The 72,089-nt window shown below is 38.5% G+C and overlaps 3 protein-coding genes across 4 annotated transcripts in view; all 3 read left to right on the top strand.

Annotated features, from left to right (window-relative positions):
* The first annotated feature begins 3,776 nt into the window (after positions 1-3,776).
* creg1 (cellular repressor of E1A-stimulated genes 1) lies at positions 3,777-21,483 on the top strand. Its single transcript, XM_080720890.1, is given in 7 exon segments — positions 3,777-3,996; positions 4,941-5,138; positions 9,318-9,374; positions 9,376-9,438; positions 11,572-11,685; positions 18,344-18,449; positions 20,058-21,483. Coding segments are annotated over 6 exon segments (615 nt in total). The 5' UTR covers positions 3,777-3,918; the 3' UTR covers position 18,449; positions 20,058-21,483.
* Positions 21,484-23,020: 1,537 nt separating this feature from the next.
* Positions 23,021-58,814, top strand: cd247 (CD247 molecule). The gene is made up of 8 exons (XM_080720630.1): positions 23,021-23,251; positions 40,670-40,779; positions 41,098-41,142; positions 42,956-43,024; positions 43,684-43,713; positions 50,352-50,402; positions 56,643-56,672; positions 57,892-58,814. The coding sequence occupies exons 1-8, from the start codon at positions 23,191-23,193 to the stop codon at positions 57,961-57,963; spliced, it is 468 nt and encodes a 155-aa protein (XP_080576756.1). The 5' UTR covers positions 23,021-23,190; the 3' UTR covers positions 57,964-58,814.
* A 5,821-nt stretch (positions 58,815-64,635) lies between these two features.
* The window catches only part of dnajc27 (DnaJ (Hsp40) homolog, subfamily C, member 27), a 39,362-nt gene continuing 31,908 nt past the window's right edge, over positions 64,636-72,089 (top strand). For both annotated transcript variants that reach the window (XR_013961720.1, XM_080720629.1), the window contains exon 1: positions 64,636-64,773. Coding sequence is in view for 1 of the 2 variants with exons in the window: in XM_080720629.1 (XP_080576755.1) it covers positions 64,675-64,773 (99 nt within the window). In the remaining variant the exon portion in view is untranslated. The remainder of the gene's footprint in view (positions 64,774-72,089) is intronic.

The following is a 72,089-nucleotide window of genomic DNA, read 5'->3' on the forward strand; positions in this document are numbered from 1 at the left end:
CATTTAAAAGATAGATAAAGAAGGACATCAAACAGACGTATTCATATCATAAATAAACATAAATAAATATCATAAATAAACATAAATAAAGAAACATGGAACAAACCTGGGTTTGTTTTGGTGGAAAAAACAGAGTGCATTGTGGGACGGCATCTCGGCTGACACAGGAAAATTTTTACCCCTAAATTTAACATCAGGCATCTTTACTTTGACTTTAATGTATAATAATTATGATAAAATATTGGAAATAGCAGATTTACAAGCTCAATCATGTGGCTTATACATCTGCTCATTCCACTATTTTCACAAACGTTTAGAAATATAAAGTCTAATACAGTCTTCAAACGTCTATTTTGATTGATTGAAGACTTTATTAGAAGTTTGCTTAGGAAAAGGTATGGTTCACTGGTACAGGGTCAACTAAAAGGAGACTTATTTACACAGGAAACCTTTGTGTATCTCATAAATAACATTGAATAACATGTCAACATGGTTTAGCCTATTATACAAACATATTACAATAATTGTGATACTAAATGTATTAACTATTGTAATGCTAACTCATAGACATTGTTTTATTGGCATTCATTCACATTTCTTATGGAACCCATTGATATTAAATGTAATGATTTAAGGATTCCTACAGGAGGAAATGTTGGGGGAAAAAACAACTACCCCATGTCCTCCCCATCTACTGCGCCACAGTGTTGGTTTTCAGTCAGTCTGCCCTCTGCTGTTGAGGAGTGAAACTGCACCTGATACATTTTGTCTAAATAGCAGATGTCTGCTATTTTCACAATTTCTGCCTCTAATATTTGACAATTTGGCCAAAGTTTAATTTGTCATTTAGAGGTATTAAAAAGTCCTTAAATTGTCACTTTAGAAATGTGCAGATACCCTCTATACACTTAAACTTTATGTTGGTTTGTTTACTGTTGAATGAGAAAACAACACATTAAGTTAATAATGGGGACCCCTCAGAATCATTTGGGGACGCACCTGGGGGTCCCGACCCACAGATTGAGAAGCACATATCTCTAAATTTTGCAGGCAGAAGAAATGGACAATAAAGGATGTTCAGTTTGATACAAAAATCGAATTGCCACGTATCAGCCTGCAGACCCCCATTTGAAAAGATAAGCCAGGGACCCCCATAAGAGAAGATTTCTTAAGCCTCTAGCAGTTATTCCCAACCATTTTAATCTCGTGGACCCCCAATTAGACATGCATTAGGCTACGGACCCCAATTTAATGGCATTTCTATCTCTGAGACCCCAACACCCCAATCGATATAAATCAATGATAATGTGTACACTCATTAAGTGTAAACATAGGTAGCTATAGGCCTACACTCTGAGTTACATACCTGCCATGACCATAAGGGTCCATTCGGTAACTGCTTCATAACTATCATTTAGCTGGGGACCCCCTGGAACTCCCTCAAGGACCTCTGGGGGTCCCCGGACCCCTCTTTTTTTGGCATTTGTACACACTCCGAGTTACATACCCATAAGGGTCCATTTGGTTCCTAAATATCATTTTGCTGGGGACACAGAAAAATATAAATACCTGAAAAAAGTGAATAAAATAAAAAGCTCTTCATTCTAACTACTAGTTAATAGTTTATATCTGTAGAGTTAGTATTAGTATAATATATAGAATAGTAGGCCTATAGAATTAGAATATATAGTAGCCTAGTATAGTATAATATATAATATACATAGTTTACTTCACAAGCGTTCATTTAAAGTCACTTTCTACAGGTTCATTTATGCGGTCATAAAATAGCAGATCTACAAGCTCACAGGGCCTTTCGGATACAACGTTTTGTATGCTTGTAGATCTTCTATTTTCTTCGTTGGTGTCTTCCATCCCTCAGACAGAACAACGGCTCAGTGTCGCCCTCTTGTGGTTCAACATCACCTCCACACTCTGTGCTTTGAGCTGCATTTTGATGCAAAATGTATAAAAAATGTGATAATAGCGCCATCTGGTGGTCGATTTCTGTGACTGGTACTGGTGGTAGTTGCCGAAAATAGCCGACCTGCGGCTCGGCTATTATCGTGCCACCGTCATACGATGAGCATGCGCAGTTTGCGTTAGCTTTAGCTATTATTAGCTTTATTTTATCTTCATGGCTTTTATTAGTTGTTATTGGTTGTGTTGTGTTGTTCTGTAAAGGATAGAAGGTTATTTAATACAACTGTCGATTGAAATAAATTAACATTTAAAACAAAACACACTTGTTTTTTACATCTTTGAGAAGCTGGCTAGCTAACAAGCTAACTAGCCTAGCATGCTAACATGCTTCCGGATGTAAACACGGTCATTTTCGATGTGTTACATCGAAATCAGTGACCCTAACGAGTGCTGTGACTGAGTACTGCGGCTGCGCAGTCCCCGAAGATAGCCGATCGAGATCGGCTATTTTCGGTGTGTTACATTGAAATCAGTGACCCTAACGAGTGCTGTGACTGAGTACTGCGGCTGCGCAGTCCCCGAAAGTAGCCGATCAAGATCGGCTACTTTCGGCTCTGCCGTCATACGATGAGCATGCGCAGTTTGCGTTAGCTTTAGCTATTATTAGCTTTATTTTATCTTCATGGCTTTTATTAGTTGTTATTGGTTGTGTTGTTCTGTAAAGGATAGAAGGTTATTTAATACAACTGTCGATTGAAATAAATACACTTTTAAAACAAAAACAGACTTGTTTTAATGTTGTTTACATCTTTGAGAAACTGGCTAGCTAACAAGCTAGCTAGCTAGCTAACAGATGTAAACAGATGATACTGCGGCTGCGCTGTCGTCGAAAATAGCCGATCTACAAGCTCGGCTATTTTCGGCGAGCGTTTGTGTCGTGCGGAAGTCTTCTCGTGGTTTTTACAGTTCAACTTGACAGAAAATGTTCTTATTTTGAAGAGCAGCCGGAAGTGACATCTTTGTTTCATCAGTGCTGACTTAACGGACTTTTCTCTATTTTCCACCACCAGATGGCAGCAGAGCGCAGGTTTTACCAGCTTTGTGCTTTGAGCCGTGAATAGAGATGGGATTTATGGTTCTTTGAAGGGAGCCGGATCTTTGCGATCCGATCCGTTCCTTTCAAAGAGCCGTTCAAAAGACTGGTTCATTCGAGTTACTGTAGTTACTTCGTAGATTCAACCCTATATACATTTCACATAGGTAGGCCTACATACCTGCCATTTGAAAATAGCCGATCTACAAGCTCACAATGCATTGTGAACTTGTAGATCTGCTATTTTCAAATGATTTTTCTACATAATATTCTTTGGAAAACCTGTAAAACAGGACATTCTGCATATTAAATGAATACTTCTTACTATGGTAGGCTACTTTGTAGGCTAATTTAATTACATTTTGATACCAATACGTTTGTAATTTTACTCAAGTATATTAACATTACAAACTAGTATTTAGAAAGGAACGGCTCCCTACTGCGTGCGAACAGGATCTAATCGTTCATTTTAAAGAGCCGTTCAAAAGACTCGATTCGTTCGCGAACGTCCCGTCTCTATTATTTTCTGTCCATAAAGTGCATGTGTTTTAGACGTGAGGAGGGGGCGGGGCTCAGAGTGAGGCTTTCAACATCTTAGAACAGTCTTTTATTTTGGTGAGCAGAGAAACTTTATCTTTTATTTTCACTACAGAACCATAGAGTTACGTGAGCAGCGGATCATTGTGACGTAACTCCTTCTAACGCACACCATGTGACTTGCTCACATGACCCACATCACGTGACCTGGCGCATACATAACAAACTGTCAGGGAAGTTGAGTTGAGTTTCAGTCTGACTTTCACTCTGGCTTGTTTTGTCCTTTAAATTTACATAATTATATGTCTTAATTTAACACATCCGTTATATTTACATAATTATATGTATTAATTAACATAGAGTTAAAGATGCAGAATCTCAGTTCCCTTCTGTTGCTTCTGATGTCTTTGTTTCTGAAGGAGTCTCTACTCATCCCCCCTCATCAGGTAATTATAGAATAATTAAAGTATTGGTTTATTGATTGATTGATTGATTGAGGTATTTATTATAAGTTTTAGATAGGAATAGGTACAGTTTCATGACAGTACAGTAAACAGATAGGGGGACCATAACTATGTTCCCCAGGTTCTATGATCCCCACTTTCCACCTAAACAGTAAAACTTACGCTGGTGAATGCTAACCTGGCCGATGCTGGTGAATGCTAACCTGTGGGGAACATAGAACCTGGGGGACATAGGGAGGACCCCACTGATACAAGGTCAACTAAAAGGAACCTCGGGTAAGGAAAGGCTTATTTGTTATTGTTAATATCCTTGTATTCTTCTGTAAACTGTCTATACGATACGGTTAAACCTAACCTTATTCCTAACCTTAACCTCAGTAAAGATATGTGTTAAACCTAACCTTATTCCTAACCTTAACCTCAGTAAAGATATGTGTTAAACCTAACCGTATTCCTAACCTTAACCTCAGTAAAGATATGTGTAATCCTATAGAATTATGTCTAACCTTATGCTCAGTAAAATGGTAGGCCTATGTCGGTATCTCCCCCAAAAGGTTGGTTTGAAGGAAAAATAAAAAATAAATAATTAGTAAAAGAAATACAAAATAATAATAATGTAGATCTGCTATTGTATTTGATCATGTAATGGTGAGCTTGTAGATCTGCTATTTTGATCATGTAATGGTGAGCTTGTAGATCTGTAGCTATTGTATTTGATCATGTAATGGTGAGCTTGTAGATCTGCCATTGTATTTGATCATGTAATGGTGAGCTTGTAGATCTGCTATTTTGATCATGTAATGGTGAGCTTGTAGATCTGCTATTGTATTTGATCATGTAATGGTGAGCTTGTAGATCTGCCATTGTATTTGATCATGTAATGGTGAGCTTGTAGATCTTCTAACTGTACTTCCATCCTTGTCCAGGAGGTGGCGAGAGTGGCTCGCTTCGTAGCCAATCAGGTGAGCTGGGCCAGCATGGCGACCATCGCGTCCCGTCCACCGGTCCAGGGCCAACCGTTTAGCAACACCTTCTCTGTGAGCGACGGACCAATGGGAGCGCTGGGTTCTGGAGTCCCTTATATGTACCTGACCAAGATGGAGATCTCTGTGCAAGACCTGATGGTACCCTATTATATACCCTATTATATACCCTGTTATATACCCTGTTATATACCCTGTTATATACCCTATTATATACCCTGTTATATACCCTATTATATACCCTGTTATATACCCTATTATATACCCTGTACCCTGTACCCTGTACCCTACCCTGTAACCTGTACCCTGTACCCTAATATAATATACTAACATAGTCTAAACTCTTACATGTACCTGACCAGGATGGAGATCTCTGTGCAAGACCTGATGGTATACCCTATATACCCTCTGTACCCTATATACTCTATATAGTATATAGAGTGTATAGGGTATACAGGGTATAGTATATAGTGTATACTATACCCTGTACCCTGTACTACTATACTATACAAATAATACATAACCAGTGTGAATCCATACATTCATAGCTATTTAGATATTTGGCATAAATATTGTTTTCTGACTGCTTGTATTGACTGATGTGCCATGTTTTGCAACAATATAACAAAATGTGATGCATCGTATAATCGAATGGAATCGTTACCTGCTGAATCGTAATCGAATGGAATCGTGAGGCCACACACACACACACACACACACACACACACACACACACACACACACGCACACATTAGCGGCGACGTGTGTGTGTTCAATGAATCTAACTTTCATCAAGGGTTCTCAACCTGTGGGTCGGGACCCACCTGATGAACTTAACGTGCAACATTGTTTTCTCTCTCAACAGTAAACAAACCAACATAAAGTGTAAGTGTATAGAGATCTGCACATTTCTAAAGTGACAATTTAAGGGCTTTTTAATACCTCTAAAATGACAAATTAAACATTGGCCAAATTGTCAAATATTAGAGGCCGAAATTGTGAAAATAGCAGATCTACATGCTCAGCATGCCTAGCAAAGCGAGGTGTTGTGAGCTTCTAGATCTGCTATAGGTCTGATAATAAAACCGCTGAGTCATTGACAGAGTAAAAGTGCTGAGTCATCTTCTAACCACAAACTGCTGAGTCACTGCTTCCTGTCTGTTGCATAACTTTATCGTCACCACCATCGTTAACAGCACTTATTTAAGAGTTGTTCTCTGTATGCCCATATAAGGTAACTCGGTCACACCACACGTTAACAGCAATTATTTAAGAGTTATTTTACTGTTCTGTATGACCATATAAGGTGCCTCCACGACCATATAAGGTAACTCCATAAGAACACACGTTAACAACAGTTATTAAATAACTGTTGTTAGCGTGTGTTCTTATGCAGTAAAATGTTTACTGTTCCATGGAATTTAAAACTAGTTTAAAATTCACAGAAAACCAAAGTCCATCTTTATGTACATTACAGTATTTACAGTATGTACATACTGTACATACTGTATGTACATTACAGTATGTACAGACAAACACATGACCAGTAGTACTAATGTCTCTCTACCATGTCTCCAGGTAAACAGCCATGCGTCTCTCTCTCTCTCTCTCTCTCTCTCTCTCTCTCTCTCTCTCTCTCTAACAGAGTTCTAATGTCTCTCTCTCTCTCTCTCTCTCTCTCTCTCTCTCTCTCTAACAGAGTTCTAATGTCTCTCTCTCTCTCTCTCTCTCTCTCTCTCTAACATAGTACTAATGTCTCTCTACCATGTCTCCAGGTAAACAGCCATGCGTCTCTCTCTCTCTCTCTCTCTCTCTCTAACAGAGTTCTAATGTCTCTCTCTCTCTCTCTCTCTAACAGAGTTCTAATGTCTCTCTCTCTCTCTCTCTCTCTCTCTCTCTCTCTCTCTCTCTCTCTCTCTCTAACATAGTACTAATGTCTCTCTACCATGTCTCCAGGTAAACAGCCATGCGTCTCTCTCTCTCTCTCTCTCTCTCTCTCTCTCTCTCTAACAGAGTTCTAATGTCTCTCTCTCTCTCTCTCTCTCTCTCTCTCTCTCTCTCTCTCTCTCTCTCTAACAGAGTTCTAATGTCTCTCTCTCTCTCTCTCTCTCTCTCTCTCTCTCTAACAGAGTTCTAATGTCTCTCTCTCTCTCTCTCTCTCTCTCTCTCTCTCTAACATAGTACTAATGTCTCTCTACCATGTCTCTAGGTAAACAGCCATGCGTTTCTCTCTCTAACAGAGTTCTAATGTCTCTCTCTCTCTCTCTCTCTCTCTCTCTAACATAGTACTAATGTCTCTCTACCATGTCTCTAGGTAAACAGCCATGCGTCTCTCTCTCTCTCTAACAGAGTTCTAATGTCTCTCTACCAGGTAAACAGCCATGCGTCTCTCTCTCTCTCTCTCTCTAACATAGTACTAATGTCTCTCTCTCTCTCTCTCTAAAGGCATGTTTTCACTACAGTTCCGGAATTTTTCCTGCAAAATAATTAGCATAATGATTTTCAACTTGCCGGGAGTTTAGTTTTTTGGGTGTTTTCACATAAGCAAAAATGCTGGCATAGCCATAAAATACCTTGTTTTCACTAAACCGTTGTCGCGGTGTTGTCCGTTGTCCGTGTCCGTGTTGCCAGACTTTGCGAGAGAACTAAGCAACCAGGTGTACGAAAATAATCCCCAAAAAGTGATATTATCTAGGCCACACGAGCACTTTAAAACTACCCGCATCGCCACATCAGCTAATTGAAAATTACCGATCTACAAGCTCACAACAAATAAAACGAAACCAGCAACTATCATATACAAACAACTTTACGGAAATGAAGCCCAGAGTCGCTTATAATTAGCAGACATGGCAACACTTGCACTGAAAGACCTGAAAAAAAAAAATGAAAAAAAGAAACACTCTCCCCAGTTCGTTGCGTTCACTGCGGTGGCATCGGTGCCTGTCCTGTCTCTTCTCTCTCTCACTCTGAACGCTACAAATGGATTTACTAAAACAAAATATTCTTCATGCTCAGCAACAACAACACATAAGGTCCGTTCAGAAAGGATCTCATCTAATGCAACGTGTTGCACCTGTGGGCTTTAGATTAGCTGTGGTCTGTGGACTCGCTCGGTGCTCAAAAGACTTTTAGGCTAATCATCACATGACAACGGCGATAAACTAATGATGCACCTTTTGTTGAGAACAGCTTCTTTCTCTCAGAACCTCTCCAGTCCCTCCGCAGATAGCGGAGGAAGAGGTTCCAAAAGGAGCTGCCGTTAAGAAATCGTTGCACTTTTGCAGGCAGCCAGCCATGGTCACAATGCGACTCTCACTCTACTCTTTATAGCCTAAATAATTATCCCTAATGCAAGGTGAAGCTGTATTATATTTCGACTGTAGGCCTATATCCCATTCACATTCTGATCGTTTTCAATCCCAAATACAATGCTTTAACTGTTATCATTGGCTCCTTACGCACCTGCTTGTCAAAAAAACGTCAAAAATAACGGTATGCGTTTTCACAGAAGGGAAATTTGTATTCTAACGGTACTTTAGCCAAAAATTACTAGGTATTTTCCCGTCAAATTTCGGCCTCCAAAACTCCCGGAATACAAAATAAGTGGCCGTTTTCACATGGCGTGAATTTCAAAATTGCCGTCATTTTTTACAAGACTTCCAGAAGTTTTGCTCAGTGAAAACGGGGCTTAACAGAGTTCTAATGTCTCTCTACCAGGTAAACAGCCATGCGTCTCTCTCTCTCTCTAACAGAGTTCTAATGTCTCTCTACCAGGTAAACAGCCACGCCTCCTTGTCCATGTCTCTCTCTCTAACAGAGTTCTAATGCCTCTCTCTCTCTCTCTCTCTCTCTCTCTCTCTCTAACAGAGTTCTAATGTCTCTCTCTCTCTCTAACAGAGTTCTAATGTCTCTCTACCAGGTAAACAGCCATGCGTCTCTCTCTCTAACATAGTACTAATGTCTCTCTCTCTCTCTCTCTCTCTAACAGAGTTCTAATGTCTCTCTACCAGGTAAACAGCCACGCCTCCTTGTCCATGTCTCTCTCTCTAACAGAGTTCTAATGCCTCTCTCTCTCTCTCTCTCTCTCTCTCTCTCTAACAGAGTTCTAATGTCTCTCTCTCTCTCTAACAGAGTTCTAATGTCTCTCTACCAGGTAAACAGCCATGCGTCTCTCTCTCTAACATAGTACTAATGTCTCTCTCTCTCTCTCTCTCTCTAACAGAGTTCTAATGTCTCTCTACCAGGTAAACAGCCACGCCTCCTTGTCCATGTCTCTCTCTCTAACATAGTTCTTATGTCTCTCTACCATCTCTCTAGGTAAACAGCCACGCCTCCTTGTCCATGTCATTGGCTCAGACAGATTACTGCAGGAAGGGAAGGCTACGATCCTCAGAGTCCACTCTGTGCTCATCTGATCCTGTCTGGATCTGTTCTGGAGGTGAGATTAATCACTCTGTGCTCATCTGATCCTGTCTGGATCTGTTCTGGAGGTGAGATTAATCACTCTGTGCTCAACTGATCCTGTCTGGATCTGTTCTGGAGGTGAGATGAGCGATATCTGTACTGCGACTGCGGTTTTCCCAGGGACCCCTGAGCGCAGCGGTGGGGGCCGATGGGCCGATCTTGCAATTGGCGACGAGTCTCATTTTATATCAGGTTTTCATCAAGGCATTTTTGCAAAATGGAAAGCCGTGTAGAATAGGCTCCAAAGCTATTCCTAAAATACATGCTATATATGCATTTCTGGTCCACGTTACATTGATAAGAACCTAGATGCGCGCGGGGGGGGGGGGGGGGGGGGGGGGGGGGGGGGGGGGGGGGGGGGTACAGTTAAGGGTGGCGAACAGAAGCATGGCCTCCTTGGTCCCCACACTCCCGTGCCCCCACCGTTGTGCTCAGGGTCCCTGGGAAAACCGCGGTCCGCATCTGTACTAGTGTACAGTATACGCACGTATACTGTACTAGTACAGATAATGTTCATATAGTGTACTAGTACAGATAATGTTCATAGTGTACTAGTACAGATAATGTTCATATAGTGTACTAGTACAGATACTGTTCATATAGTGTACTAGTACAGATAATGTTCATAGTGTACTAGTACAGATAATGTTCATATAGTGTACTAGTACAGATAATGTTCATAGTGTACTAGTACAGATAATGTTCATATACTGTACTAGTACAGATAATGTTCATAGTGTACTAGTACAGATAATGTTCATATACTGTACTAGTACAGATAATGTTCATAGTGTACTAGTACAGATAATGTTCATATACTGTACTAGTACAGATAATGCTCATAACTACTACTACTACTGTCAGGCAATAATGGGTTTTCTCCGCAATTCTTTTGTAAATTAATTACTACTTCATTCTATGTCGCACACAAGTAACACACATAGCAGATCTACACACAGTGCAGCGTTGCGACACATTTTGAGCTTGTAGATCTGCTATTTTTTGCCATTTTTAATTTGAATCCTGAATAATAATCTTTTAATTGGAAAAGTAACTTCAAATGTATGTAGTTGTGCTTACAGTATGTTAACTACATTGGACATAAAATAAGCCACTAATATACAGTAGACTGAAGTCATTAAAGCTATTAATAGAGACTGAATTATTTAAAGCAGGTCATAGATAGAAAGAAAGATAGATAGATAGATAGATACCTTTATTATCCCAAGGGGGGAAATTCAGTTGTCTAGTTGTAGCACAGCAGTATACTGTACAGTTATTTACAAAGTTACAGAGAAGTAAGAAAAAAAAATCACACCCGTGTGAACTGAGCGGTGGTTCCCCCCCCCCCTTCCCCCCTGTGTGTGTGCGTGTGTGTGTGTGTGTGTGTGTGTGTGTGTGTGTGTGTGTGTGTGTGTGTGTGTGTGTGTGTGTGTGTGTGTGTGTGTGTGTGTGTGTGTGTGTGTGTGTGTGTCTGGTCTGGCCTGAACAACAGCGCCCCTCCCTTAACATGTGTGGTCAAAAAAGGTACTGACAGGCTACAGACAGACAGACAGACAGACACGGAGACATACCCACACACACGGCCATGTATAGGAGCGTTGTGACCACCGCTCAAAAATAGATAAGAGGAAAAAACAAGAGCAGTACAGTACCAATAAAGAGAAGGTGCATCAATAGAGGGGGCGAATAATATATAAGTATACATAAAGTGTCTTACAAAAAGAGACCATAACAGTCAATGCAAGTTAGTGCAACAAGTATCTCACTGTCATTGTTAAACAAAGGAAAATACTCAGAAACTACCAACACAACCTAATAGTGCAATGTCAAAAATCTGTGCGAAAAAAACAAAAAACAGAGAAGAAGAAACTAGGAAGCGTGTCACCGCAAGACGCACATGAGCATATTTGTATGTTTAGAATTGTAACAGCTGAAATCAATAATATATCAGTACTCCAATATTAACCTGTGGGCCGCATTGAGTGAAGGTGGGGGCCACATGTGGCCCCCGGGCCGCTAGTTGCCCATGTATGCTATATAATGTAACGACCTGTATGACAATATTAGGAAACTGTGTGATACTGTGTATGCCCATATATGGCAGGTGAACGGCACAGAGGCGGAGTTTGCCAAGAAGGCGTTGTTCAGCCGTCATCCTGAGATGATCGACTGGCCGTCCGACCACGACTGGTTCTTCTGCAAGTTCAACATCACCATGGTAACGACCTCTGACCTGTGTGTGTGTGTGTGTGTGTGTGTGTGTGTGTGTGTGTGTGTGTGTGTGTGTGTGTGTGTGTGTGTGTGTGTGTGTGTGTGTGTGTGTGTTAGGAGTGTAACAACATTAGCCTGGCTCCAGCCCCTGAATCGCTAGCCACGCCCATTAAAACTGGTGATTCTTAATGGAGAGGCTTTCCCCCAGAAAGCCCGGTAGGCGAGGTTAGTTGATTCTTAATGGAGAGGCTTTCCCCCAGAAAGCCTGGTAGGCGAGGTTAGGTGATTCTTAATGGAGCTTGCTGGGTTGAAAATCTGTTCGGAAAAATCAGCGCCGTTTCGACTTGATGACACCGGGGCTTCTGAGCAGCGTGGGGGGGGGGGGGAGTTTCTAAGAACTCATGTCCGCATTAGGCAGCGCCAGACCGTACCGCACATTCCCAAACATAAACAAACGTGGCGTCGCCCGCCGTGGTAACATGCGATCGTATCGATCTCGCTATGAAACATCAGTAGCAGACATTGTTGTGTTTGATTACTAGTTAGTAGCGCTACTATTCTGTCAGTTTCTTTAGACATTGTTGTGTTTGATTACTAGTTAGTAGCGCTACTATTCTGTCAGTTTCTTTAGACATTGTTGTGTTTGATTACTAGTTAGTAGCGCTCTTATTCTGTCAGTTTCTTTAGACATTGTTGTGTTTGATTACTAGTTAGTAGCGCTACTATTCTGTCAGTTTCTTTAGACATTGTTGTGTTTGATTACTAGTTAGTAGCGCTCTTATTCTGTCAGTTTCTTTAGACATTGTTGTGTTTGATTACTAGTTAGTAGCGCTACTATTCTGTCAGTTTCTTTGATTAGCAAGTAGCATCAGGTTAGCCAGCCACATAAAGCCCAAATCATATTAGTGTGAAGGCTGCTGTGCTGCTGTGCAAAGTTCTGTGTCGCTCAAGGCAAGCAGTTCACTCGCACCTCCTTCAGTTATTTTTCAGCATCATTAGATAGACATTTAGTTAACCATAAAAACACCCACTACAGTTCTTTTTCTGCATCATTATACCCTAACCCTAACCCATAGACATTTAGTTAACCATAAAAACACCCACTTCAGTTCATCATTAGATAGACATTTAGTTAACCATAAAAACACCATCATTAGATAGACATTTAGTTAACCTTAAAAACACCATCATTAGATAGACATTTAGTTAACCATAAAAACACCATCATTAGATAGACATTTAGTTAACCATAAAAACACCCACTTCAGTTCATCATTAGATAGACATTTAGTTAACCTTAAAAACACCCACTACAGTTCTTTTTCTGCATCATTATACCCTAACCCTAACCCATAGACATTTAGTTAACCATAAAAACAGGAACAGGTTGCATCTGTGATGAAGTGGAGAGAAGTACAGCACTAACCCTAACCCTGTAACAAGGTGTAATTATCAGTTGGGTGCACAATGCACATACAGTAGCCTTAAACTGACTGCTAACAAGCATATAACATTAATTATAATATGGCAGATAAATTGATTAGGTTGCCGGTAAAATATAATCCTGCCGGCCACCATATTGCCCTGCTCCCATCCCTAGTGTGTGTGTGTGTGTGTGTGTGTGTGTGTGTGTGTGTGTGTGTGTGTGTGTGTGTGTGTGTGTGTGTGTGTGTGTGTGTGTGTGTGTGTGTGTGTGTGTGTGTGTGTGTGTCTGCGTGCGTGCGTGCGTGCGTGTGTGCGCACAAAAGTGTACAGCTGTACTCTCTCTGACAGAGGATATTAAATGTAGAATATTTGTATTAACATAAAATAGACTATCAATGTAAATGTAAATCTGTTTTTCCGGTTTCATCTGGGATGGGTTAAGGTTTGGGTTAGGGTTAGGGTTAGGGTTTCATCTGGGATGGCATTAAATGAGTTCATTGGAATTTGGAATGTGCTCATAGTGTTTTCACAGTTATTTGAATCAATGCCATAATTAAAACAACACTTATGTTGTAGTTTGGCAGTGGAGTAATGTTCCATAGGAATAGGCTAGCCTATTCTGTCAATAGATCAACAGCCACCTGTACGACCCCATGTGAACACTAACCTGTATGACCCTATGTGAACACTAACCTGTATGACCCCATGTGAACACTAACCTGTATGACCCCTATGTGAACACTAACCTGTATGACCCTATGTGAACACTAACCTGTATGACCCTATGTGAACACTAACCTGTATGACCCCATGTGAACACTAACCTGTATGACCCCATGTGAACACTAACCTGTATGACCCTATGTGAACACTAACCTGTATGACCCCATGTGAACACTAACCTGTATGACCCTATGTGAACACTAACCTGTATGACCCCATGTGAACACTAACCTGTATGACCCCATGTGAACACTAACCTGTATGACCCTATGTGAACACTAACCTGTATGACCCTATGTGAACACTAACCTGTATGACCCCATGTGAACACTAACCTGTATGACCCTATGTGAACACTAACCTGTATGACCCTATGTGAACACTAACCTGTATGACCCTATGTGAACACTAACCTGTATGACCCTATGTGAACACTAACCTGTATGACCCCATGTGAACACTAACCTGTATGACCCTATGTGAACACTAACCTGTATGACCCCATGTGAACACTAACCTGTATGACCCTATGTGAACACTAACCTGTATGACCCTATGTGAACACTAACCTGTATGACCCTATGTGAACACTAACCTGTATGACCCCCATGTGAACACTAACCTGTATGACCCCATGTGAACACTAACCTGTATGACCCTATGTGAACACTAACCTGTATGACCCTATGTGAACACTAACCTGTATGACCCTATGTGAACACTAACCTGTATGACCCTATGTGAACACTAACCTGTATGACCCTATGTGAACACTAACCTGTATGACCCTATGTGAACACTAACCTGTATGACCCTATGTGAACACTAACCTGTATGACCCTATGTGAACACTAACCTGTATGACCCCATGTGAACACTAACCTGTATGACCCTATGTGAACACTAACCTGTATGACCCTATGTGAACACTAACCTGTATGACCCCATGTGAACACTAACCTGTATGACCCCATGTGAACACTAACCTGTATGACCCTATGTGAACACTAACCTGTATGACCCTATGTGAACACTAACCTGTATGACCCTATGTGAACACTAACCTGTATGACCCTATGTGAACACTAACCTGTATGACCCTATGTGAACACTAACCTGTATGACCCCATGTGAACACTAACCTGTATGACCCCATGTGAACACTAACCTGTATGACCCCATGTGAACACTAACCTGTATGACCCTATGTGAACACTAACCTGTATGACCCCAATGTGAACACTAACCTGTATGACCCTATGTGAACACTAACCTGTATGACCCATGTGAACACTAACCTGTATGACCCTATGTGAACACTAACCTGTATGACCCTATGTGAACACTAACCTGTATGACCCTATGTGAACACTAACCTGTATGACCCTATGTGAACACTAACCTGTATGACCCTATGTGAACACTAACCTGTATGACCCTATGTGAACACTAACCTGTATGACCCTATGTGAACACTAACCTGTATGACCCTATGTGAACACTAACCTGTATGACCCCATGTGAACACTAACCTGTATGACCCCATGTGAACACTAACCTGTATGACCCTATGTGAACACTAACCTGTATGACCCCATGTGAACACTAACCTGTATGACCCCATGTGAACACTAACCTGTATGACCCTATGTGAACACTAACCTGTATGACCCTATGTGAACACTAACCTGTATGACCCTATGTGAACACTAACCTGTATGACCCTATGTGAACACTAACCTGTATGACCCTATGTGAACACTAACCTGTATGACCCTATGTGAACACTAACCTGTATGACCCCATGTGAACACTAACCTGTATGACCCTATGTGAACACTAACCTGTATGACCCTATGTGAACACTAACCTGTATGACCCCTATGTGAACACTAACCTGTATGACCCTATGTGAACACTAACCTGTATGACCCTATGTGAACACTAACCTGTATGACCCTATGTGAACACTAACCTGTATGACCCTATGTGAACACTAACCTGTATGACCCTATGTGAACACTAACCTGTATGACCCTATGTGAACACTAACCTGTATGACCCTATGTGAACACTAACCTGTATGACCCATGTGAACACTAACCTGTATGACCCCATGTGAACACTAACCTGTATGACCCTATGTGAACACTAACCTGTATGACCCCATGTGAACACTAACCTGTATGACCCCATGTGAACACTAACCTGTATGACCCCATGTGAACACTAACCTGTATGACCCTATGTGAACACTAACCTGTATGACCCTATGTGAACACTAACCTGTATGACCCTATGTGAACACTAACCTGTATGACCCTATGTGAACACTAACCTGTATGACCCTATGTGAACACTAACCTGTATGACCCCATGTGAACACTAACCTGTATGACCCTATGTGAACACTAACCTGTATGACCCTATGTGAACACTAACCTGTATGACCCTATGTGAACACTAACCTGTATGACCCTATGTGAACACTAACCTGTATGACCCTATGTGAACACTAACCTGTATGACCCTATGTGAACACTAACCTGTATGACCCCATGTGAACACTAACCTGTATGACCCTATGTGAACACTAACCTGTATGACCCTATGTGAACACTAACCTGTATGACCCTATGTGAACACTAACCTGTATGACCCTATGTGAACACTAACCTGTATGACCCTATGTGAACACTAACCTGTATGACCCCATGTGAACACTAACCTGTATGACCCTATGTGAACACTAACCTGTATGACCCCATGTGAACACTAACCTGTATGACCCTATGTGAACACTAACCTGTATGACCCCATGTGAACACTAACCTGTATGACCCCATGTGAACACTAACCTGTATGACCCTATGTGAACACTAACCTGTATGACCCTATGTGAACACTAACCTGTATGACCCTATGTGAACACTAACCTGTATGACCCTATGTGAACACTAACCTGTATGACCCTATGTGAACACTAACCTGTATGACCCCATGTGAACACTAACCTGTATGACCCTATGTGAACACTAACCTGTATGACCCTATGTGAACACTAACCTGTATGACCCTATGTGAACACTAACCTGTATGACCCTATGTGAACACTAACCTGTATGACCCCATGTGAACACTAACCTGTATGACCCCATGTGAACACTAACCTGTATGACCCCATGTGAACACTAACCTGTATGACCCTATGTGAACACTAACCTGTATGACCCTATGTGAACACTAACCTGTATGACCCTATGTGAACACTAACCTGTATGACCCTATGTGAACACTAACCTGTATGACCCTATGTGAACACTAACCTGTATGACCCTATGTGAACACTAACCTGTATGACCCTATGTGAACACTAACCTGTATGACCCTATGTGAACACTAACCTGTATGACCCCATGTGAACACTAACCTGTATGACCCCATGTGAACACTAACCTGTATGACCCCATGTGAACACTAACCTGTATGACCCTATGTGAACACTAACCTGTATGACCCTATGTGAACACTAACCTGTATGACCCTATGTGAACGCTAACCTGTATGACCCTATGTGAACACTAACCTGTATGACCCTATGTGAACGCTAACTGGACAAAATTCAAAATGCAACAATGTAAATATTTGGTCCCTGATCCAGACCTTCTAAGCGGACTTTGGGAGTGAAAACCCCATAAATGTAACTCTGAGAGTGTACAAATGGAACCAAATGGACCCTTACAGCTCTGTGACTCTGAGAGTGTACAAATGGAACCAAATGGACCCTTACAGCTCTGTGACTCTGAGAGTGTACAAATGGAACCAAATGGACCCTTACAGCTCTGTGACTCTGAGAGTGTACAAATGGAACCAAATGGACCCTTACAGCTCTGTAACTCCATTAGAAGGTGCTTTAGCTAAATTAAGTGTTACATTCAGCACTCAATAATATTTAATGTAATCTCTTGGTGTGGGTACTGGATTACTTTGGAGGGGTGAATATGTAATCTATTGTAATGTAATCCATAGGTGTGGGTATTGGATTACTTTGGAGGAGTGTATATGTAATCTATTGTAATGTAATCCATAGGTGTGGGTATTGGATTACTTTAGAGGGGTGTATATGTAATCTATTGTAATGTAATCCATAGGTGTGGGTATTGGATTACTTTGGAGGAGTGTATATGTAATCTATTGTAATGTAATCCATAGGTGTGGGTATTGGATTACTTTAGAGGAGTGTATATGTAATCTATTGTAATGTAATCCATAGGTGTGGGTATTGGATTACTTTAGAGGAGTGTATATGTAATCTATTGTAATGTAATCCATAGGTGTGGGTATTGGATTACTTTAGAGGAGTGTATATGTAATCTATTGTAATGTAATCCATAGGTGTGGGTATTGGATTACTTTAGAGGAGTGTATATGTAATCTATTGTAATGTAATCCATAGGTGTGGGTATTGGATTACTTTGGAGGAGTGTATATGTAATCTATTGTAATGTAATCCATAGGTGTGGGTATTGGATTACTTTGGAGGAGTAAAGACGGTGACTCCAGAGGATTACTTCAAAGCTACTCCTTATAAGAGCCTTCATCATCATCATCCTCATCACTGAGGTGAGTGACAGCTGCTGATCCCGCCCACCTACACTGATTGATTCCACTATAAATATTATATATATAATATTATATAAAATTATATTTATAACTGATAACTCTAATATTATATAAAGTTATATTTATAACTGATCACTCTAATATTATATAAAGTTATATTATAACTGATATATTATTATATAAAGTTATATTATAACTGATCACTCTAATATTATATAAAGTTATATTATAACTGATATATTATTATATAAAGTTATATTATAACTGATATATTATTATATAAAGTTATATTTATAACTGATAGATTATTATATAAAGTTATATTATAACTGATAGATTATTATATAAAGTTATATTATAACTGATAGATTATTATATAAAGTTATATTATAACTGATATATTATTATATAAAGTTATATTATAACTGATAGATTATTATATAAAGTTATATTATAACTGATAGATTATTATATAAAGTTATATTATAACTGATATATTATTATATAAAGTTATATTATAACTGATATATTATTATATAAAGTTATATTATAACTGATATATTATTATATAAAGTTATATTATAACTGATATATTATTATATAAAGTTATATTATAACTGATATATTATTATATAAAGTTATATTATAACTGATAGATTATTATATAAAGTTATATTATAACTGATAAAATCCATCTACTTCTGACTATTTGTTCATTCAAAGCTCTGTGACAATGACTGACAGGTAGTGTGACAGTGACTGACTGACACACACACACACACACACACACACACACACACACACACACACACACACACACACACACACACACACACACACACACACACAATATGGTTATAAATTAACAATGTATGAATCATGAATACATTCTTTAATGAATGAATACATTAATGAATGAATGAATGAATGAATACATTAATGAATGAATGAATGAATGAATACATTAATGAATGAATGAATGAATACATTAATGAATGAATACATTAATGAATGAATACATTAATGAATGAATGAATGAATGAATGAATGAATGGTTATAATATGGTTATAAATTAACAATGTATAAATCATTAATACATTAATGAATGAATGAATACATGGTTAGGGTTATTCATTAACTCATTCTGTGCCACATGACGTCTTTGACGTTTTTTTTGCAAAGGCGTTCAGTGCCAATGACATCTTTGACGTCTTTTGAGTTTTTTGTATTAAAAAAACATTTTTTATTTTTTTTTTGTCAAAGATGTCAAAATGACCTGGGATCAGAGAGATGCTTTTCTCTGTTTGTGTGTTGGCTCCCTCGTTTAGCTGATTGAGAAAATGTGTGTTCATTCTAGTGGATGGACACTTTTTTTCATTCAAACAGCTCTATCTCTGGAACCATTTGTCTGATTGACAAAATTATTTTTGCCACTGAATCACAACAACTGTGTCTGTTTCTGTGGGGAAAAAAACAAAAAAAAAAAAACATTTTTTTTGATTGCGCAATAAAGAAAAACATACAAAACCGTGGCACAGCTACCTTGGAGCCATTTTGGCATTTGGCACAGAATGAGTTTTGAATGAATGAATGTATTCATGTTCCAGGACTTCACCCTGGATGACCCTGGATGCTGATGTGACCTCTGACCTCTAGGTGGCAGCAGAGGGTGGATTAAAGTGCCTTGGTGTGTGTGTGTGTGTGTGTGTGTGTGTGTGTGTGTGTGTGTGTGTGTGTGTGTGTGTGTGTGTGTGTGTGTGTGTGTGTGTGTGTGTTATATAGGTTATATAGATTATATAGGTTATATAGGTGCATGTAGTCTTCTGGGGGCTTATATAGGTGAGTGGTTCTCAACCTGTGGGTCGGGACCCCCAGGGGGGTCCCCAACTTATTTTGAGGGGTCCCCAGATGATAGCTTGATGTGAAACATTGTTTTCTCATTCAACAGTAAACAAACCAACATACAGGCTATCAGCACATAGCTAAAGTTACAATTTAAGGAATTTTAAGACCCTTTTAATACCTCTAAAATAAAATTAAAATAAACATTGGCCATATTGTCATATATTAAAGACAGAAATTGTGAAAATAGCCGATCTACATACTCACAACGCCTCGCAACGCGAGGCGTTGTGAGTATGTAGATCTGCTATTTTCACAATAGAACCGTGTTATACAAAATGTAATGCTTCAACTCTTAGTGCATGTCAGTTGGGGGGGGTCCCCAGTTAAAATATGATTATTTTGGGGGTCGCGGCCTGAAAAGTCTGAGAACCACTGATATAGGTTATATAGGTTATAGAGGTTATAGAGGTTATATAGGTGCATGTAGTCTTCTGGGGGGTTGTATAATAATATTCGCTACACTGTAGCCTATATTTCAATACATCTTTGAAGAAAAGGTAGATATTAGTCATTTTAAATAAGGCATCATAGACATGCAGTGGCTCTCATACGGGTCCGTTTGGTTCATGCTTTTCACTGTAAAAGTTACATTGTTATTCAGAATGTTTGATGTGTTGATCACAATGAAACAGGAAAGACTTGATGACGCCTGAATGTTGATTCATAACTGATCAAATCTCAGTAAATATTAAATTATATATATTATATATGATCAAATCTCAGTAAATATTAAATTATATATATTATATATATTATATATGATCAAATCTCAGTAAATATTAAATTATATATATTATATATATTATATATGATCAAATCTCAGTAAATATTATATTATATATATTATATATGATCAAATCTCAGTAAATATTATATTATATATATTATATATGATCAAATCTCAGTAAATATTATATTATATATATATTATATATGATCAAATCTCAGTAAATATTAGTCAATGATGAAACAAAGGGATGTACTATTAGATAATGATTGTGTCATTCTGTCTGGTCAGTTTATTATTGGTGTGTGATTGTAATATATCATATATCATAAATGATTATAATATTTGATGTGGATTACAGAATGTTGTCTTATAATAAATGATTGTAATATTTTATCATAAATGATTGTAATATTTTATCATAAATGATTGTAATATTTTATCATAAATGATTATAATGTTTTATCATAAATGATTATAATGTTTTATCATAAATGATTGTAATATTTATGATTATAATATTTTATCATAAATGATTGTAATATTTTATCATAAATGATTATAATATTTTATCATAAATGATTGTAATATTTTATCATAAAGTATTATAATATTTTATCATAAATGATTGTAATATTTTATCATAAATGATTGTAATATTTTATCATAAATGATTGTAATATTTTATCATAAATGATTATACTATTTTATCATAAATGATTGTAATATTTTATCATAAATGATTGTAATATTTTGTGTGGCTTTCAACACAAGCTGCTGTTTCACCTACAGTATAATTAATGTTATTAAAATAACTGATCTACAAGCTCACCGTGCCACATGTTCTGAGTTCGTAGATCTGCAAATTTCTAAAGATTTGGAACAATTCTTTGAAACATTGAGTTTCATATTAGCAGCACCTTGCACTTTGATGAAGGCTTTGTTTTGGTCATTTGGTTGACATCGATTTATTAGATATTATCCATGATTTGTTTAAATAAAGTTGATTTATTGAACATCTATTTCTGTTGAGTGTTTTTTTTCCCTATCAAGTCTCAACACATTTTGACTGATGCTAAGGTTCATTGTTTACACTATGCTGTCTCTCTGCGTTCTATGATCCTATAGTTTACTGAGACGCTACGCTGTCTCTCTGCGTTCTGTGATCCTATAGTTTACTGAGACGCTACACTGTCTCTGCGTTCTATGATCCTATAGTTTACTGAGACACTACGCTGTCTCTCTGCGTTCTATGATCCTATAGTTTACTGAGACGCTACACTGAAGCAGATGAAGCAGGGACCACCACTACAGATGAAGCAGGGACCACCACTACAGATGAAGCAGGGACCACCACTACATTGCAGATTAAATCTTTTCATAGACTTTAAAATCTGTCAGCTCAGTGGCCTTGTGGTTGGAGTGTCCGCCCTGAGACTGGGAGGTTGGGGTTCGATCCCTGGCCGGGTCATACCAAAGACCCAGTGTTTCCTGGCTGGCACTCAGCAAAAGGCTTGGATTGGGGGTCCCTGGGGGTCCCTGGGGGTCCCTGGGGCAGGGTTTGAGTGCTTAGAAAATAATGCAATCCAATTACACCTGCAGATGGCAGAGTCACCTTACCTTTCTCTCTGTCTCTCTCTGTCTCTCTGTCTCTCTGTCTCTAACCACATCTTTATGTGTGTGTGTGTGTGTGTGTGTGTGTGTGTGTGTGTGTGTGTGTGTGTGTGTGTGTGTGTGTGTGTGTGTGTGTGTGTGTGTGTGTGTGCGTGTGTGTGTGTGCGTGTGTGTGTGTGTGTGTCACCTACACGAGACGCAGCATGTGTCACCACTTCCTGTGGAAGAAGAGTCACTTTGCTACTCGTCTTCATTTCACACGACAACCATTTACCGACACACACACACACACACACACACACATACACACACCGACAGGCATAGCATCAGCAGCTAACAGCTAACCTTAACCCTTACCAGCTAACACACACTGATTCTCTTTGTCTCTCACTCTGTTTAGCTCTCTCTCTCTCTCTCTTACCCTACACACACACTGTTGGACGGACAGACAGACAGACAGACAGACAGACAGACAGACAGACAGACAGACAGACATGGCTCTTCTCAAGCGGGCGTCCGAAGTTCTCCTTCTGTCGGTTGGCGTTCACTGTGCAGGTACGCTATACACACACACACACACACACACACACACACACACACACACACACACACACAGGTCGCAGGTTAAGGCCGTTTCCCACTGGACAGGATAAAGATAACGATATGTCGGCATTCACATCAATTACGAGGACTTCATCGTTGTGATGTCATCAATAAACGCTGCCATCCACTTCAACTCGTCGTCGCGCCCAGTGGGAAACGGCCTTTAATGTCTGAACCCTAACCCTAACCCTTTAATGTCTTATATCAAGTTCACATTCAGATTCCTTTATAATACCATTTGTTTTGGCATATTACATGTATGTACGCATATATGTATACATATATACATATATGTTCATATTACATTTGTGCATTCAATTCATTTTTCCACATAACATAAACCCAACAAACACAAAAACACAGACAGAAAGCAACACGCGTAGCTTTTAGTAGTCACCACAGCAGCCCTGAGAGGCCATGTTATCACATTATTAATGATGATTTAATTACATGACGTGTTGTAATATTATAATATTATATTGTATTGAAGAATCTGATGCTTAAGGGACACAACAGAATAGTTTAAATATTGTTTACATACATACTGTACTTTCTGTTAAATTAATGTAGAGGATAAAGTTAGGTATTAATTACAGTTATTAATTACAGTTATTAATGTAGAGGATAAAGTTACAGTTATCCACCTAATCCTGGCCTTTATTTGAATAAAAAATAATGGCAGGAATTTATGACACAGTAATTCATTTTATTTCACAATAATTCCGTTTGTGATGCAATCATTCATTGATGTCTTTTCAGCCATTTGAAAAGTTGTGAATCCTTTTTTTGAACAAAGTAATTTACACACATTTAACTATGAATAAATATCCTACAGAATAATGTACACATATTTAACACACACGCACGCACGCACGCACGCACACACACACACACACACACACACACACACACACACCTGTATTTTTTATTTTTATCATAACTTTGCAGATCTACAAGCTCACAACGAGCAGCGAGAGCTTGTAGATCGGCATTTTCTGCTGCTATTTTTGAAAGGTGAAACATTTGAATGTGAAATTGTTTTATTTCATGTAGAAGTTTGTTGTTTATGGTTTGGGTTAGTAGTTAGTTAGTTAGTAGTAGTTATTGTAGTTAGTAGTAGTTAGTAGTAGTTAGTTATATATGGTTCATATATAACTTGTAGAAGTTGTAGAAGTCATGTAGAAGTTTGTTGTTTATGGTTTGTTTAGGAGTGAAAACATTTGACCTTTCATAAAACATCTCTGACAGTGGTGTAAAGTTACTAAGTAAATTTACTTAAGTAATGCACTTAAGTACAACTTCTGAGGTATTTGTACTTCCAATTTCCAATACTTCTACTCCATTACATTTCAGATCCAAATTGTGTACTTTTACTCTACTACATTTATTTGTAAACTTTAATTACCAGTTACTTTGTAGATATCAACTATAATCTCATAAATCACTTTAGCCCTATTTTATACCTTGGCTATTTGAAAATAGCCGATCTACAAGCTCACAATCTGCAATTTTCAAAAAAAATTTACTTCTACTTTTGGTACTTTAAAGGAGTAGTTCACCCCCAAAATGACTTTTTTTCTATTGATTAGTCACGCCGTGGAGACTAGAGTTCAATAATATGTTTTGTTTTTTGTCGCATTCCTAAGACAAAAATTTGATTCGAGTAAATTTACCCCCATTGATTCCGGATGGGGACCCGTTTCGAAACGGGTCACCGTCCGGAATCAATGGGGGTAAATTTATTGTTATCACATTTTTGTCTCAGAAAAAAAAACTAAAAATATTATTGAACTCTAGTCTCCATGTTGTGACTAATCAATAGAAAAAAAGTCATTTTGGGGGTGAACTACTCCTTAAGGTCTGAACAGAGTTAAAGTTAAACCTTCAGTTTTACTACTCCTTTAAGTACATTTTGATGCCAACACTTTCATACTTTTACTCAAGTACATTTTGAATTCCAGACACTTCTACTTAACAGAGTATTTCTACTTAACAGAGTATTTCTACTCTTACTTCTTCTATTTTTACTTACTTAAGTCAAATTTTGATTACTTTTTCCACCGTTGATCTCTGATGATGATAAACAACGTCTGTGATGTCAGCAGTGGGGCCCCCCAGGGGGTCCCCCATGCAGGGGGTCCTCCTACATACTGTAGAAGAACTTCATTTCGTTGAGCAGTATAAAATGCCTCAACTCTTAATTAGTGCTCATTAGGGTTAAAATAGGATCATTCTGGGAGTCACGGCCTGAAAAGGTTGTCTTCTGTGGCTGAGGCCTCGATGGAGAGGGTTAGGGTTAGTTCATTTGGTTCCATCTGTACCCTCTCAGAGTCACAGAGCTGTAAGGGTCCATTTGGTTCCATGTGTACCCTCTCAGAGTTACAGAGCTGTAAGGGTCCATTTGGTTCCATGTGTACCCTCTCAGAGTTACTGAGCTGTAAGGGTCCATTTGGTTCCATGTGTACCCTCTCAGAGTTACAGAGCTGTAAGGGTCCATTTGGTTCCATGTGTACACTCTCAGAGTTACAGAGCTGTAAGGGTCCATTTGGTTCCATGTGTACACTCTCAGAGTTACAGAGCTGTAAGGGTCCATTTGGTTCCATGTGTACACTCTCAGAGTTACAGAGCTGTAAGGGTCCATTTGGTTCCATGTGTACACTCTCAGAGTTACTGAGCTGTAAGGGTCCATTTGGTTCCATTTGTACACTCTCAGAGTTACAGAGCTGTAAGGGTCCATTTGGTTCCATGTGTACACTCTCAGAGTTACTGAGCTGTAAGGGTCCATTTGGTTCCATTTGTACACTCTCAGAGTCACAGAGCTGTAAGGGTCCATTTGGTTCCATTTGTACACTCTCAGAGTTACAGAGCTGTAAGGGTCCATTTGGTTCCATTTGTACACTCAGAGTTACAGAGCTGTAAGGGTCCATTTGGTTCCATTTAATTGACATGTATAAAGTATCTGACATCACAAGTACGAATCTGACAGAGTACATTTCACTTCAATAATCTAATATTTGACTAATTGAAGTTAATGAGATCAATATTTTAAAAAATATGACTTTGGCCATATTCTACTGTTAAACTGACCCCAGGGGGGTCCCCAGATGAGTAACTTTGTGTAAATTGTTCTCTCTCTCAACAGTAAACAAACCAACATAAAGTTTAAGTGTATAGATTAGAGGGTATCTGCACATTTATAAAGTGACAATTCGACTTTTCAAAACCTCAAAAATGTCAAATGAAACATTAGCCAAATATTAGAGAGGCAGAATCGAAGATTCCTGAACCCGAAAGATTGTTTACGTGTAACTTATAACTGCTTAATCTGCAGGAATTACAAAAAAAAAGTTAAGTGGTTAAGCACCTGCTCTCTCTCTCTCTCTCTCTCTCTCTCTCTCTCTCTCTCTCTCTCTCTCTCTCTCTCTCTCTCTCTCTCTCTCTCTCTCTCTCTCTCTCTCTCTCTGTGTGTGTGTGTGTGTGTGTGTGTGTGTGTGTGTGTGTGTGTGTGTGTGTGTGTGTGTGTGTGTGTGTGTGTGTGTGTGTGTGTGTGTGTGTGTGTGTGTGTGTGTGTGTGTGTGTGTGTGTGTGTGTGTGTGTGTACAGATGTAGAGATAGACTGTACTTATTTATTTATTTATTTATGGACACTCAAACAAATGTGTGGCACCAAGTAGCAGATCTGCAAGCTCACGAGTTTTTATTATTATTTCTTTTTAATTATTGAACGAATCATAAAATGAATATTCATAAAAAAGGGTCGTGACAATTTACAATTTACAATGTAGACATTTATCAGATTAATCCAGATGGTTTACAGTAATCATTTATCAGATTAATCCAGATGGATTTTAATCAAAGACATTAAATGTATAGAAATAATAATCTAGGGTCATAGGTCAATTTATCATTTCTAGTCTCATTATAATATATTAAAAAAGCAAAAGATAAATGTAATGTAGATATCATGTTATGTAGGGTGATGACATGATATTATATAGCATGATAGTTTATATAGTGTGAATAGTTCATATAGTCTAGATCTAGCCTAGTAAACGACCAACTTCCGTTCTCCAGGAGGATTGAAATGGTTTCTGGAAGAGGGGCGGGTACGAGGCTAGTCTAGATCAGGGCTTCCCAAACTTTTTTTGTCTCAGGTCACCCCATAAATATGTTTTGAATCCAAGGCACCCCTACATTATAATTTTCCCAGCACCTTATATTTATAGCATATCGTCGTTGTCGGGTGGAAACCTTGTATGTCCAAAACCATTTTTTATTTTTTTATTTTATTTTTTATTTTCAGGTTTTTTTTCAGACAAACATGACTAACAGACTTGGACCTACACAAAAGACAAAAGACATACGAGAAATTATACATACAGATAATAGACAAATAACGGGGGAGGAAAAAAATATATATATATACATCTCAAGTGGTAAAAAGCTTCAAAAACAGAAAAAAGAGAAGGGGGGGCACAAGGAACTCTCGCCCATGTCTCACCGCCCCCATGGGAAGAGAAGGAAAACTTCTGTTATCCTCTACCCCCATCTGAACAGTGCGGCACCGGCCAGAATCCTGCAGTGCCTTATCATACGTGTGCGTACATGGTGGTGGGATGTCGATCATGTTATCGTAACCAGACTTACATACAGTAAGGATCATAAGCCAACCTAAATCAGTTGCCCCTTTCTAGAAAATCTAAGAAGGGGGACCATACTTCGAGAAACACCTCTGCCTTGTCTTGCATTTCATACTTAAGCCTCTCCAGGGGTAACAAAGACATTATTTGGGCCATCCACATATGTTCGTTTGGGATTTCATCAGTCTTCCATTACGTCAAAATGCATTTTTTGGCCAAAAACCTAAAAAAATCGAACAGCTTCCGATGTGAAGAGCTCATGGGTACATTTAGATCCACTCCTAAGAGGTATAGAATAGAAGATTTCCTCAGTTTTGAATTAAATATTTTTTCAATTGAAGCATGAATTGTTTGCCAAAAGGGTTTAATTTTGGAACAAAACCAGAACATGTGTGAATATGTGCCCAAAGTTAATTTACATTTATTACATAATGGCGAATACTCCTGGGACATTTTGTTTGTTTTGTATTTATCATCTATAAAATGTACTAAACTACTGAAAACAGCCGATCTACAAGCGTGATGCGAGGCGTTGTGTGCTTGTAGATCAGCTGTTTTCACTAGTTTTGTGCGACAGTCTTGTATGATGAAGCAGCGCTTTGCTTTACCAAAAGACGTACACATTTGAAACTTGGAGATACAAGGTTTCTGCCCGACAGTGACGATATTTTAGTGATTATGTTGCGAGGAAAACATTGAGATAATAGCCATTTTGGTTAGAACTGACTGAAAATAACTTTGTACTTCAAGTTTAATTTAAAATGATACTAAAACATTTTTTCAAGTGTCCAAATAAATTCCAAATATTATCAAATGATCTCGCGGCACCCCTGGACTGCCGTCACGGCACCCCAGGGTGCCCCGTCCCCCACTAACCCTAACCCTAACCCACCCCTGGACTGCCGTCACGGCACCCCAGGGTGCCCCGTCACCCCAGGGTGCCCCGTCACCCACTTTGAAAACCCCTGGTCTACATAACATGTTATGTAAGCTGAAACCAGGTGATTGTTGACCTGACATCCTATTGTTCATAAAGTCTATAGATATCATGTTATGTAGGCTGATACTATGACATCATACAGTTTATATAGTCTATAGATATCATGTCATGTATGCTGATACTATGACATCATATAGTTCATATAGTCTATAGATATCATGTTATGTAGGCTGATACTATGACATCATACAGTTTATATAGTCTATAGATATCATGTTATGTAAGCTGAAACCAGGTGATTGTTGACCTGACATCCTATTGTTCATATAGTCTATAGATATCATGTTATGTAGGCTGATACTATGACATCATATAGTTCATATAGTCTATATGTAGACTGATACTATGACATCATACAGTTTATATAGTCTATAGATATGTCATGTAGGGTGATAATACCAGTAAGACTCCCTAATCGGGAGATAAGCGACCGTAGGTGGCTTATCTCCACAAATAGGGCAAAAATTTGTTTTTCCCAAATCTTCCTGATCCATGTTGATGACATGAGTGTAGACATGCTGTGTAGTGATATTCGTGATTTTAGGGCAAAAACTGTAGGAGCAGTGTCCAAAAATGTGTTTTAAAAATCGGCCTGAAGGTGGCGCTAGAATAGGGCCATGTGAGAAATGAGGGGTGGGGTCTCCGCGTTGCCTTGGCGGACGAATAGGTACCGGCCCCGGCTCTCCCGGACGCTCCTAGCCCGAGTTACGGCATTTTATGTGCGCTGCAGTGGCAGGGGGTCCTCCACTGGGGGCGCCACCACTTTTGCATCCGTTCTGGAGCACCAGGAGTCGGTGGTCCCCGGGAATTCCCCGTGAGCAGCCCCGTTGGGGTGGTCATTTGGTCATTTTTGCACATTTGGTCATTTTTTACATCTGGGGGTCCCTGGGGCTCCGGGGGTCCTTGGAGGTTGTAGTTTGTCAGGCAAGGAGTGTGTGTGTAAAATCTGGCATGGATCGGGTCAACGGGTGCAGAGATATAAGCAGGGAAAAAGTGTGACGTGTGACGTGTGAGCACATTTGGTCATTTTTTACATCTGGGGGTCCCCCAGGGACCTGGGGGTCCCTGGCAATGTTCCCTCTAATTTTTTTTCGGTCTGAGCAAACACTCCAACCTTCTGAGCACAACTTGAGCACTGATGAGCAAATATGTCGAGTGCACGAGTCACGAGTGTATACTGTGTCAGTGCGTCAAGTCATGTCAAGTTATGGCTTATTAAAATTTAATTACAGAATAAGTAGCGGTTCGACTACTGTTAATAAACTGTAGGCTACGATAGGACAGTTAAATTTAAAAAGACGGGGGAAAAAGGGTTTTATATCCATTATTATTCAGTATTAGGCCTACAGACTGATTTCCCCCCTTGGGATAATAGATCTATCTATCTTATATAGTATATACACATGTTGACAACATGTTGTGTAAATACAATAGGCTAAATATGGGCCTAAATATGAGTCAAAATAACAATACATTGACATATTGACATTGACACATCTAAAGAAGTGTCATTATTATGAATAAAATACAGTCCAAAAGCACTATGTGTAGCCTACTGTATGTGCCAAAGTGCCAATGTAAGCATGCATGCGAAAATTTGGTATAGGCCTGCCATTTCACACTCAATTTAAATTAACACTGGCTTTTGACCTTGTAGATTGCTTTCCCAAAAATTAAATCATAATATGATATAATGAATATTATATTATAATATAACCTAAGCTAGCCTATAACCTTACAGAGAGGTGGACTCTCTCCCTAACCCTAACCCAATTTATATTTTTTATAAAATCAACAAGTTAATTTAACTCTGAGTGTGGGGTTCCATTTGTATCCTAACTTTTGCTGGGGACCCCTGAAACTACCTCAAGATCCCCGGGGGTCCCCAGACCCAATTTGGGAGCAATGCATTACAGGACTGGAGTTATTTTTGTTACTGTAACTCGTCGTGAAGGTGAGACGCCAAGCTCGTCAGCTCCAGAGAAACATTGCAGTTTATATAGTTCATACCTGGAAGCTGGATGGAGGAGTAGTGTGTATACTGTAGGTCTAATCTCTGCTGTGCACAGGCGGGGGATTTCTTTATGAAACTGCACATTAGCAATGGTCCTTTGAGCTTCTGATACGCAAAGCAAAGCACATGCGTTTGTTTTGTTTTGGTAGCCTTCCCTACAGCCACGCTGTTGCTAACGTTAATGCACACATAGAAGATGTAACTGAGAAAGTTTTATGACGGCAATAAAACAATTTAGTCCGAGGCGAAGAAGTCTCTGTTTACCACACGTGCCTGCGTGCGTGTGTGTGTGAGAGATAGAGAGAGGAGGGGGGAGGCGAGCGAGAATCGACTCGAGAGACGGAGACAGAGAGCGAGAGCGAGAGGGAGATAATTTGGCGAGAGGGGGGAGGCAGCTGAGGCACCGAAAGAGAGAGAGAGAGGGAGAGAGACCTAGCGCTGCCTATGTATGCAGGCACTGTGACTGCAGACAGAGTCTGAGTACACAAAATAATCACCTGCTGCGTTTCACAAATCTATTGGTGTTAATCTGCCGTGCGCTACAAAGATTTGTCGTGCGCGACAGCGTCCTGAGTTGTGCGCGGGCGCGCGTGCGCGCAGCTTAGAGGGAACATTGGTCCCTGGGGCTCCGGGGGTCCTTGGAGGTTGTAGTTTGGCAGTCAAGGAGTGTGTGTGCAAAATTTGGCATGGATGGGGGCAACGGTTGTGGAGATATGAGCAGGGCAAAAGTGTGACGGACTGACTGACTCACTCACTCACTCACAGACAGCCCGTGGAGGTTTTGGTAGTAAATGCGACCTACGGTCGCAATGACATCATATAGTTCATATAGTCTATAGATATCATGTTATGTAGGCTGATACTATGACATCATATAGTTTATATAGTCTATAGATATCATGTCATGTATGCTGATACTATGACATCATATAGTTTATATAGTCTATAGATATCATGTCATGTAGGGTGATAATATGACATCATATAGTTCATATAGTCTATAGATATCATGTTATGTAGACTGATACTATGACATCATACAGTTTATATAGTCTATAGATATCATGTCATGTAGGGTGATAATATGACATCATATAGTTCATATAGTCTATAGATATCATGTTATGTAGGCTGATACTATGACATCATATAGTTTATATAGTCTATAGATATCATGTTATGTAGGCTGATACTATGACATCATATAGTTTATATAGTCTATAGATATCATGTTATGTAGGGTGATACTATGACATCAGACAGACTTCCGGTTAGACAGAGGGTGGCTGCGTGCATGCCACGCCAGAGCCACTCGAATAGTTTGGAAAAGTTAAGAAAACGTTAAAACTCTATTTTGATTTTTTGATTTATTTACTGCCATCGGTGCCTTGAGGCTTATGGACCCTATCTGAACCAGAGAACTAAAGAAGTATAGGTTGTGGGTGGCTGCGTGCTTGCCACGCCAGAGCCACTCGGAATTGTTTGGAAAAGTTTCATCGTCATTGTCGTCGGTGTCGTGAGGTTTATGGACCCTACCAGAACCAGAGAACTAAGAAGTGGAGCTAAAAGTGCGGATACAACAACCGCAGGCATGTCGGGGCCTAAAGACGGTAAAGACAAAGACGGCAAAGATAATGTCGCTCAAGAGCTCAGAAAGATTTCACAAAAGATCGATGACATGAACGTGAACATCAGAAAAGAATTCAACAGTAAAGTGGACCGCCTTGAGGCAGCCATACAGATACAATTCAACAGCAAAGTGGATCGCCTTGAGGCAGCCATGCAGAAAAACCACGGCGGAGTTCTGGCCGAGCTGGCCAAACAAAGTGGAGAGATACGCACCCATATGGATCTGGAGATCGGGCGTTTGGAGGCACGTATCGACACCTTGGAAGGAAAGATAGCGGCGGGGCCCGGGCCAGCCGTTCCAGCAAAACCACGGTTTGATCCAGACGTGTCGATTATTATCTCGGGTCTCCCGGAGGAGGAGAATGAAGATCTCCAGCTAAAGGTGCTACGGCTTGTGTCAAAGGGCCTCAGCAGTGAGGCAGTACCTGTTGCGGTGGAGAGAATGCGAGGCCGTGATGGAAGAGGACCGGGGCTGGTGAAAGCTGAGTTCAACTCCGTGGACGAGAAGGTCGCTATACTGCGAAAAAAGCAGCAGCTACGGGAGCAGCCCGAATTCGCCAAGGTGTATATACGGTCGGCGAAATCGCATACCGACAGGCTGATTGAAATCAACTTTAAGACGCTTCTCCAGGAGCTACCCAGAGGAGCAGAGTTCTTTGTAGCCGGCAATGGACGTGTAAAGAGAAGAGAGAAGCGGGCGGGGGGGTCTGCTGACGCGGGGCAGACAGTTGGAAGCCCGCCGTGAGGATCCCTCCATCCCTTACCGGACACATTAACGCTGGTTCACTGGGACATCAATGCCTGGACTGATCTGAACAGTAGGTTACGATCCACGGTGTTAACATCTTTAACACCTGATTTAATTTCATTAAATGAGACTCATTTATCTGGCGAGCAAAATATTTATTTAGAAGGGTATGTTTGGTTTGGACATAATAGAAAGACACGTCAAAGCACCAAGAGGGTCAGGAGGCGTGGGGGTTTTGGTTAAATCATATCTTTTTAGTGTATTTGAAATTATTGAAGTATTTGACATTATTGATAAAACAGTGGATGGGATTATAGGGATCCGCTTTATGCACAGACCCTCAGATTATAGTTTTGTTTTGTTTTCTTGTTATTTACCGCCAGAAACGTCTCATTTGGGAAGAGATGCGTCGTCTTTCTTTGCCCATTTATTAAGCCAGATTTATTTATTTTCACACCTCGATGCCATGTACGTATGTGGAGAATGAGATGTTAACAGCCGGATTGGCGGCCAATTAGATTATTTAAATGAAGTGGATAACATCCCCATTCGTCACTCTATTGATGACTGTGTAAATCGCCATGGCGAGGCCTTCTTGGAATTTCTACATGATTCTAAAATGTGTGTTCTAAACGGCCGTATAAACCCCCTTGATGATAACTTTACATCCATTTCAACGAAAGGAAGGGCTGTTGTTGATTATATAGCTGTACCATTTGACTGTCTGGGGACTTGTGTGGAATTTAAGGTATTACCCTCAACTAAACTTATTTCAGACTGCCAATGTTTTGATTTAATTAGCAATAGGTGTCGCGTTCCAGATCACTCACTATTATTATTAAAATTTGCTATGCGGCCACAAGTTGGTAACACTGACGAAATTAATGAACGAAATAAAGAAGAAAGTAATACATTTAAACGTAGACTGTGCAGAGGTGTACCAAATCAAACTTGCTCAGATAAAATGAAAAAGGGATTAAAAGAACTGGTCGACAGGATGCAGACAATGCAAAAAACACAGGATGAACTTGATAGCTGGTATAGTGGAATCTGTGAACTTTTGTATGGGGAGTTGGGAAATGGCCAATGTAGGTCTAACTCACAACATAAAAGCCATAGGCCAAATAAACAGTTTTGGAATGATGAGTTGACACGTTTGTGGAAGGCAATGCGTAAAGATGAACAAATCTATTTAAAATATAAAGGAGATAAGACTCAGAGAGAACAGTATAGAATAAAATTTAAGTTAAGTCAAAATATGTTTGATAGGAGGTTACGTTATTTTAAAAGGCAGTATAATAAAGGTTATATTTTAAATTTGGAAGAAACACACGCAGCCAATCCACAACGTTTTTGGGATCAGATTAATAAGCTTGGCCCTAAAAGGCACAAGAAAATACCATTGGAGGTTTATGGTGATACAGGTCAACTAGTTACTGACATTCAAAAGGTTCTAAGTGAATGGGAAAGGTGCTTTAGGGAGCTGTTTTCAGGGAACCAAGATGGAGATTATTTTGATGTAGCTTTTGCAGATAATATCGGGTTACTTAAATCACAGCTAGAAAAGCAACCACCCCACCTCACTTATAACCTGGAAAATGTTTTAAATGAGGTCATTGACATTGAGGAGGTGAAAGTGGCCATTGCCGCCTTGAAGGTGGGCAAAGCCTCAGGTGTGGATGAAATAACAAATGAAATACTTAAAGGTACGTGGTTCACTGAGGCACTTCATGTTTTATTTGATTTTTGTTTTGAAACTGGTTCTATTCCTTCACCCTGGTATAAAGCTATCGTGAGTCCAATCCCCAAATCCTCAAAAAATGACCCTAGAATACCATTAAACTATCATGGTATCAGTTTTTTGAACACGGTTTATAAAGTATATTCCTCCATTCTTAATTCTAGACTTACAAATTATTTAGAAGTAAATGATTTGTTGGTAGAAGAACAGAATGGGTTTAGAAAGAATAGAGCCTGTATCGATCATGTATTCTCTGTCACCACTGTAGTTAACAACAGAATAATGCAGAACAAGTCATCTTTTGCCTGTTTTATCGACTTCCAAAAGGCGTTTGATTTCGTTAATCGTGATTTACTAGCCTATCGTCTGCTGGAAGAGGGTATTTATGGAAAGTTTTATTGGGCTATTCAATCTCTGTATAAAAACCCTCAGGCTTGTGTTAGAATTAATGAATACTGTTCAGGGTGGTTTCCAACGCCATCTGGGGTCAAGCAGGGGGATTGCCTCTCCCCTACCCTATTTGCAATATTTATTAACAATCTCGCTAAGGAAATCAAACAACTTGGACTGGGTTTAAACTATGATGGCAGTAATAAATTAGATATCTTGATGTACGCAGATGATATAATTATTCTAGCTGAAAATGAGTATGATTTACAGAAAATGTTACTGTGTACTGAGAACTGGTGTAAAAAATGGACCAGAGTAAAAAGAAGTGATTTTCAGTTCTATCTAGGGGAACAGAGATTACAGTATGTTGAAAACTACAAATATCTAGGTGTTAATCTGGATGAGCATTTACATTTTGAATACGGTACATCGGTGCTGGCAGGATCTGCTGGTAGGGCTCTGGGTGGCATAATAGCAAAAACTAAACAGCTGGGTGATCTAGGATACGCAGCTTACTCCAAACTATTTCACACGTGTGTTTGCCCTGTCATGGATTATATGGCAGGTGTATGGGGCTCCAATATAAATATGAAAGGGCAGATGGTCCAAACTAGAGCAATTCGGTATTTCTTAGGTGTGCATAAATTTGCCCCGGTATTAGCAATAACAGGAGATATGGGATGGGAACCGTGTGAAGTAAGGTGGAAGGGCAGCATGGTGGCACTATGGAATAGATTAATCAGAATGCCAGAGAATCGAGTTGCCAAGCAAATATTTATTTGGGATGTATCAATAAAAGGTGCATGGGCAAGTAGGGTGGAGGAGATACTTATAAGAACGGGGTTAACCGGTAGTTTCCAAAATAACAGTATTGTAAATATCTCTATGGTCAAAGAAACACTTATTAGTATATATCAGAACAAATGGTCACAGGATATATTGCACAAGCCAAAATTGAGAACGTTTGTTATGATGAGAAGCAGTTATGCCTGTGAAAAGTATGTCTGTGCCCCATTATCCAAAAGACAAAGGTCTTTATGTGCCCAACTCCGTTCTGGGATCTTGCCCCTGCACCTTGAAACTGGTAGATATAGAGGGGTAGTGGAGGAAGAGAGGGTTTGTATTTATTGTGACATAAATGATATTGAGAATGAGTTCCACTTTATGTTCTACTGCCCCTTGTATCATGAATTACGTCAAAGACTGTTTAATAAGTGTGGAAACTCGGATTTGATATGGTTAAGTGACGCAGAGAGGCTTCACTGGATTTTTGAACAGAAGATATTTGCACTGGCAGAATATTTAGAGAAAGCATGGGACAAACGGACAAAGACAACATATGTTTAAGGTGTATTTATTTTGTTTTGGCATTTTCTTTTCTTTTCTTTTCTTTTCTTTTCTTTTATTTTCTTTGTATTGTTGTGACAGTGTAGAATGTGGTATTGTTTATTCTTTTTTTGGTGTCTAGTAATCCCGTAAGGGATGGGTCTGTAAAGACATGACACGAAAATAAAAATTCATTCATTCATTCATTCATTCATTCATTCATTCAATTCATTCATACAGTTTATATAGTCTATAGGGTGATACTATGACATCATATAGATTATATAGTCTATAGATATCATGTTATGTAGGCTGATACTATGACATTATACAGTTTATATAGTCTATAGGGTGATACTATGACATCATACAGTTTATATAGTCTCTAGATATCATGTTATGTAGGCTGATATCATGACATCATATAGTTTATATAGTCTATAGATATCATGTTATGTAGGCTGATATCATGACATCATATAGTGATATCATGTTATGTAAGCTGATACTATGACATCATAGGTCATTGTTGACATGACATCCTATAGATGCGACCGAAGTTCACAGTTTACCATGAGAAATGTCACAGCTTGTCTCCGTGTAGACGGTCTATGTCATTATGATGTCATCATGCTCTGATGTCACTGTGATGTCAGGGGAACCACTCTACCAGAATGGGTTTGCCACTCTGACATCACGCTCTGGCTTCACTGTGATGTCAAACTAATAGAATCCCTTTTATGCCCATATATGGAGTTCCTTGATGTCATCATTATTAATGATGCCCTATTAGAGAGATCCCTGTGATGTCAGGGGGAACAAATCCCTTGTATGCCCATTTATGGAGATATGGTGATCCCTGTCCCCTCTGACATCACAGTGACGTCAGGGGAACCACACTAATAGAATCCCTTTTAACCCTTTTATGCCCATATATGTCTAATTTAGACATGTCAGTCTAACCAGTGTGGCTGGTTCTACAGACAGGGCTCTCCATATATGGGCATAAAAGGGATTGTATGTATGATGTCAGACGTAGGCCTATAGGACTTTAAGCATGTCTGGAGTCTCATAGCACACGGATGTTCTTAGCTCCTCCCCCTGCCATTATTGTACAGTTGTATGATCCAACCAATATCTCCATGTACATGGATCTCCATATATGGGTATCAGGGATCTCCATATATGGGTAACTGGTCCGATATGCAGTATATTAATAAGGATAAAATACAATAAAAGTCCATATATGGGCATTCCCAGATGATGCCCTGTTAGGGGAACCACACTAGCATAATCCTTATATGGGCAAGACAGATTGGCGAGGTCGCTTTTTGCCCTTAGGCGTCTGGTATAACTGTATATATACAGACAGGCAGAGACAGACAGACAGTATGTGCATAATGTATATATATATATATATATATATATATTATATATATATATATATATATATATATATATATATATACATTATGCACATACTGTCTGTCTGTCTCTGCCTGTCTGTGTGTCTCTCTCTCTCTCTCTCTCTTTCTCTCTCTCTCTCTGTGTGTGCCTAAACTGTGTGTGTATGTGTGTGTGTGTGTGTGTGTGTGTGTGTGTGTGTGTGTGTGTGTGTGTGTGTGTGTGTGTGTGTGTGTGTGTGTGTGTGTGTGTGTGTGTGTGTGTGTGTGTGTGTGTGAGTGAGGCCCTGCATCATCAGCAGCTGAGAAAAACCACTGACATACTTTTGATCTGTCACACACACACACACACACACACACACACACACACACACACACACACACACACACACACACACACACACACACACACACACACACACAGAAGGCACATTGTGGTCTCCCTGTGCGGTGTGAGTGAGACTCACAACTTTAACCCTTTAACAACCATCAGTACCAGAGGTCCTGTAAAACCATCAGTACCATAGGTCCTGGTAGGAGATAAAACCATCAGTACTAAAGGTCCTGGTAGGAGATAAAACCATCAGTACTAGAGGTCCTGGTAGGAGATAAAACCATCAGTACTAAAGGTCCTGGTAGGAGATAAAACCACCAGTACCAGAGGTCCTGGTAGGAGATAAAACCATCAGTACTAAAGGTCCTGGTAGGAGATAAAACCATCGGTACTAGAGGTCCTGGTAGGAGATAAAACCATCAGTACTAAAGGTCCTGGTAGGAGATAAAACCATCGGTACTAGAGGTCCTGGTAGGAGATAAAACCATCAGTACTAAAGGTCCTGGTAGGAGATAAAACCATCAGTACTAGAGGTCCTGGTAGGAGATAAAACCATCAGTACTAAAGGTCCTGGTAGGAGATAAAACCATCAGTACTAAAGGTCCTGGTAGGAGATAAAACCATCAGTACTAAAGGTCCTGGTAGGAGATAAAACCATCAGTACTAGAGGTCCTGGTAGGAGATAAAACCATCAGTACTAGAGGTCCTGGTAGGAGATAAAACCATCAGTACTAAAGGTCCTGGTAGGAGATAAAACCATCGGTACTAGAGGTCCTGGTAGGAGATAAAACCATCAGTACTAAAGGTCCTGGTAGGAGATAAAACCATCAGTATTAACTCTTTCCTCTCTAGGTATGGGACGATAAGTGATATTATCGTTGATCGTGATAAAAAACTCAATCATAGCGTGGAGATTTCATTTATTGTGATATTATATATACACATACTTTGCTGATCTACAAGCAAGGGAAATTAAGCATTTTCAGCCCAACCCAGCAGATTCGCTGCCCACAAGGAGCGCATTAGCAACCAGTAAGGCTCCCTAATCGGGAGATAAGCGACCGTAGGTCACTTATCTCCACAAATAGGGCAAAAATGTGTTTTGCCAAAATCTTCCTGATCCATGTTGATGACATGAGTGTAGACATACTGTGTAGTGATCTTCGTGATTTTAGGGCAAAATCTGTAGGAGCAGTGTCCAAAAATGTGTTTTTAAAAATCGGCCTGGAGGTGGCGCTATATGGGACAGATTCATGTTGATGGGATGAGTGTAGACATACTGTGTACCGATTTGCGTGATTTTAGGGCGAAAATTGTAGGAGCAGTGTCCAAAAATGTGTTTTGCAAGAATCGGCCTCATGGTGGCGCTAGAAGAGGGCCATGTGAGAAATGAGGGGTGGGGTCTCCGCGCCGGCAAGGCGGACGAATAGGTACCGGCCCCGGCTGTCCCGGTCGCTCCTAGCCGGAGTTACTGCATTTTATGTGAGCTGCAGTGTAGGGGGTCCTCCACTGGGGGCGCCACCACTTTTGCATCCGTTCTGGAGCACCAGGAGTCGGTGGTCCCCGGGAATTCCCCGTGAGCAGCCCCGTTGGGGTGGTCATTTGGTCATGTTTGCGTATTTGGTCATTTTTTACATCTGGGGGTCCCCCAGGGACCTGGGGGTCCCTGGAGCTCCGGGGGTCCTTGGAGGTTGTAGTTTGGCAGCCAAGGAACGTGTGTGCAAAATTTGGCATGGATCGGGGCAACGGTTGCGGAGATATAAGCAGGGAAAAAGTGTGACGTGTGAGGTGTGACAGACAGACTGACAGACGGAGTTACTTACACTTTGTGGTGGTTTTGATAGTAAAGTGCGACCTACGGTCGCAATTAGGGTTAAGAGTCTTGCTCAGGGACACACATCCACATTGCTACCCTGGCCTGGAATGGAACCTGGGACAACCAGGGGCTCTGGTTCCCCAGGAGGCTCCCTAACCCAGTACTCCAGTAACAGTATATCTCTGTATTCTGTGTAGATGCTGGTCAGATCTGGGCCTGCCTGTACGAACTAGAGAAGTGTGATATTGTAGATGTGTTACAGTAACAGTGTATCTCTGTATACTGATGTCTTTTATAGATCTGTTATATTCTCTCTGTATTCTGTGTAGATGCTGGTGAGATCTGGGCCTACCTGTACGAACCAGAGATGTGTTACATTCTGGATGGATTCCTGGCCTTCTTTGGACTGGTGATGACTGGCCTGTTTATCAAGGAGAAGGTAATAATAATATTAATAATAATAAAAATAATAATAGGTAGGTTCCATTCCATAGCTGACTGGTTAGGGAGCCGCCTGGGGAACCAGAGCCCCTGGTTGTCCCTGGTTCATATATTGATATGCAATTAAAATGTGATTAATTAGTTAAAAAGACTGTAATTAATTTAAGAAAATAATAATCGAGTCCTGGCTCTTTATTGTGTGTGTGTGTGTGTGTGTGTGTGTGTGTGTGTGTGTGTGTGTGTGTGTGTGTGTGTGTGTGTGTGTGTGTGTGCGTCCGTGCGTGCGTGCGTGCGTGTGTGTGTGTGTACTCCACAGTACTTTGAAAAGCCCAAAGTAGCACCAGAGGACAGCGTCTACAGTGTAAGTATCAATATCTAATTTATTGAATTTAAGCATTAAGGATGATTTTGAAATCTGCAGTGAAATCAATCTCAGCCCTGCACAAATCAAACTTACTGTCCATGCCTTCCTCACCCAGGAGTCAGCCCAGCTCCTCATCCAGACATCTGTCATATCAAAACTTGACTACTGTAACTCTCTCCTAGAAAAGTTGCCCTCCTGGCCCCCAAACTGTGGAATAAACTCCCTGTCGCACTTAGAACTACAGACTCACTCCCTAGCTTCCATTAGAACTACAGACTCACTCCTTAGCTTCCATTAGAACTACAGACTACAGTATATTACCTGCTTATTGTAAGACGCTTTGGATTAAAAGTGACTGCTAAATGCCTAAATTGTACATTGTAAATTGTAAGTACAACATGTTCTTTTAAAGTGTCTAAATATGTATTTTTAGACACAATAAGCCCATCCCCAAGATGCACCACAGTCTTTCATGGGCAGATGTGACTTACTGTATGGAGGCTGGTTTATTGCGACCGTAGGTCGCATTTACTACCAAAACCTCCACCGGCTGTCTGTCAGTGAGTCAGTCAGTCCGTCACACTTTTGCCCTGCTCATATCTCCACAACCGTTGCCCCCATCCATGCCAAGTTTTGCACACACACTCCTTGACTGCCAAACTACAACCTCCAAGGACCCCCGGAGCCCCAGGGACCCCCAGGTCCCTGGGGGACCCCCAGATGTAAAGAATGACCAAATGTGCTCACACATCACACGTCACACTTTTTCCCTGCTTATATCTCCGCACCCGTTGACCCGATCCATGCCTGATTTTACACACACACTCCTTGCCTGCCAAACTACAACCTCCAAGGACCCCCGGAGCCCCAGGACCCCCAGATGTAAAAAATGACCAAATGTGCAAAAATGACCAAATGACCACCCCAACGGGGCTGCTCACGGGGAATTCCCGGGGACCACCGACTCCTGGTGCTCCAGAACGGATGCAAAAGTGGTGGCGCCCCCAGTGGAGGACCCCCTGCCACTGCAGCGCACATAAAATGCCGTAACTCGGGCTAGGAGCGTCCGGGAGAGCCGGGGCCGGTACCTATTCGTCCGCCAAGGCAACGCGGAGACCCCACCCCTCATTTCTCACATGGCCCTATTCTAGCGCCACCTTCAGGCCGATTTTTAAAACACATTTTTGGACACTGCTCCTACAGTTTTTGCCCTAAAATCACGAATATCACTACACAGCATGTCTACACTCATGTCATCAACATGGATCAGGAAGATTTTGGAAAAACAAATTTTTGCCCTATTTGTGGAGATAAGCCACCTACGGTCGCTTATCTCCCGATTAGGGAGTCTTACTGGTATATATATATATATATCCTAGGGTCTTAGGTCTTACCACATGTATATGTATATATCTATCCTACTTACTGTATGGAGGCTGGTAGTGTGACTGTAAATAGTAATACAGAAAACAATAAGAGATGCTTATTGTGTCTAAAAAGAAACATTTAAGCCACTTGTATGCATGCCCCCCCCCACCCCCCCCCCCCCCCCCACACCCCCCATCCACTGAAATCTAAATTGCTAAAACAATAGAAAGCAGTAAATGAAAACATGTTCACACTTTTCTTGTATCTAATTACAATGTGTGTGTGTGTGTGTGTGTGTGTGTGTGTGTGTGTGTGTGTGTGTGTGTGTGTGTGTGTGTGTGTGTGTATGTGTGTGTGTGTGTGTGTGCGTGCGTGCGCGTGTGCGCGCGCGCGTGTGTGTGTGTGTGCGTGTGCATGTGCGTGTGTGTGTGTGTGTGTGTAGGACTTGAAGGGTCAGGATACAACAGGCTACGCTCCGCTGGTCAGGAAGGGAGATCCCGAGGCTGGGAAGGTCAGTGTGTTAATATCCTGATGCTGGGAAGGTCAGACGATGCACAGATCAATCTAGAAAAATTAGAATATTGTGTGACAAAGCATTGCCGATGCACTTGCATCACAAATCATAACTGAATGCGGAAACTTCCACTTGTCTTCAAGCAACGCTGACTGTTTTGAGTGGTCTCGTGTAATATTGGAATATTATGAAATATGGACTTTTTATATCCATGAGCTGGATAGATAGATAGATAGATAGATAGATAGATAGATAGATAGATAGATAGATAGATAGATAGATAGATACTTTATTACCATATGCCATAAAAACATTTTTTTAACAGAAAAAGGTTTGGAATAATTCACTGAATGTGCAATGTATCTTGAATATATGAGCTTTTCAATAAAGTTTCAAGAAAATGTACTTTTACACAACATTCACATTTTTGGAGGTGGATCTTTATAAAGCCCTCTTTTTCACTAGGAGGTGGAACAGAACATTCTAGAACCTGAACATATGGGGCTTTTAAGCCGTGACATCATTTTGTAGGCAGAGGAGAACTCTGCCCCCAGAGCATTTTCTGTCCCTCGCTATTTCAACAGATCTGAGACAAAAATAACAACTAAAGTATAATTCTAACACTTTCATTAAAATGTGTTTTATTTCTCTTACAGAAGCAGAGAGCGGCCGATGAGACGTACACGGTAACATGCACGCACGCACACACACACACACACACACACACACACACACACACACACACACACACACACACACACACACACACACACACACACACACACACACACACACACACACACACACACACATAAAAGCCATCACATCTATAAAGAGACAACACCGCCTTGAGACCAACCAGATATTCATTATGAAAGGTCTCTCTCTCTGTTGAGAGAGAGATGAAGCAGGGACCCCTTAGTTGAGAGAGAGATGAAGCAGGGACCCCTTAGCTGAGAGAGATGAAGCAGGGACCCTTTAGCTGAGAGAGATGAAGCAGGGACCCCTTAGTTGAGAGAGAGATGAAGCAGGGACCCCTTAGCTGAGAGTGATGAATCAGGGACCCCTTAGCTGAGAGAGATGAAGCAGGGACCCCTTAGCTGAGAGAGAGATGAAGCAGGGACCCCTTAGCTGAGAGAGAGATGAAGCAGGGACCCCTTAGCTGAGAGAGAGATGAAGCAGGGACCCCTTAGCTGAGAAAGAGTGGAAGCAGGGACCCCTTAGTTGAGAGAGAGATGAAACAGGGACCCCTTAGCTGAGAGAGAGATGAAGCAGGGACCCCTTAGCTGAGAGAGAGATGAAGCAGGGACCCCTTAGCTGAGAGAGAGATGAAGCAGGGACCCCTTAGCTGAGAGAGAGATGAAGCAGGGACCCCTTAGCTGAGAGAGATGAAGCAGGGACCCTTTAGCTGAGAGAGATGAAGCAGGGACCCCTTAATTGAGAGAGAGATGAAGCAGGGACCCCTTAGCTGAGAGTGATGAATCAGGGACCCCTTAGCTGAGAGAGATGAAGCAGGGACCCCTTAGCTGAGAGAGAGATGAAGCAGGGACCCCTTAGCTGGGAGAGAGATGAAGCAGGGACCCCTTAGCTGAGAGAGAGATGAAGCAGGGACCCCTTAGCTGAGAAAGAGTGGAAGCAGGGACCCCTTAGTTGAGAGAGAGATGAAACAGGGACCCCTTAGCTGAGAGAGATGAATCAGGGACCCCTTAGCTGAGAGAGATGAAGCAGGGACCCCTTAGCTGAGAGAGATGAATCAGGGACCCCTTAGTTGAGAGAGAGATGAAGCAGGGACCCCTTAGCTGAGAGAGATGAAGCAGGGACCCCTTAGCTGAGAGAGATGAATCAGGGACCCCTTAGCTGAGAGAGAGTGGAAGCAGGGACCCCTTAGCTGAGAGAGAGATGAAGCAGGGACCCCTTAGCTGAGAGAGAGATGAAGCAGGGACCCCTTAGCTGAGAGAGAGATGAAGCAGGGACCCCTTAGCTGAGAGAGAGTGGAAGCAGGGACCCCTTAGCTGAGAGAGAGTGGAAGCAGGGACCCCTTAGCTGGGAAAGAGATGAAGCAGGGACCCCTTAGCTGAGAGAGAGTGGAAGCAGGGACCCCTTAGCTGAAAGAGATGAAGCAGGGACCCCCTCTACATATTTTATAAAAGTGTGATTTTCATAGATTTCAGGTAGATTCATAGTTTGACAGCACAATTTGACCTTTTTTGCTCTACAGTCTACACAAAACCTATTTGCCAAATCTACAAGCTCTCAACGCCTCGCAGCGTGAGGTGTTGAGAGCTTGTAGATCTTCTATGTTTGGCTAAAGTTCCCAGAATATGGACACTAGAGTTCAAGTGGTTTATATAAAAAAGGAGAAAAAAAGCTTCTTATCACACAAAGATTTGGAGGACCCCCTGTAGGAACTCTGAGGACCCCCTGTAGGAACTCTGAGGACCCCCGAGGGGTCCCGGACCCCCTGTCGAAGTGTTTATCTGTTATTCATTCTTTAGAGCTCTACAGAGTGTGATGTCATATCCTCATTCAGACCTAGAGCAGGGGTTTTCAAAGTGGGTGCCGGGGCACCCTGGGGTGACGGGGCACCCTGGGGTGCCGGGAGGCACCCTGGGGTGATGGGGCACCCTGGGGTGACGGGGAACCCTGGGGTGACGGGGCACCCTGGGGTGACGGGGCACCCTGGGGTGACGGGGCAACCTGGGGTGCCGGGGCACCCTGGGGGCACCCTGGGGGCACCCTGGGGTGACGGGGCACCCTGGGGTGACGGGGCAACCTGGGGTGCCGCGAGATAAATTGATAATATTTGGAATTTATTTGGACACTTGAAAAAATATTTAGTATCATTTTAAACTTGAAGTACAAAGTTATTTTCAGTCAGTTCCAACCAAAATGGCTGTTATCTCAACGTTTTCCTCACAACATAATCACTAAAATATCGTCACTGTTGGGCAGAAACCTCGTATCTCCAAGTTTCAAATGTGTACGTCTTTTGGTAAAGTAAAGCCCTGCTTCATCATACAAGACTGTCGCACAAAACTAGTGAAAACAGCAGATCTACAAGCAACGCCTCGAGGCGTTGTGTGCTTGTAGTACATTTTATAGATGATAAATACAAAACAAACGGTTTTGGACATACAAGGTTATGCTCGGATTAAAACAATATAAATATTTATGGGCCCTGAGACTAAAAGGTTTGGGAACCCCTGGTTTAGAGCTCTTCTATCTACTATATATAGATCTATCTATATCTACTATACCGGTATATAGATCTATCTATATCTACTATATATCCTCATTCAGACCTATACAGTCCTGGAACACAACATATTTTGAGGTGGGGGTCCGCGGCCAATAATAAATTACATATGATTTGGGGGTCCTCAACCACTGATAGGCACATTCTACAAATGTCTTCTAAATCCTAACAGTTTCAGGTTGCTATCAGTGATTCTCATGCAAACGTTGTCATGTCAAGGACCCCCGACATGATATGTATTTGACCAGGGACCCCCATCACAAAACATGTTGTTCCAGGGACCCCCATCACAAAACATGTTGTTCCAGGGACCCCCGTCACAAAACATGTTGTTCCAGGGACCCCCATCACAAAACATGTTGTTCCAGGGACCCCCGTCACAAAACATGTTGTTCCAGGGACCCCCATCACAAAACATGTTGTTCCAGGGACCCCCGTCACAAAACATGTTGTTCCAGGGACCCCCATCACAAAACATGTTGTTCCAGGGACCCCCATCACAAAACATGTTGTTCCAGGGACCCCCATCACAAAACATGTTGTTCCAGGGACCCCCAGTAGCACAGATTTGAGTTAAAAATGTTCATTCTAAATCAGGGCTGGGCAACTTTGATGATGGAGAGGGCCACAATATTTTCACACTCAATCCAAAGGGCCACAATGCATAATACAGGCAAATATATCAAAAATAGTCGATCTACAAGCTCAAAACGTGTCACACTGCGACGCATTTTGAGCTTGTAGATCTGCTATCTTTGATATTTTTGAATTGGAATCCTGAATTCTTTTTCGCTATTTTTTTTATTGGAATCCTAAAAAGTAAACATTTTATTTAATTTCGAATGCATTTAATTGTTCTTATGTTAACTTTATGAACTTAAATACATTGGAAATAAGACATTCTAGTAGTATAGAGTCATTAAGCTACTAATATAGACTGAAGTAATGTTTGCATGTTTGGAATGATAACCGCTGAAATCAATAATATACTATTATAGTATTACGATATTAACCTGAGGGCCGCATTAAGTGAAGGTGGGGGCCGCATGTGGCCCTCGGGCCGCCAGTTGCCCATGTATGTTCTAAATTATGGTCTGTTCTGCATCAAGTTAAGATAGATAGAATATATTGATAGATAGGTAGGTAGGTAGGTAGGTAGGTAGGTAGGTAGGTAGGTAGGTAGGTAGGTATATGGGTTAGGGTTATGGTCTATTCTGCATCAAGTTAAGATAGATAGAATATAGATAGATTGATAGATAGATAGGTAGGTATCTATCTAGTATATATATATATATATATATATATATATATATATATATATATATATATACTAATAATATAAATAATATAGATTGTATACCTTTAATAGATAGTATAGATAGGTATATATATAGTACATACAGTACATACAGTACATACAGTACATACAGTACATACAGTTATAGATCGTGTACCTTTAAGGCCTCAGACTGCTTGGTAAACACGTCATAAATATTGATACTTTTACTTAAGTAATGCATTTGAGTACTTTTTTCCACCACTGCACACATGCTCGCACACACACAAACACACAAACACACACACACACACACACACACACACACACACACACACACACACACACACACACACACACACAGGTGACCACATGTGTGTGCGTACATAAGAACACTTTGTGGGTTTTAGAAAATGCTGTCGTGTGCAACTACTGTGTGTGTGTGTGTGTGTGTGTGTGTGTGTGTGTGTGTGTGTGTGTGTGTGTGTGTGTGTGTGTGTGTGTGTGCGTGTGCGTGTGCGTGTGCGTGTGTGTGTGTGCGATTCTGAGAAATAGAATTTAACATGAATATGTGCCCTCTGCCTTGGACACACACACACACACACACACACACACACACACACACACACACACACACACACACACACACACACACACTACACACACACAGATAATTTCTCTGAAGTCTACCCCCCCCCCCCCCCCCCCCCCGGACAGGAAACAGATAAAGTCTGTTTCCTGTTTGTCAGTTTGTGGCTTCAGAGTCAAGGTTCTCAAAGTGCAGCGAGAGACCCTTTATGGGTCCTTATTGAACCCTTTATGGGTCCTTAACTCTGAACCAAATGGACCCTTACAGCTCTGTAACTCTGAGAGTGTACAAATGGAACCAAATGGACCCTTACAGCTCTGTAACTCTGAGAGTGTACAAATGGAACCAAATGGACCCTTACGGCTCTGTGACTCTGAGAGTGTACACATGGAACCAAATGGACCCTTACGGCTCTGTGACTCTGAGAGTGTACAAATGGAACCAAATGGACCCTTACGGCTCTGTAACTCTGAGTGTTCACCCCTAGCCTCGCCTACCAAACAGGCTGATGCAATTGTGGTTAAAATGTAACCTAGATCAGGGGTTTTCAAAGTGGGTGACGGGGCACCCTGGGGTGCCGAGATGGCAGTCCAGGGGTGCCGCGAGATCATTTGATAATATTTGGAATTTATTTGGACACTTGAAAAAAATATTTAGTATAATTTTAAACTTGAAGTACAGTTATTTTCAGTCAGTTCTAACCAAAATGGCTGTTATCTCAACGTTTTCCTCGCAACATAATCACTAAAATATCGTCACTGTCGGGCAGAAAGAAACCTCGTATCTACAAGTTTCAAATGTGTACGTCTTTTGGAAAAGCAAAGCCCTGCTTCATCATACAAGACTGTTAGCCGGGGAGCCACAGGCCCAAAAGCTCAAAGAATAGGGTTTTACCTGTGACGTCATGACATACTTTTTATTTTTGTTTTTTCTATTCATTTGGTCATTAAGGTACACATAATGAGAGGCCTGCTCTGCAGGAAACTCTGCGAAAAAAAGTTATGGCCATTTATATATTAACTCCATCAACTTCAATATACAGGAAAGAAACACACCAAAAAAAATACAAAACGAACGGTTTTGTTCATACAAGGTTTCCACCCGACAACGACGATATGCTATAAATATAAGGTGCTGGGAGTGATATAATCTATGATCCGCGGCTATTCGTGTGGCCAGCGCATACGCCAGTGCATAATGCTTATCAGATACGCTACTTTCAAAGGTTCACGAGGGCAGACCCTTTTTTCATAAAGATGTTTTCACATCATAATAATAATAATATATAATAATAATAATACATACTCTGTATACCCGCGTGACAGCTAGAACACAGCACTGGATGTGTACAACGTCAAGATGATGTCACACACTTGTGGCTCTAACTCTAGAAATAACTTAAAGGTGCTGCGTTGGAAATGACATTTCACTGGAGCTCCTGTTTGTCAAATGTTACCAGTGCACAGAAACCTCCATACAGAAGCTCTGGTAAATGGTGCATTTATATAGCGCTTTTATCCAAGGTGCTTTACATAGATTGTGCATTACATTCACCCATTCACGCACACATTCATACACTGGTGGCAGAGGAAACCATGCAAGGCACCAACCTGCTCACCGGGAGCAACTAGGGGTTCAGAGTCTTGCTCAAGGACCCTTCGACATTAACTCAGGGGGAGCCCGGGATCGAACTGGGAACCCTTCGTGCTCTAATAACGGTTTCTCTACCCCTGAGCTATCACAGTGGTAGTTATGATTAAATGGTTTAAATGCAATGCATGTGTACAGTATGTACTACTACTACAGTATACAGTACAGTACAGTACAGTACAGTACAGTACAGTACAGTACAGTACAGTACAGTACAGTACAGTGTACAGTATGTACTACTACTACTACTACTACAGTATACTGTACAGTACAGTACAGTACAGTACAGTACAGTACATTATGTGACTTAGTATTTTGGCCCTTTGGCCAAATATTAATTATAATTAATAATTGAAAAAGCTTTGTACACTAGCCTGAACCTGACTACAGTCTGCATAACATCTACACACACACACACACACACACACACACACACACACACACACACACACACACACACACACACACACACACACACACACACACACACACACACACACACACAGATGCTCATATTAATGTAAATATTAATTTTAAAACAATGTGTTTTCAGGCCCTGAAGCCTCGTGAGGGAGAATACAGAGAGCTGCCGATGAAGAAAGAGGTGAGGTTTTAATTAATTATTATTATTATATATATTATTATTATTACCCATTATTAAATATCTATTCATGATTACACATTAGAAACATCTATTAATTATTACACATTAGAAACATCTATTCATTATTACACATTAGAAACATCTATTCATTATTACACATTAGAAACATCTATTAATTATTACACATTAGAAACATCTATTCATTATTACTCATTAGAAACATCTATTCATTATTACACATTAGAAACATCTATTCATTATTACACATTAGAAACATCTATTCATTATTACACATTAGAAACATCTATTAATTATTACACATTAGAAACATCTATTCATTATTACACATTAGAAACATCTATTAATTATTACACATTAGAAACATCTATTCATTATTACTCATTAGAAACATCTATTCATTATTACTCATTAGAAACATCTATTAATTATTACACATTAGAAACATCTATTCATTATTACCCATTAGAAACATCTATTAATTATTACACATTAGAAACATCTATTAATTATTACTCATTAGAAACATCTATTCATTATTACCCATTAGAAACATCTATTAATTATTACACATTAGAAACATCTATTAATTATTACTCATTAGAAACATCTATTCATTATTACACATTAGAAACATCTATTCATTATTACTCATTAGAAACATATATTCATTATTACACATTAGAAACATCTATTCATTATTACACATTAGAAACATCTATTCATTATTACACATTAGAAACATCTATTCATTATTACACATTAGAAACATCTATTAATTATTACACATTAGAAACATCTATTCATTATTACACATTAGAAACATCTATTAATTATTACACATTAGAAACATCTATTCATTATTACTCATTAGAAACATCTATTCATTATTACTCATTAGAAACATCTATTCATTATTACTCATTAGAAACATCTATTCATTGTTACCCATTAGAAACATCTATTAATTATTACACATTAGAAACATCTATTAATTATTACTCATTAGAAACATCTATTCATTATTACACATTAGAAACATCTATTCATTATTACTCATTAGAAACATATATTCATTATTACACATTAGAAACATCTATTCATTATTACACATTAGAAACATCTATTAATTATTACACATTAGAAACATCTATTAATTATTACTCATTAGAAACATCTATTCATTATTACACATTAGAAACATCTATTAATTATTACTCATTAGAAACATCTATTCATTATTACACATTAGAAACATCTATTCATTATTACTCATTAGAAACATCTATTCATTATTACACATTAGAAACATCTATTCATTATTACACATTAGAAACATCTATTCATTATTACTCATTAGAAACATCTATTCATTATTACACATTAGAAACATCTATTCATTATTACTCATTAGAAACATCTATTCATTATTACACATTAGAAACATCTATTAATTATTACACATTAGAAACATCTATTCATTATTACACATTAGAAACATCTATTCATTATTACTCATTAGAAACATCTATTCATTATTACTCATTAGAAACATCTATTCATTATTACTCATTAGAAACATCTATTAATTATTACTCATTAGAAACATCTATTCATTATTACTCATTAGAAACATCTATTCATTATTACACATTAGAAACATCTATTCATTATTACTCATTAGAAACATCTATTCATTATTACTCATTAGAAACATCTATTAATTATTACACATTAGAAACATCTATTCATTATTACTCATTAGAAACATCTATTCATTATTACACATTAGAAACATCTATTCATTATTACACATTAGAAACATCTATTCATTATTACACATTAGAAACATCTATTCATTATTACACATTAGAAACATCTATTCATTATTACACATTAGAAACATCTATTCATTATTACTCATTAGAAACATCTATTCATTATTACACATTAGAAACATCTATTAATTATTACTCATTAGAAACATCTATTCATTATTACACATTAGAAACATCTATTCATTATTACACATTAGAAACATCTATTCATTATTACACATTAGAAACATCTATTCATTATTACACATTAGAAACATCTATTCATTATTACTCATTAGAAACATCTATTCATTATTACTCATTAGAAACATCTATTCATTATTACTCATTAGAAACATCTATTCATGATTACACATTAGAAACATCTATTCATTATTACACATTAGAAACATCTTTAATTATTACTCATTAGAAACATCTATTAATTATTACTCATTAGAAACATCTATTAATTATTACACATTAGAAACATCTATTAATTATTACACATTAGAAACATCTATTAATTATTACTCATTAGAAACATCTATTCATTATTACACATTAGAAACATCTATTCATTATTACTCATTAGAAACATCTATTCATTATTACTCATTAGAAACATCTATTCATTATTACACATTAGAAACATCTATTAATTATTACTCATTAGAAACATCTATTAATTATTACACATTAGAAACATCTATTCATTATTACTCATTAGAAACATCTATTCATTATTACTCATTAGAAACATCTATTCATTATTACACATTAGAAACATCTATTAATTATTACACATTAGAAACATCTATTAATTATTACACATTAGAAACATCTATTCATTATTACACATTAGAAACATCTATTAATTATTACACATTAGAAACATCTATTAATTATTACTCATTAGAAACATCTATTCATTATTACTCATTAGAAACATCTATTCATTATTACACATTAGAAAAATCTATTAATTATTACACATTAGAAACATCTATTAATTATTACACATTAGAAACATCTATTCATTATTACTCATTAGAAACATCTATTAATTATTACACATTAGAAACATCTATTCATTATTACACATTAGAAACATCTATTCATTATTACACATTAGAAACATCTATTCATTATTACTCATTAGAAACATCTATTCATTATTACTCATTAGAAACATCTATTCATTATTACACATTAGAAACATCTATTCATTATTACACATTAGAAACATCTATTCATTATTACACATTAGAAACATCTATTCATTATTACACATTAGAAACATCTATTCATTATTACTCATTAGAAACATCTATTCATTATTACACATTAGAAACATCTATTCATTATTACACATTAGAAACATCTATTCATTATTACTCATTAGAAACATCTATTCATTATTACACATTAGAAACATCTATTAATTATTACACATTAGAAACATCTATTAATTATTACACATTAGAAACATCTATTCATTATTACACATTAGAAACATCTATTAATTATTACACATTAGAAACATCTATTAATTATTACTCATTAGAAACATCTATTCATTATTACTCATTAGAAACATCTATTCATTATTACACATTAGAAAAATCTATTAATTATTACACATTAGAAACATCTATTAATTATTACACATTAGAAACATCTATTCATTATTACTCATTAGAAACATCTATTAATTATTACACATTAGAAACATCTATTCATTATTACACATTAGAAACATCTATTCATTATTACACATTAGAAACATCTATTCATTATTACTCATTAGAAACATCTATTCATTATTACTCATTAGAAACATCTATTCATTATTACTCATTAGAAACATCTATTCATTATTACTCATTAGAAACATCTATTCATTATTACTCATTAGAAACATCTATTCATTATTACACATTAGAAACATCTATTAATTATTACACATTAGAAACATCTATTAATTATTACTCATTAGAAACATCTATTCATTATTACTCATTAGAAACATCTATTAATTATTACACATTAGAAACATCTATTCATTATTACACATTAGAAACATCTATTCATTATTACACATTAGAAACATCTATTCATTATTACTCAGTAGAAACATCTATTCATTATTACACATTAGAAACATCTATTCATTATTACACATTAGAAACATCTATTAATTATTACACATTAGAAACATCTATTCATTATTACACATTAGAAACATCTATTCATTATTACTCATTAGAAACATCTATTCATTATTACTCATTAGAAACATCTATTCATTATTACTCATTAGAAACCTCTATTCATTATTACACATTAGAAACATCTATTCATTATTACACATTAGAAACATCTATTCATTATTACACATTAGAAACATCTATTCATTATTACACATTAGAAACATCTATTCATTATTACACATTAGAAACATCTATTCATTATTACACATTAGAAACATCTATTAATTATTACACATTAGAAACATCTATTAATTATTACTCATTAGAAACATCTATTAATTATTACTCATTAGAAACATCTATTCATTATTACACATTAGAAACATCTATTCATTATTACACATTAGAAACATCTATTCATTATTACACATTAGAAACATCTATTAATTATTACACATTAGAAACATCTATTAATTATTACACATTAGAAACATCTATTAATTATTACACATTAGAAACATCTATTAATTATTACTCATTAGAAACATCTATTAATTATTACACATTAGAAACATCTATTCATTATTACACATTAGAAACATCTATTCATTATTACACATTAGAAACATCTATTCATTATTACTCATTAGAAAAATCTATTAATTATTACACATTAGAAACATCTATTAATTATTACACATTAGAAACATCTATTAATTATTACTCATTAGAAACATCTATTAATTATTACACATTAGAAACATCTATTCATTATTACACATTAGAAACATCTATTAATTATTACTCATTAGAAACATCTATTCATTATTACTCATTAGAAACATCTATTCATTATTACTCATTAGAAACATCTATTCATTATTACACATTAGAAACATCTATTCATTATTACACATTAGAAACATCTATTCATTATTACTCATTAGAAACATCTATTCATTATTACTCATTAGAAACATCTATTCATTATTACACATTAGAAACATCTATTAATTATTACACATTAGAAACATCTATTCATTATTACTCATTAGAAACATCTATTCATTATTACACATTAGAAACATCTATTCATTATTACACATTAGAAACATCTATTCATTATTACACATTAGAAACATCTATTAATTATTACACATTAGAAACATCTATTCATTATTACTCATTAGAAACATCTATTCATTATTACTCATTAGAAACATCTATTCATTATTACTCATTAGAAACATCTATTCATTATTACTCATTAGAAACATCTATTCATTATTACTCATTAGAAACATCTATTAATTATTACTCATTAGAAACATCTATTAATTATTACTCATTAGAAACATCTATTCATTATTACTCATTAGAAACATCTATTCATTATTACACATTAGAAACATCTATTCATTATTACACATTAGAAACATCTATTCATTATTACACATTAGAAACATCTATTCATTATTACTCATTAGAAACATCTATTCATTATTACACATTAGAAACATCTATTAATTATTACACATTAGAAACATCTATTCATTATTACTCATTAGAAACATCTATTCATTATTACACATTAGAAACATCTATTAATTATTACACATTAGAAACATCTATTCATTATTACTCATTAGAAACATCTATTCATTATTACTCATTAGAAACATCTATTCATTATTACACATTAGAAACATCTATTCATTATTACACATTAGAAACATCTATTCATTATTACTCATTAGAAACATCTATTCATTATTACACATTAGAAACATCTATTAATTATTACACATTAGAAACATCTATTCATTATTACACATTAGAAACATCTATTCATTATTACTCATTAGAAACATCTATTCATTATTACTCATTAGAAACATCTATTCATTATTACACATTAGAAACATCTATTAATTATTACACATTAGAAACATCTATTAATTATTACTCATTAGAAACATCTATTCATTATTACTCATTAGAAACATCTATTAATTATTACACATTAGAAACATCTATTAATTATTACACATTAGAAACATCTATTAATTATTACACATTAGAAAAATCTATTAATTATTACACATTAGAAACATCTATTCATTATTACTCATTAATTAATCATGGAAAGCTAAATATTAATTAAATGTCATTTTGTTGTTTTTATTCCTCAGCGCCGCCGGAAGACGGAGCAGGTTTACCAGGTGTGTTATGATGTTAATATCTTAATGTTTACCAGGTGAGTTATGATGTTAATATCTTAATGTTTACCAGGTGTGTTATGATGTTAATATCTTAATGTTTACCAGGTGAGTTATGATGTTAATATCTTAATGTTTACCAGGTGAGTTATGATGTTAATATCTTAATGTTTACCAGGTGAGTTATGATGTTAATATCTTAATGTTTACCAGGTGAGTTATGTTGTTAATATCTTAATGTTATTCATATTATTCTTATGATGCTAATGTATTAATATGATATTAATTTATGATGTTAATATCTTAATGTTATTTATATTATTCTTATGATGCTAATATATTTATATGATATAAATTTATGATGTTAATATCTTAATGTTATTCATATTATTCTTATGATACTAATATATTTATATGATATTAACTCATTCTATGCCCTATTTACCTTTGAAAAATCACTGAATATTCTGTGTCGCCGTGCGTACGTAGCGCGGGAGGATTCAAAAGACTCCCACGGGTCTTGTCCAATCGGGGCGGTGGCCGACGTTCCATTTGAAAGATACTATTGAGCATTTTCTAATATTTTGTGGAAAGATGTGAGATGACAAATTCTGAACAGAACTGGTATCTTTTTTTATTGGCCAGTTGTTGTGACTGTGAGTTTGTGGCTGACCACCAATTGACAAAAGTAACAAACAATCATCATTCATTAGTGTGCAATAAGTGTTAAATGGTTTATATTATGAATAGTACTGTAATAATGTCTTGATTGTTTAAACATGGGCCGCTATGCTGGATAACAAGCCTGATAAGCCCAAAGCTTATTGATACGGGTAATCAATAAATGTGTTATCGGGTTATCAAGCTACCCTTGTTTAGGGCTCCATCCCTACTCTTGACTGGAGTGGACTCCGTTTGGGGAAGAGTCGCGAGTCCCTTAGTCCGAGAGCAAGTCGAGACCGAGTAAAATCTCGAGTTCTGACTCGATACGAGTCATTGACCGCAGTCCTACAACACTACGTTTAGGAGCACCAATCAGAGGCCATTCTACCACTAAACACCCAATAAACAACACTACGTTTAGGCGCACCAATCAGAGGCCATTCTACCACTAAACACCCAATAAACACTACGTTTAGGCGCACCAATCAGAGGCCATTCTACCACTAAACACCCAATAAACAAACCACAAGAGTACTAATGACCATGTGACCTCTCCTAGGGCCTCTCATTGGGTACCAAGGACGCTGCCTACGACTCTCTGCAGATGAAGCCCCTCCCTTCTCCTCGTTAAGCTTGTTAACAGGATGACTCCAAATATGGGCAATATGTCAATGCACACACACACGCACAAACACACACACGCACGCATGCAAGCACGCACGCACACGCGCACACACACACACACACACACACACACACACACACACACACACACACACACACACACACACACACACACACACACACACACACAGCTGTTTTAAATAGAGATTCAGAATACAGTCCTTTTAAATGTCTTTTAATAATTGTATATTGATATGTATCTGCTTTTAGATGTTCTTTTATATCTCTCTCACAATATAAAATGTCATGTTTTCATACAAAGATTAATTAATTCACAACGTTAAACATCAAGTCAAGTTTAATATCATTGAACCTGAATGAATCCATTTACATTATCTCACAGAAGTGAGCACACCCCTCTTATTTTTGCAAATATTTAATTCTATCTCTTCATGAGAAAACACTGAATAAATAACACTTTGTACAATGTAAAGTAGTCAGTGTACAGCTTGGTAATTTTATTGTCCCCTCAAAATAACTCGACATGCAGCCATTAATGTCTAAACTGCTGGCAACAACAGTGAGTAGTCTCACTCCTAAGTGAAAATGTCCACATTGGGCCCAAGTGTCAATATGTTGTGTGGCCACCATTACTTTCCTAGCACCGCCTTAACCCACTTTGTTTTAAAATATTGCATTTAATTCATGTAAAGTTTTATCAAAAGACATTTTTTTAAACATGTGTTTATGTGTCTATTATTGTAATCATTTCTTAATCCTGAGACTTGTTTCTATAAATAGTTTATTGTTCTTCACTCTCTGATGCGTTTTGCTTTATATCTGGGTTTGTTGTTTTGTTTTGGGAGGAGTTAAAACAGACTCTGGCATCTGAAATGTTTTAATTAAAACTTTGACATCAAAATAAAACCCTGGTTATTTTCATTGTTGTGTTTGTGTTGAATCTACGTCTGAGAATCTAACATTTGTAAGAGCAGTTAATTAATATGTTAAATAACCAACATTATTTGCATTAATAAATAAATTGATAAATGTTTAGGCCCTATCTAGGACAAAGGCACCAAGGATGAGTCAGTGATGTCAAAATGCATTGCGTAGGAGGATAACAGCCTATGTTTCATGTTTTCCGTCTCCTTTGAGAGTCAAAATACTGTAGGCTGTTTTGTTTAAATAAAGTAAAATACTGTAGGCTGTTTTGTTTAAATAAAGTAAATTGGCTTCTTATTTCTTTCTTCTTACTTTATTCTCACCTTTGTGTGACACTTATGAATAGGGATTAATTTAATAATAATATTATTAAATATTATATTATAATATAACAGAATACTATATAATTATAAAATTATATAATGACATATTATAAGAGTTGCGTTGATGCAAAATATATTCAAAAGTGGCTGATTGATTGATTGATTGATTGATTGATTGATTGATTGATTGATTGAAGCATTTATTAGAAGTTTGCATAGGAAAAAGTACAGTTTCATAACAGTACAGTTCACAGCTACAGGGTCAACTAACAGGAGACTTCATATATCTCATATAACATTGAATGACAGACAGATAGAACACAGTACTATGATAGATATTTAACTCATATAACATTGAATGACAGACAGATAGAACACAGTACTATGATAGATATTTAACTCATATAACATTGAATGACAGACAGACAGAACCCAGTACTATGATAGATATTTAACTCATATAACATTGAATGACAGACAGACAGAACCCAGTACTATGATAGATATTTAACTCATATAACATTGAATGACAGACAGACAGAACACAGTACTATGATAGATATTTAACTCATATAACATTGAATGACAGACAGACAGAACACAGTACTTAATTGTCAGTAACAAAAGGGGAGAAAATAATATAGGCCTAGTAATAAAATGAAATAGGAGAAGTTGGGAATTAAACATGTAAAGTATTGGCATCAAAATGTACTTAAAGTACAAAAAAAGTCAAAATACACAAATGTTTGAAAATAGCAGATCTACAAGCTCACAACATGTTGCGATGTGACGTGTTGTGAGCTTGTAGATCGGCTATTTTCAAATAGCCTAGGTATAAAATATGGCTAAAGTAGTTAATGTACATTTTGTAATATCATAATTTATATTCACAAAGTAACTAAATGTTTTCAAATAAATGGAGTGGAGTAAAAGTAAAGGTATTGGAAATTGGAAATACTCGAGAACAAATACCAATTGTAATTAAGTACAGTACTTAAGTAAATGTACTTAGTTACTTTACGCCACTGATCATAACAGAATACTAATAACATATGATTAGGCTATAAGAGTTAAATGTATTAAAAAGTGGGTAAATGCGCCATCTGGTGGTTGATGTATTGTTAATGAGCGTTATTTAAACTTTTAACAACTGGTGTTTTTATTTTATTATTGTAATAAACAACAGTTGATTATTTAACACAAACAACAGTTGATGATTTAACACCATAGAGTATATATAAAAGTTTAACACAGCCGTTGGATTCATGGAAATAAAGAACAATTTTATAACAAATGCAGGACGTTTAAACTTTTACATCATGTAGGACCTAGCTAGTCAGCTTAGCATGCTAACATGCTACCGGATGTAAACACAGCGATTTAAATGCATATAGGGATAATATAATGAAGATAATATGTATAATATAACAGGTTAGAAGGCGGAAAGGAGTTGGGTTGAAATAAATAAAGTTTTACAACAAATAAAAGACGTTTAATCTCTGAGAAGCTAACCAGCTAGCTAGCTAAGAAGCTAGTTAGCTAGCTAAGAAGCTAGTTAGCTAGCGGTTGTAAACAAACACACGACAAAACAGGTGTGTTACACAGAGATTCATGATCTATCTAATTCTGTGACTGGATACTGCGGTTGCGCAGTTGTCGGAAATAGCCGATCAGATCAAGCTACAAGATCGTCTATTCTCGGCCGAGCGTCGGCGTCGTGCGGAAGTTTTCTCATGGTTTTTATAGTTCAACTTGACAGAAAATTGTCTTATTTTGAAGAGCAGCCGGAAGTGACCTCTTTGTTTCATCAGCGCTGACTTAACGGACTTTTGTCTATTTTCCACCACCAGATGGCAGCAGAGCGCAGGTTTTACCAGCTTTGTGCTTTGAGCCGTGAATAGAGATGGGATTTATGGTTCTTTGAAGGGAGCCGGATCTTTGCGATCCGTTCCTTTCAAAGAGCCGTTCAAAAGACTGGTTCATTCGAGTTACTGTAGTTACTTCGTAGATTTTGATTATCATTACAAATAACTTCAACCCTATATACATTTCTGACATACATAGGTACATACCTGCCATTTGAAAATAGCCAATCTACAAGCTCACAATGCATTGTGAACTTGTAGATCTGCTATATTTTCAAATGATTTTTCTACATTTTATTCTTTGGAAAAACCTGTAAAACAGGACATTCTGCATATTAAATGAATACTTCATACTATGGTAGGCTACTTTGTAGGCTACTTTAATTACATTTTGATACCAATACGTTTGTAATTTTACTCAAGTATATTAACATTCCAAACTTCTACTTGTGGCAGAGTATTTCCACATTGATATTTTTTTATTCAAGTAAATTAATTGAGTACTTTTCCCCACCACTGTTCATTTAGAAAGGAACGGCTCCCTACTGCGTGCGAACCGGATCCAATCGTTCATTTCAAAGAGCCGTTCAAAAGACTCGATTCGTTCGCGAACGTCCCGTCTCTAGCCGTGAAATAATGTTCTCTGAATGTAAGCGACGTAAGAGGAGTTTTAATAATAATGTATAAATACATATAGATTATAATTATTAATATATAACATTATAATACGAATAAAATAATGTTGTTCTGAATGTAGGGAGTTTGTGGTGATGTGATTGATTGATTGATTGATTGATTGAAGACTTTATTGTCAGTTTGCATAGGAAAAGGTACAGTTTCATGACGGTACAGTTCACTGGTACAAGGTCTACTAAAAGGAGATCCATGAAAAGACTAAGCTTAATAATCATTTCTATATAAATATAATTTAAATTATAATGTCTGTGGTGATTATTAGATAAAAAATAGATAAATATGGATTTATAAATCCATAGTTAAAATAAAACACAGAGACCAAAGGACTATATCTTTTAGATTGCTGTATTTTAAGAGAGCAGACAAGGAAGACAGACAGTGAGCCAGGGCCGGCTGGTGCCCATAATGGCTGAGGGTGCCCCCCTTTTAAGTGAGGTTGCCCATATATTTAAAAATGTTTTATGTCCAATAAAGCGCGGCAGCTGCAGCGGCGCCCCCTGTAGCCTGTCTATATCTGACTGTGCCCACTGTGCCTCACTATTAGCAAAACAATCGGAAGCTTTGTTTTATTATTATATTTGATATTATCTTGATAAGTTCCTCCCACGCTGAGAAAGGCTTGATGCCGAAAAGCTATGCAAAAAGTAATGGCACACAATTCAAAGGTGATTTATTGGCTTATTGACATGAGAAAACATATTTTTACATTGCCAAGCAAGAGTCAAAATATAATAAAAGCAGTTAAAGAAAACGGGGAATGTATAGCAGCATTATCGGATTTATATCTATAAAACAGTCTGCTTCTCAATAGTAAAAAAGTAAAAATAGTAAAAATGTATAATAGTAAAATAAAAATATATACATGTATGCAACATGCCTATGAAAAAATCAAATAGGCTTTAAAGCAAACAAAATCTGATGTCGCCCTTGTCAGGCTTTACTCAGTAGAGCTGCATTCTCCTGTTTGAGCTGAATCTCCTCAGGTAGACAGGTAGACTAGACATTGTATTATTTCATGTTATTATTCAGTGAATAAAATAGCAAAACAAACACAAGTCATATAAAAATGGTCTTTGGGCTTGTTTAAATTGGGGTCCTTTTTAAACTAGTTTAAAGCACCCCCGTGGAACCGGGCCTGCAGTGAGCATACCATAGTGGCAGCTTTCTAAATCTCTCTCTCCTCCAAAATGGAAGTTTAACATGTATATAAAGAGTACAGTTATGACAGAATAAGATCGTGGGACTCATTCATTTGTTCCCAGATCATAACAAGGAACTGAAGGAAGACAGTGACACGTAGTGTAGGTAACTTTCCACTAGTGACATACAGTATATCATGATTTCGTAGTCAGGGCAACCAAAGTTACCATGACCTGTAATCTGTATTACCCTGAACTTATAGTATCCGACCAAAATGTGGTCTCTATACTGTAAGTTCAGTTCATAATATATATTATATTGATTTTGATTGATTGAAGACTTTATTAGAAGTTTGCATAGGAAAAGGTACAGTTTCATGACGGTACAGTTCACTGGTACAAGGTCTACTAAAAGGAGATCCATGAAAAGACTAAGCTTATTTCCACTGGAAACCATTGAAGTATCTCATATAACATTGAATGACAGACAAATAGAACACAGTACTATGCAGTAGATATGTAAAGAAAAACAAAATAGAAGACAGTAAGTCAAAACAAACAGTATATACAAAGAAGGGGCAGGGGAGGGTAGGGTTGGGCTAGATTCTTTTTTACCAGTTGCGAACGGCTGCTGCCTGTAAGTGGTTTTTCAGGGCAATTTTAAAGGATGCTAGTGATCCACACTCCTTTGTGGCCTTCGGTAAGGCTTTCCACATTTTGGTCATATATGCCTCATACACAAATCATGAATTATGTATCATAATTTATATCTAACAGTGATATGAGAGGAGTTGTAATGATAATACTGGACATGTTTTGAAGAAAAACAGAACAAAATCAAACAAATATCATTACATAAATATATATATATAAAATAACTATTTATTGAGCTAAGCCACAGACGCGTGATTATGGATCCCACTGGGAAAGATGGATAACCACGCCCCGGACTCATTTTTGAAGCTTGTGATTGGCTGAACCGGACGTAGGGAGCGCTCCGTTGTAGTCTCTTGGACCGCGCGAGGTGTACCAAACCCCAATTATCATTGCGTTTATCGTGCGCTTGCCCAGGCCTTACGGCCTGGGCATAAATAGAACGATTGCATTCACCACGGCTTCGTAACTCGCGCGGCGCTCCGCGGCGCTCGCGCGGCCACTCGCGCCTGCGGCGCTCGGGGGCGAAGAGCAGGACCAAGGTCCGCTGGCCTTCGCGCCGCTTGCAGTGTCGTGGACAATAACTGTGAAAACGAGCGCTCTATGCCGTTTCCATCCATCTTTCCCAGTGGGATCCATAATCACGCGCCACAGACAGGAGGCGACCACACTCGGTGTCGCATGGTTGTGACGTCACGGACGCATCCTTGGGGCAGCAGCATCATGCAGTCTGGCTGAACGTCACATCTCTCTCTCTCTCTCTCTCTCTTATTCTCCTCTTATTGCGTCATAATAAACCACATGACGTCATCGAGCGGACACTACTGCGTCATACAGACCGTGTGATGACGTAAGGAGCCTGAGCGGCGGTTTGGACTGAAAGCAAAGGAGCGACAGAAAGCTTAGCATCCTGTTAGCCTGAAGGCTAACAACAACACAGCTGTCTGTCTGTCTGTCTGTCTGTCTGTCTGTCTGTCTGTCTGTCTGTCTGTCTGTCTGTCTGTGTGTGTGTGTGTGTGTGTGTGTGTGTGTGTGTGTGTGTGTGTGTGTGTGTGTGTGTCTTGTTGACAACAGTCAATCAATCAGACAGACAGACATGGATGGTGGTAACCATGGCAACGTGCAGAAGCGTCGCGACAACAAGAAATCTCTGAGAGTGAAAGTCATCAGCCTGGGGAATGCAGAGGTTGGAAAGGTACACACACACACACACACACACACACACACACACACACACACACACACACACACACACACACACTAAAGTATAACACTGTATGTGTGTGTGTGTGTGTCTCAACCTGTGGTCCCAGGTGATTAACATAAAGTTTAAGTTTATAGAGATCTGCACATTTATAAAGTGACAATATGAGGACTTTTTAATACCTCTAAAATGACAAATTACGGTAAACATTGGCCAAATTGTCAAATATTAGAGGCAGAAATTGTGAAAATAGCAGATCTACATGCTCAGCATGAGCATGTAGATGCTGAGCATGTAGATCTGTTATTTTCACAATAGAACCGTGTTATACAAAATGTAATGCCTGAACTCTTAGTGCTCGTCAGGGTGTTGAGAACCACTGGATTGGTCACCTTTACAACGAGGTACAGTTTGTATGCATGGAGTATTATAGATAGATATATAAACTTATATATAAACTTTATTACAGGCTCAAGGCCCACAGGGTATAAAACAATACATTACACAAACAAGATAAAAAATAAACAAGAAACAGTACAGTACATTTACCCAGCCCCTCCGGAGCTAAAGAGGCACTCATGCCAGTGTCCTCTAATGGTAGAAGTGTACCTGACAGAACTACATCCAGGGTCTGCCATCAGTCCAATTAATCCATTCAAGGAGCGATCCAGTCTGCACATGAATTTATAAGTCAGGTTTCTCAACAGAGCCATGAAGGTGGTGAGACCCAAAGTAACAAAGAGCTCACTGGCCCTTGTGCTCCTGGGTTTCTTTAGCAGAATGCGAAGGCAGTCATTGTAGGCTACTTGCAGCGTCCATAAGCTCTCTTTCTTATACTTCACCCACAGAGGGGCTGTATAGAGAGGGGTGCAGTAAGCTCTAAACAGGTTAACCTTAACATCAGTAGTACAGTGGTGAAATTTACGAACCAACATATTAGCTTGTACATAGAGCATTCTCCTCTGTCTAGAGTCTAGACATATCCTCATCATCCTCTAAGGTGTCTGTAATAATGTGCCCAAGATATTTGGTACTTTTCGACACACACATTGTTTGACCAGACAAGTAAAAAGCAGGGAACTTGATTTCCAAGTCCTCCTTAGTTCTACAGATCAGGACCATGCTCTTCTTAGCATTATACTTAATATCAAAGTCGATACCATAATTAGTACAGATATTGAGCAGCTGTTGGAACCCACTGCTACTAGGGGAAAGTATAGTCAGGTCGTCCGCATACATTAAATGATTTATAAGGGTTTCTCCAATCATACAACCTGTACTGCACCCTCCCAGCTGTTTTGACAGGTTGTCCATATATACATTAAAAAGGGCGGGGCTTAAAATCCCCCCCTGGCGAACCCCATTACCCACCAGAAAGGGGGTGGATAAGGTGCTTCCCCATTTTACTTGCATTTTCTGGTTAGAATACCAATAAACTAAAATACGTATTAAGCTGCTAGGTACACCCCTAAGCTTGAGCTTATTAAAAAGCTTATTATGATGTATAGAATCAAAAGCTCTGGACGCGTCAATAAATCCAACAAGCATAGTAGAGCCCTGCCTTCTATAGGTCTCCAGTGCTTCTTTCAGAGCATAAATACATAAGTCTGTACTATGCTTAGGCTTAAAGCCAAACTGGTTGTCAGTCATAGTTATATATACACTTAATCTGTCCAAAAGCAGTTTTTCCAAAACTTTGGATAGTATACTAGCTAAAGCTATGGGTCTGTAGTTATCTTTACTTCCTACTTTCCCAGCCTTATCTTTTATTACAGGGACCAGAACTACGCTCAGCATGGAGTCAGGTAAAGTACCATGAGTCAACATCCCTGAGAAGCAGAGAGACAACGACACTGCCAACCTGGGGCCAGCTAACTTTAAGTGCTCAGCTGTGATATTATCCAGACCACTGGCTTTTCTGTCAGCAAGTTGCTCGATGGCTTTAAAAACCTCATGAGTATTAAAAACAATGTTTTCTTCTTCAATTATGCCTACATGGAAAGGCTCACCTTTAACACTATTAAACAGAGCCTCATAATGCTGTCTCCATAGGTCAGCGATGCCAACCGGATCCGTTACCCCCTCTATATTACATGGGAGAGCTGCTTTTGCCCTGTTAAGAGACTTTACATCTTTCCAAAAATGTGTGACATCATTATTAAGCAGATTGTCAGCCATAGAGTGAACACTCAGTGCCTGCTCCTGCTTGCTTATGTATCGTAAAGCATATTTATACTTGGCATTAGTTTTTTTTTATGTTCAAGGACAGGTCCCTGCCTGGGCCTTCCAGCTACAAGGACAGGTCCCTGCCTGGGCCTTCCAGCTACAAGGACAGGTCCCTGCCTGGGCCTTCCAGCTATTACCCAGGCCTTATGGGCCTCATTGGCCTCTGCATGATGGCTAGCAACCCATTTATTCCACCCAGGCTTGATGTTCTTAGCCTTCCTAGGGCGGGTGAAGCCTCTTTAAGGGCTCTCACTATATCATTATACATACAACACAAGCTTTCACCGTGGGAAGAGTCCTCACAGTTTACGTTGGTGCAGCAAATGGCATTCATAGGCAAATTAATATTACACAATAATTCATTAGAATATGAGCAATATTTGAGGACGGCTTCTTCAGACAGTTTACCCCAATTAATTTTAACCTCTGTGTGTTCTTCATTTTTAACAAGCGTGGGAACATTATCCACATTTAATATCATTGCAAGAGGGATGTGGTCAGATGTGGCCAACCCATAACAAATCTCCATGCTATCTATCGATGCATGAGCATCAACAGTGGAAACCACGTGATCTAACCAGGAAGTAGTATTCCATGCTTCACTAACATAAGTGAAACTTGTGTCAGGCAATAGCATTTTACTTGATATTACTAAATTGGCTTCATTTGAGAACCTCACCATATTTTTTGCAAATACAGACTTACTATCTGTCAGATCAGCATTATAGTCCCCCAGAACGTAGATGCATGACGAATTATTATCCTCAATAAAGGATTGAATAAATGCAAGCCTGCTCACAAACTCGTCAAGATGATCATAGGATTCATAAGGCGTGTAAATATTAAGAATAACAAAAAATTTACCATTACAGTTAAACTCAAGCCCAATGGCCCAGTCAACATTTAAACGTACAACTTTAACCATAGGATCATATTTAACATTCCATAAAATCGCGACTCCACCAGCTATCCTACCTCGGTGTATTCCCGTGCTCAGGTCCGTGGTGGATTCACCAGCACCGTGGAAGATAGATAGACAGACAGACAGACAGACAGACAGACAGACAGACAGACAGACAGACAGATAGGTATTGGTGGAATGATAGATAGATAGACAGATAGATAGAGAGATAGATAGACAGACAGACAGACAGACAGACAGACAGACAGACAGACAGACAGATACATAGATAGATAGACAGATAGATAGACAGATAGATAGATAGATAGATAGATAGATAGACAGATAGACAGATAGATAGACAGATAGACAGATAGACAGATAGATAGATAGATAGATAGTTAGGTATTGGTGGAATGAGCAACACAGCCCAACATGTGGGAAGCACCGACACAAATGACCTGTGATGTTCTGTTGGTTTTCACTTTGTTGCTGGGAGCATTGAAGATTGAACTCTCCCACGATATATATGACAAGAACAAAACAACACATATTGGCCATGTAAACACTTTATTAATGTTACACTCAGTGTCAGGACCTTTATTAATGTAACACTCAGTGTCAGGACCTTTATTAATGTAACACTCAGTGTCAGGACCTTTATTAATGTAACACTCAGTGTCAGGACCTTTATTAATGTAACACTCAGTGTCAGGACCTTTATTAATGTAACACTCAGTGTCAGGACCTTTATTAATGTAACACTCAGTGTCAGGACCTTTATTAATGTAACACTCAGTGTCAAGGAAGATCAAATAAGGAAAGGACACCGACGTGTTTTTTGGCTCCATGGCCATCCGCTAGCCACTAGATTTTTTTATAATCGGATGAATCTAGGGTTGCAATACCTCCCATAGGGATCCAATGCATGAAAACAGTTTTTTGCTATCTGATTGTATTAAACGATTCAAACTCACCAATATTGTGGCTCTATTCAGCAGCGAAGTGTGATGTCACTTCCGTGAAATGGTGTGAAATGTCGCCCTCTACGGGGTTCATGCTGGTATTGTTTTGTATTCAAATCGCCATTGGTGAATTTGCGATCACCGCATATAAGAACTGTGTTAAAAATATAAACACACCATGTGCGCGGACATGCTCTCAGCGACAGTCTGTCCCAGACACGAGTGTCTCTCTGTCGTTTCCAACATTTAGGACAGCGTTGATTACATTTTCTCTGACAACAGGCTATATCAGATATGAATGAATATCATAAACTATGCAGAACCCCCCCGCTGACAGAAACGCGCACATGGTGTGTTTATTTTTTTAACACAGTCCTTATATGCGGCAATCGCAAATTTCCCAATGGCGATTTGAATACAAAACAATACCAGCATGAACCCCCTAGAGGGCGTCATTACGCACACATGGCTTTGTTTCTCTACGGAAAGCTTGGCATTTACTCTTGCTATCTGCAAAGTGTTTGTTTCTGAAAAATCCACCATAGAATTGTTATGATTTCTTTTCTGTCAAGAAATCCGAGCAGACATGGTTTATTTTCTAAGTGTTGAACTTCGGAAGCGCTCGGTCTTCTATTACGCAGCGTCCCGCTGCATTATGTGACATTCAGAACCAGCTGGTACACACAAGCGCTTCCAAACTCCAGCACTTAATAAAAATAATCACCTGAAGCCAATTTCTTGATAGAAAGTAGCTCCTAACATTTCTACAGTGGATTCTTCAGAAACAAACACTTTGCAGATAGCAAGAGTAAATTCCAAGCTTTCCATAGAGCCACAATATTGGTGAGTTTGAAGTCGTTTAATACAATCAGATAGCAAAAAACTGTTTTCATGCATTGGATCCCTATGGGAGGTATTGCAACCCTAGATTCATCCGATTATAAAAAATCCAGTGTTGCAATTTGCGGCTAGCCATCCGCCATGACACTCGGTGGCAAAACTAGCCACATTGAATCGAGACTGGCACACACACTGACTGGCACACACAGTGACTGGCACACACCTGCCAGTACTTGAAGACCAAAACGAGAGTTTTGGGCTTTTTTCTCCTTTTTTATATTTGAACCCTAGTGTCCTTATTCTGAGAAACTTTGCCAAACATAGCAGATCTACAAGCTCACAACGCCTCACGCTGTGAGGCGTTGTGAGCTTGTAGATCGGCTATTTGTTGGCAAAGAGGTTTGGTGTAGAGGAGAAAAAGAGCAGACTAAGTACAGAGTGAAAGGTCAAGTTTATTAAGTATTGACGGTTCAAGTGGTTAAATATCTGAAAACACAAATTGACATGAATCCAAAATACACTGATGATTGTGCTGTCAAACAATGAAACTATATGGAATCTATGAACAGGTTGTGAACCATTTTATAGTGTGTGTTGTTAGCCCTAGAATGTCTGTGATCCATCTTACAAATTACACGTTTCATATCCCTTTGGAGGTTCTGTCAGAAAACGTGCGATTATATCTATTCTTTTCACACAGAAGACATTCTCTGTGGTGGAGCTAAAATCACTGCTGGACTGAACATATGAAAACCTCCTTTGAGGTTTTCATATGTTCCCATGCTGATTGGGAAGCATGAATGTACGGGACACACAATGACAGGTGCTCTGAGATTGGCGTGAGGTAATTAATCACACCAGCTGCTGATTGCGTGCCCTGTGCGTTTGTGCTTCCCCAAATGAAGTTTGGATAAATTCACTCCAACACTCACACTCACAAGCGTAATTTGTATAGGGTTGATGGGTTTAATAAACCCAAGGGCCCCCATACTGGGGACAGTATTATAAATTCATAGGCTATTATATCGTCACTGTCGAGCAGACACCTTGTATCTCCAAGTTTCAAATTTGTATGTTTTTTCGCAAACTAAAGCCCTGAATCATCATACAAGGCCGTCGCACCAAGGTAGTGAAAACAGCAGATCTACAAGCACACAACGCCTCGTGGTACGAGGCGTTGTGTGCTTGTAGATCGGCTGTTTTCACTAGTTTAAATCATTTTTAAAATGATAAATGCAAGACGAAGAGTTTTGGACAAGCCAAGGTTTCCACTCGACAACGATGATATGTATTTTGTCATTTCCAATATATCATGGGTCTCTAATCTCCTAATCTATGGGCCCCCCTCACGGCAGTACAGGGCCCTTTTGATCTGAAAACCCATGCAGAATAAGATCTAATTCCGGCCCTGCTCATACTCTTTTTCAGTGTGAATCTGGTGGGAAAGTGGATACATTTGACTAAACACGTTTTCTGACAGAACGGTCATAGGGATATGAAACTAGATGACAATATCTGTCTCCTAGTCAGAGGAATTAATGATAACACAAGTAACAATATCTGTCTCCTAGTCAGAGGAATTAATGATAACACAAGTAACAATATCTGTCTCCTAGTCAGAGGAATTAATGATAACACAAGTAACAATATCTGTCTCCTAGTCAGAGGAATTAATGATAACACAAGTAACAATGTCTGTCTCCTAGTCAGAGGAATTAATGATAACACAAGTAACAATATCTGTCTCCTAGTCAGAGGAATGAATGATAACACAAGTAACAATATCTGTCTCCTAGTCAGAGGAATTAATAGATAAACTTTATTTTTCAGACACATGGTCCATAAAAACATATATACAAAAAACAGACAAACAATACAATGATAACACAAGTAACAATAGCTGTCTCCTAGTCAGAGGAATTAATGATAACACTAGTAACAATATCTGTCTCCTAGTCAGAGGAATTAATGATAACACAAGTAACAATATATGTCTCCTAGTCAGAGGAATTAATGATAACACAAGTAACAATATCTGTCTCCTAGTCAGAGGAATTAATGATAACACAAGTAACAATATATGTCTCCTAGTCAGAGGAATTAATGATAACACAAGTAACAATATCTGTCTCCTAGTCAGAGGAATTAATGATAACACAAGTAACAATATCTGTCTCCTAGTCAGAGGAATTAATGATAACACAAGTAACAATATCTGTCTCCTAGTCAGAGGAATTAATGATAACACAAGTAATGCACAGCACTTATCTGCTAAGTGCAGCAGTAGGACCCATCTATGGCTGTGTATTATCTGCTAAGTGCAGTAGGACCCATCTATGGCTGTGTATTATCTGCTAAGTGCAGTAGGACCCATC

This window comes from Nannobrachium achirus (assembly GCF_963921795.1).
Source record: "Nannobrachium achirus genome assembly, chromosome: 24".
Lineage (NCBI taxonomy): Eukaryota > Metazoa > Chordata > Actinopteri > Myctophiformes > Myctophidae > Nannobrachium > Nannobrachium achirus.

Excerpts from the sequence above, each read along its gene's own strand:
- cd247 (XM_080720630.1), top strand. The coding sequence starts at position 23,191 with ATGGCTCTTCTCAAGCGGGCGTCCGAAGTTCTCCTTCTGTCGGTTGGC. Across the intron at positions 40,780-41,097 it reads GCCTGTTTATCAAGGAGAAG|TACTTTGAAAAGCCCAAAGT; the intron begins GTAATAATAATA and ends TGTACTCCACAG. Across the intron at positions 43,714-50,351 it reads CGGCCGATGAGACGTACACG|GCCCTGAAGCCTCGTGAGGG; the intron begins GTAACATGCACG and ends ATGTGTTTTCAG.